Source organism: Metopolophium dirhodum, chromosome 1 (assembly GCF_019925205.1).
Source record: "Metopolophium dirhodum isolate CAU chromosome 1, ASM1992520v1, whole genome shotgun sequence".
Lineage (NCBI taxonomy): Eukaryota > Metazoa > Arthropoda > Insecta > Hemiptera > Aphididae > Metopolophium > Metopolophium dirhodum.
Genome location: NC_083560.1, coordinates 5,675,600 through 5,747,688, shown reverse-complemented (window position 1 = coordinate 5,747,688; position 72,089 = coordinate 5,675,600). Strand labels below are relative to the sequence as shown.

At 32.2% G+C, this 72,089-nt stretch overlaps 3 pseudogenes; all 3 read right to left on the bottom strand.

The window, feature by feature from the left end:
• Positions 1-36,968: 36,968 nt before the first annotated feature.
• On the bottom strand, positions 36,969-60,333 carry LOC132940147 (1-phosphatidylinositol 4,5-bisphosphate phosphodiesterase gamma-1-like; annotated as a pseudogene).
• On the bottom strand, positions 59,227-62,048 carry LOC132940069 (putative nuclease HARBI1; annotated as a pseudogene).
• LOC132936498 (putative nuclease HARBI1) lies at positions 61,748-63,351 on the bottom strand (annotated as a pseudogene).
• Between the last annotated feature and the right edge of the window lie 8,738 nt (positions 63,352-72,089).

The following is a 72,089-nucleotide window of genomic DNA, read 5'->3' as shown; positions in this document are numbered from 1 at the left end:
GTGGCCACGCATTTAACATATAAATTTGAGAAGCTAAAAAAATTCTCCATAAGTCGTTCATTGTTCATAAGTGTACACGGCTTTCAAAGACTTAGTAATATGCGTCAGACCAGGCCAGGGGACCGTTTTTTCGTAGATCCGCGGTACAGGAAAACGTATCGTTTATCATTTTTCCGACCGTGTTCCGGAAGGTGGCGACACACCAATCATATATATTCGGAAAGCTAAGAAAACTCTCCATAAGTAATTCATAGTTCAGAAGTCTACACGGCTTTCGGGTATATAGTATTATACCTCTGACCAGCCCAGGGGACCGTTTTTTCGTAGAACCGCGGTACAGGCAAACGTATGGTTTATCATTTTTCCGACCGTGTTCCGGAAGGTGGCCACGCATTTAACATATAAATTTGGGAAGCTAAGAAAATTCTCCATAAGTCGTTTATAGTTTAGAAGTGTACACGGCTTTCGAGGACTTAGTAATATGCATCAGACCAGGCCAGGGGACCGTTTTTTCGTAGATCCGCGGTACAGGCAAACATATCGTTTATCATTTTTCCGACCGTGTTCCGGAAGGTGGCCACGCATTTAACATATAAATTTGGGAAGCTAAAAAAATTCTCCATAAGTCGTTCATTGTTCATAAGTGTACACGGCTTTCAAAGACTTAGTAATATGCATCAGACCAGGCCAGGGGACCGTTTTTTCGTAGATCCGCGGTACAGGAAAACGTATCGTTTCTCATTTTTCCGACCGTGTTCCGGAAGGTGGCGACGCATATAACCTATATATTCGGGAAGCCAGGAGAAATCTCCATAAGTCGTTCATAGTTTAAAAGTGTACTCGGCTTTCGGTGATATAGTAATATGCGTCAGACCAGGCCAGGGGAACGTTTTTTCGTAGATCCGCGGTACAGGCAAACGTATGGTTTATCATTTTTCCGACCGTGTTCCGGAAGGTGGCCACGCATATAACCTATATATTCGGAAAGCCAGAAATATTCTCCATAAGTCGTTCATAGTTCAGAAGTGTACACGGCTTTCGAGGACTAAGTAATATGGAGGGGACGGTCTTTTCGTAGATCCGCGGTACAGGCAATCGTATCGTTTATAATTTTTCCCACTGTGTTCCGGAAGGTGGCAACACACCAACCATATATATTCGGAAAGCTATGAAAATTCTCCATAAGTCCTTCAAAATTCAGAAGTGTGCACGGCTTTTGAGGACTTAGTAATATGCGTCAACCAGGCCAGGAGACCGTTTTTTCGTAGATCCGCGGTATAGGCAATCGTATCGTTTATCATTTTTCCGACTGTGTTCCGGAAGGTGGCCACGCATTTAACATATAAATTTGGAAAGCTAAAAAAATTCTCCATAAGTCGTTCTAAGTTCAGAAGTGTACACGGCTTTCAAAGACTTAGTAATATGCATCAGACCAGGCCAGGGGACCGTTTTTTCGTAGAACCGCGGTACAGGAAAACGTATCGTTTATCATTTTTCCGACCGTGTTCCGGAAGGTGGCCACGCATATATCCTATATATTCGGAAAGCCAGGAAAATTCTCCATAAGTCGTTCATTGTTCAGAAGTGCACACGGCTTTCGAGGACTTAGTAATATGCGTCAGACCATGCCAGGGGACCGTTTTTTCGTAGATCCGCGGTACAGGCAATCGTATCGTTTATCATTTTTCCGACCGTGTTCCGGAAGGTGGCAACACACCAATCATATATATTCGGAAAGCTAAGAAAATTCTCCGTAAGTCGTTCAAAGTTCAGAAGAGTACACGGCTTTCGAGGACTTAGTAATATGCGTCAGACCAGGCCAGGGGACCGTTTTATCGTAGATCCGCGGTACAGGAAAACGTATCGTTTATCATTTTTCCGACCGTGTTCCGGAAGGTGGCCACGCATATAACCTATATATTCGGAAAGCCAGGAAAATTCTCCATAAGTCGTTCATTGTTCAGAAGTGCACACGGCTTTCGAGGACTTAATAATATGCGTCAGACCATGCCAGGGGACCGTTTTTTCGTAGATCCGCGGTACAGGCAATCATATCGTTTATCATTTTTCCGATCGTGTTCCGGAAGGTGGCGACACACCAATCATATATATTCGGAAAGCTAAGAAAACTCTCCATAAGTAATTCATAGTTCAGAAGTCTACACGGCTTTCGGGTATATAGTATTATACCTCTGACCAGCCCAGGGGACCGTTTTTTTGTAGAGGTGCGGTACAGGAAAACGTATCGTTTATCATTTTTCCGACCGTGTTCCGGAAGGTGGCCACGCATTTAACATATAAATTTGGGAAGCTAAGAAAATTCTCCATAAGTCGTTTATAGTTTAGAAGTGTACACGGCTTTCGAGGACTTAGTAATATGCATCAGACCAGGCCAGGGGACCGTTTTTTCGTAGATCCGCGGTACAGGAATACGTATCGTTTCTCATTTTTCCGACCGTGTTCTGGAAGGTGGCGACGCATATAACCTATATATTCGGGAAGCCAGGAGAAATCTCCATAAGTCGTTCATAGTTTAAAAGTGTACTCGGCTTTCGGTGATATATTAATATGCGTCAGACCAGGCCAGGGGAACGTTTTTTCGTAGATCCGCGGTACAGGCAAACGTATGGTTTATCATTTTTCCGACCGTGTTCCGGAAGGTTGCGACGCATATAACCTATATATTCGGGAAGCCAGGAAAAATCTCCATAAGTCGTTCATAGTTTAAAAGTGTACTCGGCTTTCGGTGATATATTAATATGCGTCAGACCAGGGCAGGGGAACGTTTTTTTGTAGAGCTGCGGTACAGGCAAACGTATCGTTTATCATTTTTCCGCCCGTGTTCCGGAAGGCGGCGACACATTAAACATAAATATTAAGAAAGCTAAGAAAATTCTCCATAAGTCGTTCATAGTTTAGAAGTGTACACGGCTTTCGGGGACATAGTAATATGCCTAAAACCAGGCCAGGGGACCGTCTTTTGGTAGATCCTCTTGTACAGGCAACCGTGCCATTTATCATTTTTCCGACCGTGTTCCGGAAGGTGGCAACACACCAACCATATATATTCGGAAAGCTAAGAAAATTCTCCATAAGTCGTTCAAAGTTCAGAAGTGTACACGGCTTTTGAGGACTAAGTAATAATCAGGGGACGGTTTTTTCGTAGATCCGCGGTACAGGCAATCGTATCGTTTATAATTTTTCCCACTGCGTTCCGGAAGGTGGCAACACACCAACCATATATATTCGGAAAGCTATGAAAATTCTCCATAAGTCCTTCAAAATTCAGAAGTGTGCACGGCTTTTGAGGACTTAGTAATATGCGTCAACCAGGCCAGGAGACCGTTTTTTCGTAGATCCGCGGTATAGGCAATCGTATCGTTTATCATTTTTCCGACTGTGTTCCGGAAGGTGGCCACGCATTTAACATATAAATTTGGAAAGCTTAAAAAATTCTCCATAAGTCGTTCTAAGTTCAGAAGTGTACACGGCTTTCAAAGACTTAGTAATATGCATCAGACCAGGCCAGGGGACCGTTTTTTCGTAGAACCGCGGTACAGGAAAACGTATCGTTTATCATTTTTCCGACCGTGTTCCGGAAGGTGGCGACACACCAATCATATATATTCGGAAAGCTAAGAAAACTCTCCATAAGTAATTCATAGTTCAGAAGTCTACACGGCTTTCGGGTATATAGTATTATACCTCTGACCAGCCCAGGGGACCGTTTTTTTGTAGAGCCGCGGTACAGGAAAACGTATCGTTTATCATTTTTCCGACCGTGTTCCGGAAGGTGGCCACGCATTTAACATATAAATTTGGGAAGCTAAGAAAATTCTCCATAAGTCGTTTATAGTTTAGAAGTGTACACGGCTTTCGAGGACTTAGTAATATGCATCAGACCAGGCCAGGGGACCGTTTTTTCGTAGATCCGCGGTACAGGCAAACATATCGTTTATCATTTTTCCGACCGTGTTCCGGAAGGTGGCCACGCATTTAACATATAAATTTGGGAAGCTAAAAAAATTCTCCATAAGTCGTTCATTGTTCATAAGTGTACACGGCTTTCAAAGACTTAGTAATATGCATCAGACCAGGCCAGGGGACCGTTTTTTCGTAGATCCGCGGTACAGGAAAACGTATCGTTTCTCATTTTTCCGACCGTGTTCCGGAAGGTGGCGACGCATATAACCTATATATTCGGGAAGCCAGGAGAAATCTCCATAAGTCGTTCATAGTTTAAAAGTGTACTCGGCTTTCGGTGATATAGTAATATGCGTCAGACCAGGCCAGGGGAACGTTTTTTCGTAGATCCGCGGTACAGGCAAACGTATGGTTTATCATTTTTCCGACCGTGTTCCGGAAGGTGGCCACGCATATAACCTATATATTCGGGAAGCCAGGAAAAATCTCCATAAGTCGTTCATAGTTTAAAAGTGTACTCGGCTTTCGGTGATATATTAATATGCGTCAGACCAGGGCAGGGGAACGTTTTTTTTGTAGAGCTGCGGTACAGGCAAACGTATCGTTTATCATTTTTCCGCCCGTGTTCCGGAAGGCGGCGACACATTAAACATAAATATTAAGAAAGCTAAGAAAATTCTCCATAAGTCGTTCATAGTTTAGAAGTGTACACGGCTTTCGGGGACATAGTAATATGCCTAAAACCAGGCCAGGGGACCGTCTTTTGGTAGATCCTCTTGTACAGGCAACCGTGCCATTTATCATTTTTCCCACCGTGTTCCGGAAGGTGGCAACACACCAACCATATATATTCGGAAAGCTAAGAAAATTCTCCATAAGTCGTTCAAAGTTCAGAAGTGTACACGGCTTTTGAGGACTAAGTAATAATCAGGGGACGGTTTTTTCGTAGATCCGCGGTACAGGCAATCGTATCGTTTATAATTTTTCCCACTGCGTTCCGGAAGGTGGCAACACACCAACCATATATATTCGGAAAGCTATGAAAATTCTCCATAAGTCCTTCAAAATTCAGAAGTGTGCACGGCTTTTGAGGACTTAGTAATATGCGTCAACCAGGCCAGGAGACCGTTTTTTCGTAGATCCGCGGTATAGGCAATCGTATCGTTTATCATTTTTCCGACTGTGTTCCGGAAGGTGGCCACGCATTTAACATATAAATTTGGAAAGCTTAAAAAATTCTCCATAAGTCGTTCTAAGTTCAGAAGTGTACACGGCTTTCAAAGACTTAGTAATATGCATCAGACCAGGCCAGGGGACCGTTTTTTCGTAGAACCGCGGTACAGGAAAACGTATCGTTTATCATTTTTCCGACCGTGTTCCGGAAGGTGGCGACACACCAATCATATATATTCGGAAAGCTAAGAAAACTCTCCATAAGTAATTCATAGTTCAGAAGTCTACACGGCTTTCGGGTATATAGTATTATACCTCTGACCAGCCCAGGGGACCGTTTTTTTGTAGAGCCGCGGTACAGGAAAACGTATCGTTTATCATTTTTCCGACCGTGTTCCGGAAGGTGGCCACGCATTTAACATATAAATTTGGGAAGCTAAGAAAATTCTCCATAAGTCGTTTATAGTTTAGAAGTGTACACGGCTTTCGAGGACTTAGTAATATGCATCAGACCAGGCCAGGGGACCGTTTTTTCGTAGATCCGCGGTACAGGCAAACATATCGTTTATCATTTTTCCGACCGTGTTCCGGAAGGTGGCCACGCATTTAACATATAAATTTGGGAAGCTAAAAAAATTCTCCATAAGTCGTTCATTGTTCATAAGTGTACACGGCTTTCAAAGACTTAGTAATATGCATCAGACCAGGCCAGGGGACCGTTTTTTCGTAGATCCGCGGTACAGGAAAACGTATCGTTTCTCATTTTTCCGACCGTGTTCCGGAAGGTGGCGACGCATATAACCTATATATTCGGGAAGCCAGGAGAAATCTCCATAAGTCGTTCATAGTTTAAAAGTGTACTCGGCTTTCGGTGATATAGTAATATGCGTCAGACCAGGCCAGGGGAACGTTTTTTCGTAGATCCGCGGTACAGGCAAACGTATGGTTTATCATTTTTCCGACCGTGTTCCGGAAGGTGGCCACGCATATAACCTATATATTCGGAAAGCCAGAAATATTCTCCATAAGTCGTTCATAGTTCAGAAGTGTACACGGCTTTCGAGGACTAAGTAATATGCAGGGGACGGTCTTTTCGTAGATCCGCGGTACAGGCAATCGTATCGTTTATAATTTTTCCCACTGTGTTCCGGAAGGTGGCAACACACCAACCATATATATTCGGAAAGCTATGAAAATTCTCCATAAGTCCTTCAAAATTCAGAAGTGTGCACGGCTTTTGAGGACTTAGTAATATGCGTCAACCAGGCCAGGAGACCGTTTTTTCGTAGATCCGCGGTATAGGCAATCGTATCGTTTATCATTTTTCCGACTGTGTTCCGGAAGGTGGCCACGCATTTAACATATAAATTTGGAAAGCTAAAAAAATTCTCCATAAGTCGTTCTAAGTTCAGAAGTGTACACGGCTTTCAAAGACTTAGTAATATGCATCAGACCAGGCCAGGGGACCGTTTTTTCGTAGAACCGCGGTACAGGAAAACGTATCGTTTATCATTTTTCCGACCGTGTTCCGGAAGGTGGCCACGCATATATCCTATATATTCGGAAAGCCAGGAAAATTCTCCATAAGTCGTTCATTGTTCAGAAGTGCACACGGCTTTCGAGGACTTAGTAATATGCGTCAGACCATGCCAGGGGACCGTTTTTTCGTAGATCCGCGGTACAGGCAATCGTATCGTTTATCATTTTTCCGACCGTGTTCCGGAAGGTGGCAACACACCAATCATATATATTCGGAAAGCTAAGAAAATTCTCCGTAAGTCGTTCAAAGTTCAGAAGAGTACACGGCTTTCGAGGACTTAGTAATATGCGTCAGACCAGGCCAGGGGACCGTTTTATCGTAGATCCGCGGTACAGGAAAACGTATCGTTTATCATTTTTCCGACCGTGTTCCGGAAGGTGGCCACGCATATAACCTATATATTCGGAAAGCCAGGAAAATTCTCCATAAGTCGTTCATTGTTCAGAAGTGCACACGGCTTTCGAGGACTTAGTAATATGCGTCAGACCATGCCAGGGGACCGTTTTTTCGTAGATCCGCGGTACAGGCAATCATATCGTTTATCATTTTTCCGATCGTGTTCCGGAAGGTGGCGACACACCAATCATATATATTCGGAAAGCTAAGAAAACTCTCCATAAGTAATTCATAGTTCAGAAGTCTACACGGCTTTCGGGTATATAGTATTATACCTCTGACCAGCCCAGGGGACCGTTTTTTTGTAGAGGTGCGGTACAGGAAAACGTATCGTTTATCATTTTTCCGACCGTGTTCCGGAAGGTGGCCACGCATTCAACATATAAATTTGGGAAGCTAAGAAAATTCTCCATAAGTCGTTTATAGTTTAGAAGTGTACACGGCTTTCGAGGACTTAGTAATATGCATCAGACCAGGCCAGGGGACCGTTTTTTCGTAGATCCGCGGTACAGGAATACGTATCGTTTCTCATTTTTCCGACCGTGTTCCGGAAGGTGGCGACGCATATAACCTATATATTCGGGAAGCCAGGAGAAATCTCCATAAGTCGTTCATAGTTTAAAAGTGTACTCGGCTTTCGGTGATATATTAATATGCGTCAGACCAGGCCAGGGGAACGTTTTTTCGTAGATCCGCGGTACAGGCAAACGTATGGTTTATCATTTTTCCGACCGTGTTCCGGAAGGTTGCGACGCATATAACCTATATATTCGGGAAGCCAGGAAAAATCTCCATAAGTCGTTCATAGTTTAAAAGTGTACTCGGCTTTCGGTGATATATTAATATGCGTCAGACCAGGGCAGGGGAACGTTTTTTTGTAGAGCTGCGGTACAGGCAAACGTATCGTTTATCATTTTTCCGCCCGTGTTCCGGAAGGCGGCGACACATTAAACATAAATATTAAGAAAGCTAAGAAAATTCTCCATAAGTCGTTCATAGTTTAGAAGTGTACACGGCTTTCGGGGACATAGTAATATGCCTAAAACCAGGCCAGGGGACCGTCTTTTGGTAGATCCTCTTGTACAGGCAACCGTGCCATTTATCATTTTTCCGACCGTGTTCCGGAAGGTGGCAACACACCAACCATATATATTTGGAAAGCTAAGAAAATTCTCCATAAGTCGTTCAAAGTTCAGAAGTGTACACGGCTTTTGAGGACTAAGTAATAATCAGGGGACGGTTTTTTCGTAGATCCGCGGTACAGGCAATCGTATCGTTTATAATTTTTCCCACTGCGTTCCGGAAGGTGGCAACACACCAACCATATATATTCGGAAAGCTAAGAAAACTCTCCATAAGTAATTCATAGTTCAGAAGTCTACACGGCTTTCGGGTATATAGTATTATACCTCTGACCAGCCCAGGGGACCGTTTTTTTGTAGAGCCGCGGTACAGGAAAACGTATCGTTTATCATTTTTCCGACCGTGTTCCGGAAGGTGGCCACGCATTTAACATATAAATTTGGGAAGCTAAGAAAATTCTCCATAAGTCGTTTATAGTTTAGAAGTGTACACGGCTTTCGAGGACTTAGTAATATGCATCAGACCAGGCCAGGGGACCGTTTTTTTCGTAGATCCGCGGTACAGGCAAACATATCGTTTATCATTTTTCCGACCGTGTTCCGGAAGGTGGCCACGCAATTAACATATAAATTTGGAAAGCTAAAAAAATTCTCCATAAGTCGTTCTAAGTTCAGAAGTGTACACGGCTTTCAAAGACTTAGTAATTTGCATCAGACCAGGCCAGGGGACCGTTTTTTCGTAGAACCGCGGGTACAGGAAAACGTATCGTTTATCATTTTTCCGACCGTGTTCCGGAAGGTGGCCACGCATATAACCTATATATTCGGGAAGCCAGGAAAATTCTCCATAAGTCGTTCATTGTTCAGAAGTGCACACGGCTTTCGAGGACTTAGTAATTTGCGTCAGACCAGGCCAGGGGACCGTTTTTTCGTAGATCCGCGGTACAGGCAATCGTATCGTTTATCATTTTTCCGACCGTGTTCCGGAAGGTGGCAACACACCAACCATATATATTCGGAAAGCTAAGAAAATTCTCCGTAAGTCGTTCAAAGTTCAGAAGAGTACACGGCTTTCGAGGACTTAGTAATATGCGTCAGACCAGGCCAGGGGACCGTTTTATCGTAGATCCGCGGTACAGGCAAACGTATGGTTTATCATTTTTCCGACCGTGTTCCGGAAGGTGGCCACGCATTTAACATATAAATTTGGGAAGCTAAAAAAATTCTCCATAAGTCGTTCATTGTTCATAAGTGTACACGGCTTTCAAAGACTTAGTAATATGCGTCAGACCAGGCCAGGGGACCGTTTTTTTCGTAGATCCGCGGTACAGGAAAACGTATCGTTTATCATTTTTCCGACCGTGTTCCGGAAGGTGGCGACACACCAATCATATATATTCGGAAAGCTAAGAAAACTCTCCATAAGTAATTCATAGTTCAGAAGTCTACACGGCTTTCGGGTATATAGTATTATACCTCTAACCAGCCCAGGGGACCGTTTTTTTGTAGAGCCGCGGTACAGGAAAACGTATCGTTTATCATTTTTCCGACCGTGTTCCGGAAGGTGGCCACGCATTTAACATATAAATTTGGGAAGCTAAGAAAATTCTCCATAAGTCGTTTATAGTTTAGAAGTGTACACGGCTTTCGAGGACTTAGTAATATGCATCAGACCAGGCCAGGGGACCGTTTTTTCGTAGATCCGCGGTACAGGCAAACATATCGTTTATCATTTTTCCGACCGTGTTCCGGAAGGTGGCCACGCAATTAACATATAAATTTGGAAAGCTAAAAAAATTCTCCATAAGTCGTTCTAAGTTCAGAAGTGTACACGGCTTTCAAAGACTTAGTAATTTGCATCAGACCAGGCCAGGGGACCGTTTTTTCGTAGAACCGCGGTACAGGAAAACGTATCGTTTATCATTTTTCCGACCGTGTTCCGGAAGGTGGCCACGCATATAACCTATATATTCGGGAAGCCAGGAAAATTCTCCATAAGTCGTTCATTGTTCAGAAGTGCACACGGCTTTCGAGGACTTAGTAATTTGCGTCAGACCAGGCCAGGGGACCGTTTTTTTCGTAGATCCGCGGTACAGGCAATCGTATCGTTTATCATTTTTCCGACCGTGTTCCGGAAGGTGGCAACACACCAACCATATATATTCGGAAAGCTAAGAAAATTCTCCGTAAGTCGTTCAAAGTTCAGAAGAGTACACGGCTTTCGAGGACTTAGTAATATGCGTCAGACCAGGCCAGGGGACCGTTTTATCGTAGATCCGCGGTACAGGCAAACGTATGGTTTATCATTTTTCCGACCGTGTTCCGGAAGGTGGCCACGCATTTAACATATAAATTTGGGAAGCTAAAAAAATTCTCCATAAGTCGTTCATTGTTCATAAGTGTACACGGCTTTCAAAGACTTAGTAATATGCGTCAGACCAGGCCAGGGGACCGTTTTTTCGTAGATCCGCGGTACAGGAAAACGTATCGTTTATCATTTTTCCGACCGTGTTCCGGAAGGTGGCGACACACCAATCATATATATTCGGAAAGCTAAGAAAACTCTCCATAAGTAATTCATAGTTCAGAAGTCTACACGGCTTTCGGGTATATAGTATTATACCTCTAACCAGCCCAGGGGACCGTTTTTTTGTAGAGCCGCGGTACAGGAAAACGTATCGTTTATCATTTTTCCGACCGTGTTCCGGAAGGTGGCCACGCATTTAACATATAAATTTGGGAAGCTAAGAAAATTCTCCATAAGTCGTTTATAGTTTAGAAGTGTACACGGCTTTCGAGGACTTAGTAATATGCATCAGACCAGGCCAGGGGACCGTTTTTTCGTAGATCCGCGGTACAGGCAAACATATCGTTTATCATTTTTCCGACCGTGTTCCGGAAGGTGGCCACGCATTTAACATATAAATTTGGGAAGCTAAAAAAATTCTCCATAAGTCGTTCATTGTTCATAAGTGTACACGGCTTTCAAAGACTTAGTAATATGCATCAGACCAGGCCAGGGGACCGTTTTTTCGTAGATCCGCGGTACAGGAAAACGTATCGTTTCTCATTTTTCCGACCGTGTTCCGGAAGGTGGCGACGCATATAACCTATATATTCGGGAAGCCAGGAGAAATCTCCATAAGTCGTTCATAGTTTAAAAGTGTACTCGGCTTTCGGTGATATATTAATATGCGTCAGACCAGGCCAGGGGAACGTTTTTTCGTAGATCCGCGGTACAGGCAAACGTATGGTTTATCATTTTTCCGACCGTGTTCCGGAAGGTGGCCACGCATATAACCTATATATTCGGAAAGCCAGGAATATTCTCCATAAGTCGTTCATAGTTCAGAAGTGTACACGGCTTTCGAGGACTAAGTAATATGCAGGGGACGGTTTTTTCGTAGATCCGCGGTACAGGCAATCGTATCGTTTATAATTTTTCCCACTGTGTTCCGGAAGGTGGCAACACACCAACCATATATATTCGGAAAGCTATGAAAATTCTCCATAAGTCCTTCAAAATTCAGAAGTGTGCACGGCTTTTGAGGACTTAGTAATATGCGTCAACCAGGCCAGGAGACCGTTTTTTCGTAGATCCGCGGTATAGGCAATCGTATCGTTTATCATTTTTCCGACTGTGTTCCGGAAGGTGGCCACGCATTTAACATATAAATTTGGAAAGCTAAAAAAATTCTCCATAAGTCGTTCTAAGTTCAGAAGTGTACACGGCTTTCAAAGACTTAGTAATATGCATCAGACCAGGCCAGGGGGACCGTTTTTTCGTAGAACCGCGGTACAGGAAAACGTATCGTTTATCATTTTTCCGACCGTGTTCCGGAAGGTGGCCACGCAATTAACATATAAATTTGGAAAGCTAAAAAAATTCTCCATAAGTCGTTCTAAGTTCAGAAGTGTACACGGCTTTCAAAGACTTAGTAATATGCATCAGACCAGGCCAGGGGACCGTTTTTTCGTAGAACCACGGTACAGGAAAACGTATCGTTTATCATTTTTCCGACCGTGTTCCGGAAGGTGGCCACGCATATAACCTATATATTCGGATAGCCAGGAAAATTCTCCATAAGTCGTTCATTGTTCAGAAGTGCACACGGCTTTCGAGGACTTAGTAATTTGCGTCAGACCAGGCCAGGGGACCGTTTTTTCGTAGATCCGCGGTACAGGCAATCGTATCGTTTATCATTTTTCCGACCGTGTTCCGGAAGGTGGCAACACACCAACCATATATATTCGGAAAGCTAAGAAAATTCTCCGTAAGTCGTTCAAAGTTCAGAAGTCTACACGGCTTTCGGGTATATAGTATTATACCTCTGACCAGCCCAGGGGACCGTTTTTTTGTAGAGCCGCGGTACAGGAAAACGTATCGTTTATCATTTTTCCGACCGTGTTCCGGAAGGTGGCCACGCATTTAACATATAAATTTGGGAAGCTAAGAAAATTCTCCATAAGTCGTTTATAGTTTAGAAGTGTACACGGCTTTCGAGGACTTAGTAATATGCATCAGACCAGGCCAGGGGACCGTTTTTTCGTAGATTTGCGGTACAGGCAAACATATCGTTTATCATTTTTCCGACCGTGTTCCGGAAGGTGGCCACGCATTTAACATATAAATTTGGGAAGCTAAAAAAATTCTCCATAAGTCGTTCATTGTTCATAAGTGTACACGGCTTTCAAAGACTTAGTAATATGCATCAGACCAGGCCAGGGGACCGTTTTTTCGTAGATCCGCGGTACAGGAAAACGTATCGTTTCTCATTTTTCCGACCGTGTTCCGGAAGGTGGCGACGCATATAACCTATATATTCGGGAAGCCAGGAGAAATCTCCATAAGTCGTTCATAGTTTAAAAGTGTACTCGGCTTTCGGTGATATATTAATATGCGTCAGACCAGGCCAGGGGAACGTTTTTTCGTAGATCCGCGGTACAGGCAAACGTATGGTTTATCATTTTTCCGACAATGTTCCGGAAAGTGGCCACGCATATAACCTATATATTCGGAAAGCCAGGAATATTCTCCATAAGTCGTTCATAGTTCAGAAGTGTACACGGCTTTCGAGGACTAAGTAATATGCAGGGGACGGTTTTTTCGTAGATCCGCGGTACAGGCAATCGTATCGTTTATAATTTTTCCCACTGTGTTCCGGAAGGTGGCAACACACCAACCATATATATTCGGAAAGCTATGAAAATTCTCCATAAGTCCTTCAAAATTCAGAAGTGTGCACGGCTTTTGAGGACTTAGTAATATGCGTCAACCAGGCCAGGAGACCGTTTTTTCGTAGATCCGCGGTATAGGCAATCGTATCGTTTATCATTTTTCCGACTGTGTTCCGGAAGGTGGCCACGCATTTAACATATAAATTTGGAAAGCTAAAAAAATTCTCCATAAGTCGTTCTAAGTTCAGAAGTGTACACGGCTTTCAAAGACTTAGTAATATGCATCAGACCAGGCCAGGGGACCGTTTTTTCGTAGAACCGCGGTACAGGAAAACGTATCGTTTATCATTTTTCCGACCGTGTTCCGGAAGGTGGCCACGCAATTAACATATAAATTTGGAAAGCTAAAAAAATTCTCCATAAGTCGTTCTAAGTTCAGAAGTGTACACGGCTTTCAAAGACTTAGTAATATGCATCAGACCAGGCCAGGGGACCGTTTTTTCGTAGAACCGCGGTACAGGAAAACGTATCGTTTATCATTTTTCCGACCGTGTTCCGGAAGGTGGCCACGCATATAACCTATATATTCGGATAGCCAGGAAAATTCTCCATAAGTCGTTCATTGTTCAGAAGTGCACACGGCTTTCGAGGACTTAGTAATTTGCGTCAGACCAGGCCAGGGGACCGTTTTTTCGTAGATCCGCGGTACAGGCAATCGTATCGTTTATCATTTTTCCGACCGTGTTCCGGAAGGTGGCAACACACCAACCATATATATTCGGAAAGCTAAGAAAATTCTCCGTAAGTCGTTCAAAGTTCAGAAGAGTACACGGCTTTCGAGGACTTAGTAATATGCGTCAGACCAGGCCAGGGGACCGTTTTATCGTAGATCCGCGGTACAGGCAAACGTATGGTTTATCATTTTTCCGACCGTGTTCCGGAAGGTGGCCACGCATTTAACATATAAATTTGGGAAGCTAAAAAAATTCTCCATAAGTCGTTCATTGTTCATAAGTGTACACGGCTTTCAAAGACTTAGTAATATGCGTCAGACCAGGCCAGGGGACCGTTTTTTCGTAGATCCGCGGTACAGGAAAACGTATCGTTTATCATTTTTCCGACCGTGTTCCGGAAGGTGGCGACACACCAATCATATATATTCGGAAAGCTAAGAAAACTCTCCATAAGTAATTCATAGTTCAGAAGTCTACACGGCTTTCGGGTATATAGTATTATACCTCTGACCAGCCCAGGGGACCGTTTTTTTGTAGAGCCGCGGTACAGGAAAACGTATCGTTTATCATTTTTCCGACCGTGTTCCGGAAGGTGGCCACGCATTTAACATATAAATTTGGGAAGCTAAGAAAATTCTCCATAAGTCGTTTATAGTTTAGAAGTGTACACGGCTTTCGAGGACTTAGTAATATGCATCAGACCAGGCCAGGGGACCGTTTTTTCGTAGATTTGCGGTACAGGCAAACATATCGTTTATCATTTTTCCGACCGTGTTCCGGAAGGTGGCCACGCATTTAACATATAAATTTGGGAAGCTAAAAAAATTCTCCATAAGTCGTTCATTGTTCATAAGTGTACACGGCTTTCAAAGACTTAGTAATATGCATCAGACCAGGCCAGGGGACCGTTTTTTCGTAGATCCGCGGTACAGGAAAACGTATCGTTTCTCATTTTTCCGACCGTGTTCCGGAAGGTGGCGACGCATATAACCTATATATTCGGGAAGCCAGGAGAAATCTCCATAAGTCGTTCATAGTTTAAAAGTGTACTCGGCTTTCGGTGATATATTAATATGCGTCAGACCAGGCCAGGGGAACGTTTTTTCGTAGATCCGCGGTACAGGCAAACGTATGGTTTATCATTTTTCCGACAATGTTCCGGAAGGTGGCCACGCATATAACCTATATATTCGGAAAGCTATGAAAATTCTCCATAAGTCCTTCAAAATTCAGAAGTGTGCACGGCTTTTGAGGACTTAGTAATATGCGTCAACCAGGCCAGGAGACCGTTTTTTCGTAGATCCGCGGTATAGGCAATCGTATCGTTTATCATTTTTCCGACTGTGTTCCGGAAGGCGGCCACGCATTTAACATATAAATTTGGAAAGCTAAAAAAATTCTCCATAAGTTGTTCATTGTTCATAAGTGTACACGGCTTTCAAAGACTTAGTAATATGCGTCAGACCAGGCCAGGGGACCGTTTTTTCGTAGAGCCGCGGTACAGGCAAACGCCTTCCTATTACTTCCACCTGTAACATTTTTTCTCAATTGATTTCCTTCAATCTAATTTTCTTTGTCTACAATTTTTCAACATTAAATACTTCAATTCAATACACCTATATTTAAGGTCATATACTGCAATTTAGACCCAAAATTCACTTTATTTCAGTTTATTCAAAAAAATTTCTTTATACTTCAAAAACATAAACTCTTTATATACCTACTTTATTTCAATATTTCAAATTCAATTTTCTTCTATATTATTCACAAAACATTTAATCATTTAATTATTCAATAGGTACCTATATTTCCCAGAAATCTACTCAATTTTTCAACAATTAATACACTTTTTATTTACTTCAAATTGTATTTCAATAATCCCCTTTTTTTCTCTAATAAATATTATTCATCAATTTATCACATTTATTCAACTGCTACGCGTGCATTCATATATATATTTTCTCTAATATTTTCTCTTTAATATCCTATATTTTTTCAATTAACTATAGTATTCTCTTACTATTTCATTTGTTGATTCCTATTTAATTCAATTACTTATTTCAACACACATCTGTCTACTGCTGTCTATTTTACCACAATTTCTATATTTATATATTTCCTTTTCAACAACTTATATTTTTTTCCTTTAATATATAATACAACAACTTTTTATACGCACCTTCACTAAAATCAAAACTAAAACTTTACCGTTGGCTTCCTTAAAAAAAAACCAACGTGAGACGTGTACCCAAGCTACAATTCTAGATGCAATTACTTTTATAACTTAATTATTTAACTCACATAATCCCTGCACCTACTGCTCTGTTCATTTTTCTTTTATTTTCGTCTGCTTGCCTGTCTTCAATTTGTTCGTCGCTTCCCGGAGTTGTCAAGGGTGATCGGTCCTCGACTGTGACTTGAAAAGTTGCCTCCGTGTAGTTTATTTGAATCGAACCGCTGTGTCACTTCTGCACTTCTTCTGTTGATTTCCGCTGCTTTGACTGCTCGACTCGCCTCAATTTCCTTGGAAGTTCCGTACTCGACAGCGCCAGTGTAATAAACTAGCTGTTGAGATAACTGCTTAGTTTATAATTTACAGGTAGCAAGACTGTTGGTAGAGGATTTCTTAGGTAGAGTTGACGAAATAATTAGCCTGGTTGAATGTTTAAGTTGTTTATTGAATTCTTCTGCATAAATTATTCTAAGTCTAATTCGACTAAGTTGATATATAGTCTTTCGCGAAGGTGCTCGTCTGTACTGTGGTGTCACACGTCTAATCTACAGGCCGTTTCGGTTCGGGTTTAATAGGGCCTCCTGCTCTCCCACGACATATCTGTAGATTTCACAGGACGTTGTTTAATTAATTATCAATTCATTCCCACGCCTGGTCATTCCAAAGACTGTGTCCTGTTATCGTGTTGGCAATATATGTTATACGCCATCCGTCACTAATCAGATACTATGCATTATATATATATATATATATATATATATTGTCCTCTCATTATATTCCCATAGGTTTTCTATAGGATCTATGACTTTGATTTATTTGGCCAACTTTCTATATGCTATTGTTTATCTAGTTTTTATGTTGCCAAATGTAGCCGAAGTCGAAACGATAACAATAATATATCATGTGTATTATTGGGTTCGTTACACAAATAATGATGTTTATTGTTTATTTATGCATATTTTTACATATTTTAGCATATTTTTTAAATTTTTAAGAGATTATAATGAAAATATTTGAAGGTTTTTTAGAGAATATTAGCAACATATTTTGGGTATTTTAAGAGAATATAAATCCGGTCTTTAGTAATATATTATTGATATTTTGAAGCGGTGCGCGCTGATCGCCGCGGACATATTATTATTATTATTATTATTATTCAAAGCCGCCAATCGCCACTTATTATTATTATCTTATTTGTTGTTTGTTATTTGTTATTTGAATTATTGTCTGGCTCGAATAGCCAGCGATTTACACTTATTATATCGTACCAAGGGCGCTAATCGCCGCAATTTATTATTGTATTTGTAAGCGCAATTCGTGCATTTCGTGCCAGAGGGGTGCTATATTATTATTATGTTTAAACATTTTTTGCTAATTTATTTATTTATTTATAATATATAAACGCCAAACGGCAATTTTAAATTAACTTAATTTAGCTATATAAATCTATGATATAACATATTTATAACAATGATATTATTTAATTACTTATTAAAATCAAAATTAAGATTGTTAAGATTACGAAGCATTCTGTGCAAGGGGTGATTATGTCCGTATAATGTATTGTGAGTTGGAACTTGGAAGAGTGCGTGATTTCTGGAGAAGAAGGAAGGGATACGAAAACATATTTTAGAGAGGAGATCGATAATAATTATTATATATCATCTAGTGCATTACACAATTTAGTACCATTATTTGAGTTACCTAACTATCTTAGTTTATAAGTACACACACACACACACACATATACACACCTACACATCCACCGCATACTAGCACTCGGAGTTTTGATCGGCGAACCCGTTCACTTCTCCTGAGTCGCTATACCTATTATATATCATCTAGTGCATTACACAATTTAGTACCATTATTTGAGTTACCTAACTATCTTAGTTTATAAGTACACACACACACACACACATATACACACCTACACATCCACCGCATACTAGCACTCGGAGTTTTGATCGGCGAACCCGTTCACTTCTCCTGAGTCGCTATACCTATACACACACAAATACACAGGTCGGTCGGTGTGCGAGTATCACGCATAAGTATACGCTGACCGGGCGCACGGTCTATTATTGTACTGTACCCGGCACGAACATATTATACAAATACACAGTTACCAACTCGTAACCTATTGTACAGCAGAGCGACACCCACTTGCCCACTTTTTTAAGTTTTTTTCTATGAATGTTAATAAAATGTTATTTGTTAGGTAAAAAGTTTAAAAATTAATATACAACTAATACAAGACACCTGATATATTGTTACAATGAAATTTGAAAAATATTAAAAATCCAGTCACAATTTTATATTAAAACCAAAGTTCAAATCTTGACAAAACACGAAGGTAGGTACAAATCACGAAAATGTGCAAATTATCTTAAGTTAGAAATTCATAAAAAAAATTTTTCGTTTTAAATCTAAGATTTTAAAATGTAATACAAGATTCCTTATAAGGTTATATACCTTTATCAAAAAAAAATGTCTATAAGAAACTCAAATTAAATTTTTATGAGCGTTTGAAGTTCAAATTTTTACAACATTGGATACTCGATTTCTCATGTCGCGATTTTCTTATTTTGTTGCAATTCAAAAACGAATAACCGTAGACACTTGAGATTTTTATATCATATATTTATTTTATCAATTCCTATACTTGATAATGTTTTAAAATATTTGGACGTGTTTAGAGCTGTTTACGGACCATTTAAAATTTCAATTTTTTAATTTTTTTTTCTATAAATATTAATAAAATTTTATTTGTTGTGCCAATAAGCGTCAATATTTAATACAAGGTACCAATTTATTATGTATAATATATTGCTTAAATAACAGAGTTGATTAAAAATACGTATGCACAATTTTTTTTTTATGAGCATTCGAACATTTTCGACAACATTTATTTAATTTAAGATTTAAAACGATTTTGTTGTTAAAAATTTATTTAATGCACATAAGTAGTTAATTCTGAAATCAAAACACCTCAAAAATATAAAAATACAGTTTTAGATTCTGAGCGAAGCGATAAATCTCGCAGTTTTAATAAATTTTGTTAAAGTTTTAACTTTAGATGCGTATTAAAAAAAATGTATTGTGGATCTGTGTTCAACCGAGAAAAAATTATTTATTGACGATGTTTAAAAATAAAAATTTTTAAAGCTCAAAAAGGGTCAGTATTTTTTGAATATCTTGTAGGAAATATCTTGTCAAAAAATTCTCTAGTTCGATAGACCAAAAGCGCAAAACGAATTTGCTATTTTGTAGGTACCTTAGTAATGGTTATTAATAACTATTAATAACTGGTTAATATCTTACTAATAGGATAGTCGTATAATATTTTTAGAAGCAGTTACTGTGTATTTTGTTACGTATTATTCTAGTTTTTATTTGTATTCATATTATTTAATTTATTATTTGTAAGTAAATTGTCCCTCTCTACCTTCAACACAAACTCCGCTTTTAGAAGGTAGATAAATCTCTTTGTTTATTAAATAATTTTTATATTTTATGTAATAAATAGATTTACTTAATAAAAAAATCAAAAAAAAATCAATACATCTAGTACACTTTAGTTAAACAAATTGTTATTAATCAGTATATAGGTGAAAACGGTAAACACCCATACCTAAATTTGTAGCTTATTTAGCTATACTTTTTGGATTGTTAAAAAAAATATACAAATTCATATAAATGTGGGCCCTAGATATAATAGGTAGCAACATGGAAATAATCTCTACCGGGCGCTGCTGCAAATTAAATTACGGATTCCAAATTTATATTTTGTGGTCACGAATTGGTTACTAAGGCATCCTTGATGTTAAGAATCTTGATTTTTTTTCGTTTAAATTGTTGTCTAAAACTTGTATATTTACATTTTGTGTAAACATTTAATTCATACATATTTTATACTAATATGAAAATTGTATCCATAGAGTTGATTAGAGCAAACTAATGTATTAAAAAATAAATAGGTACAATAATATATTGAACTATTGAAAAGTTTACGTTAAATACTATATTTTGTTTAATTGTATGCGTAAGAAGTTGTTTTTACATAAGCGATTTATGTAGAATAGAAAAAAATGTTATACGAGTATAAACTAGGGCGTCCCAAGAAATTTTTTTTTGGCTTCAAGGAAAAAAGTTTCTCATGAAAAAATCTGCCTCTGGCCGTCAAAACCTACCGCCGGCACTGTATTGTGTGCAGTAATTTCGGTTGCATATATTATTGTTAAGAGGATGCTAACCCATGCATCTGTTGTCAATATGTGAGCAGTAAATTAACATTATTACGTGTTACAGAGAATCACTGTAACACCACATCTCACTCATGCACACATATGTCAATACATTGAGAAAAATTAAATATATTTTTGCTCAACTATATAAAAACTACTAATAGGGGTAGTAATTAAATCACTCATCCTGAAGTTTGATTGTAATTTCGAAAAAAAATGGTTGATGTTATGAATTATAAGCTTCTAGACTATGCTCTTTAGGAATCGCTTTCTGATTTAAAATCAGATGTGCTCAAAATAAATAAAAATGTAACGCAATTGTTTCATGGAATTTTTGAAAAAAATTATCTTAGTTTTAAGGTGCTTTGAAATTTAAAATTTAAAAAATCTAGATGTTTTCAAAGAATTCATACATATTATATTAAAAATTGAAATAGTATTGTGTGTCCAAAGTATGTGTAATTTACCACCACTTATTGGTCTAAAACGAAAGAAAAATACATGTGCTTCGTTCTACATAGCAACCAAAAAAAAAAACTTGAAGCTTTTGTTTCAATAACACGTTATTGGTAGAGTGCAGTGTCGGCCTGGCATACCAAAGGCCCATGGATCAGTTTTTTTAAGGGGCCCTCAAAAATGTACACTGTATTTTGTTGAAACAACATATTAAGATACTTCTTTAAATATAGGTACTTTACATTTTTACCAATATGGATCATAATATATAATATATATCATAATCATGATTCATGAGTTAACTTAAATATAAAAGCAATTTTACGACTAATTATTTTTGAAATAGGTACCTACCTAGTAAGAATATTTTGAATAATAAAACACAATTTTTAAATAAGTAATTTTTTTTAATTCATTAGATGAATATGGTATCGTCTCTATCAATTTTTGATAGTTAATTTCTATCAGTTATTTTCTGTATACCTACTAAAGACTGCAATTACCTACCGAATACATTAACTTTGATTTTAAATTTTTTTATATTTAAATTAGTTATAATTTTGCAAGATTGCAATAAACATATTTTAATTGTTTCAAATTTTTATATTATAATTTTTTTTAACTGTGCAAATATTAATTGCACTAAATCATCCTTTAGGTATATTCATGTCTTAAAGACTGTGAATTTGAAAAATTCTATTGTTATTATTAAAATGACAGTGTATATTTTAGTCTAAAAAAACAAGAAATTCTTATTCACTGCATGTCTGCATACACAATATTCAAAATAAATCCCAAAAAGTCTTAATCAACATAATCTTAACACGCTGCACTTGTTCCAGTGTAGGAAAACTTAATTTTTTTTTGATGTGGGGATGATTGGATCACTAATAATGCTTTTTTATTTCTTTCTGCCTTTTTTGCGGCCCCAGATTTATGTATACGTTTCATGTTCATAAATTAATTGCACAAATTCACGGTAAATAAATTAACAATAGACAACAGTATAACATCAAATATATCGCATAACAAATAACAATTAACAATAATCGACAGCACGCGAGTACGGCAGTGAGCAGTCTGATTAATAAAATAACAAATCAATAATCATAGTTGTGTACGTATTATCTCTATTATCCTAGTTATATTAGTCGACAATATTCTTATAAATAACTATAGTCGATACTCGATGGGATGCGAGAAAAACATTATATAATATTTATAAATAATAGCATTATAATACAATATTAACGCAAAGCCGACACGATGGAAATCATTCGTTTAAAAATAAACTATGAAACTATTGAAACATTTTAAGGTACAAAACAATCAATAATAATTATTAATTACACAGAAATTAAATTACGAAAACTAAAATTATATTTCTATTATTCTATTGTAAAATTTCAATTTAGGAGACATATCCGTAAGCTATTTAAGAATAATATTATGTAAGTCACTTTCAAAAGTAAATGTCATACCTTCATCATTATTATATATTTAAATATTATACATTTATACAGATATTATAGACGTATAGTATTGTAAATTAATACATAAATACATAATACATTTTTTTCTGTGCAATATTTGCATGATTGCTGAATCCAACAGCGGGGCACTGGGGCCCCTGCAGGGTCGGGCAAGCGGGGTCCTCGTGGTCTCGTCCAAGTCCATTGTTTTTAAAAATAAAGATAAAACCTAACTTAACTTGCAGTAGTGCAATTAATCCAAAAAAAACCTCCTCTAAACTTATTACTAGACAATTTCATTGTACTATTATTCATCATATTATAGGCCATAGGGAAATGCTGGACAAAATTGACGACACTAACAAAAAAAAAAAGGAGGGGCCCCGGCCGCATTCGCGGCCCAGCGGCCATGGCCAGGCCGACACTGGTAGAGTGATCTAGGATATATGTAAATATATATCTGAACGCAGATAATTGTGTAGAAAAAAATTATTTCTCTTTTTAGATATTTACTACACAATTTTTAATTTTATTTTTTTTCCTTTGCCTTATAAAGGACATACTTAATAAATTAGTATAAAAATACTTATGGCCAATGGCGTGGCGAGATATATTCACACAAGGAGCAAAGATTTTATTCTACCCACCCACCCACTTAATATTTTATGGGACATATAAAAAAATTACGTTAAATTAAATTATGTTCATTATTTACTTAACAATTATATATAGGTACAATAACAGTACATTCTTAAAACGATTGAAGTTAATAACATATAGGTAGCTTCTAGTTTATTATTTTATTATATATATTTTTTTTTTTAAGATTCTGAGCGTAGTAAAACAATGTCGGTGTCCGATTTTCTACTTCAGCATCTTTTTGCTGATAGGAAAGTGAATCTAGTTGGCATGTTTTTTTTTAAGGTGAGGGGTGTAGAAATAAAAAAAAATGAGTAATTTTAAAAAACGTGGTAAAAACTAATATCACTAAAAACGATATTACTAAGTATATTTGATGATATTATTGTGAATAAAGTAATTTATATATAACCTACCTTGGTATATTTACGTGGAACTTTGTTTTAAATTTTCAATCCTTATTGAATGTGGTGTTTTTTTAGTTTTTTTGTATTTTCTTACTAATATAACCACGGATATATATATATAACTTTATATAATATCGCGATATCTTTTAATGTAAATTATTAATATGTTTTATTTTTATTATGAGCTTCTAGTACATAACTATTTTAATTTATAGCTCTACAATATTAGAGTACTTAATATAAACAAAAAATAAATACAACGTAAATATAAATTAAAATGTGGTGTTGGTGGTCATGAATTGCCTAGCCATTGAGTCGTCGTCCAATTATAATAGTAATAATAATATTTTATTTATTGCAACCAAAAAAAAAATTACAATTTCAAATAAATACAACAGTTGCAAACTCGTCCTAAAAGAAATAGCTTGTAGGTATGCGGATGAGTTGAGTTCATAAAATATCAAAACAGAATTAAGAGGACGTTACACCCGCATGTGTAGTATATTTTAATATTAAAACGAGTTATGAGTATTTTAAGATGTATAAAAATTTACAATTTTAAAATACTCATAACTCGCGTTTAAATTAAAATATAATAAAAAGCCTATGAGGTTGCCTAGATAATATTCTTACCTTTAGATTTTATAAGAGCCGAGGAGCGCAGCGACGAGTGCCGCAAACTGTGTAATCACTGCCCTGCTTACTGTAGGTAATTAACTATAGGTAATTTGGTTATCTATAAAAGATATATTTAATAACATAATTATAATAGGAATAGGAATATAGTTATTTAATTGGGTATACCATCGGATATTTATCTGTGCTCGATATAATTGTTTTGTTATTATAATAATCATTTTACGATACTATAATGTATGTCGCGTCGTCGCATGTAGTACTTACACAAGATTTTAAGATGGCAGTCAGTAAGCATCTAAATTTATTTGATTTTAAACAATTTGAGCTAGAGGATAATGGTTTAAAATTAATAAATAAGTTAATGGATTTTGTTGTAATTCAAAATAATGTCAAATGTATACTTTATGTAACTTTGGGAGGTTATAACTTCCAAAATAATCATTTCCGCAACTTTTTTTTTGTACCATCGTTCTTAACTCGTCAAAACAACCCTTTTAAAAAAAAATTTCAAAAAAAAAGGTGCCCGGTAAACTAGACTTGTTCCCAACAAATACCAGTGTTACATCCTCTTAATATACAACAAAAGTAAAAATATTAATGAATTATTTACCAAAATTTGATATTTTTTGTTAAATTTTTGTCTTCGGTAAATTATATAAGATCAAATCTGTACCTTGATATGTTGTGTTTCCTTACAGCTCTGTCAAAATTGCCTAAATCAATAAATCATTTTATATCTAAAATATAATTATGTTACAGTCGTTGACAGATAAATTGAGACGGCGGTGATGATATTTGACAAAAGTAAAAGGAACAAAAATTCACACATCTGCAACTGAAGTGAGAACTCGAAAAGACACTGAACTCACCGTTCGGAATACGGATATTGATAATACTATCGAACTATAGCCCAATGAACCAAGATTATGATATAATCACGGATGTGATAATTTCCTAGCTCTGCACTCAGCAGCAACAGGCTGTCTCTCTTGTTTTTCTTAGTTGAACTTCTAGGCTCCCATAAGAAGCGTAGCTTCAATAATATATTCATATATTTATAATACCTGTATGGCTATATTTTATATTTTATGTTTACCTACTTAATTAATATGCCACGTAATAAATGTTTTTATGTTGTATTGAAATATCTAATACTATAAAATAATATTATAATACTGTATTAAATGTTGTGACTGGTGGCTGCACTGCGGAGTTGTGCTATTTTGTGGTAGCTGTCAGCCGGTAATAATATTTGATAAGGTCAATGATTATTGAGAATTGTCGTGTCCTACGTGAATCCGACAAATGCGACAAAAAACAAAACAGTTTGTATTTCATCGCATCGGCATGATCGGAATAGAAATCGTCGGACTCATCGGATTTACGTAAGAACTATGTACTGTTCTAAGTATAACAATATCCTAGGACCTAGGTAGTAAAGTTATAAAGTTATAATGTGTGGCGTGTGCAATGGATTTTGATTTGATAACATATTTTTTCGTTAATATAAATGACATCAAATTAAGAAACAATTTTCAAAGGCCAACGTATGATGCTTTTGCGTTGACCGATTAACTGTTTGTGAAGAATTTTCGGCTGTCAAAAGAAATTACGCGGTATTTGATTCATATATTAAAGTCATACATTATATTGATATCCAAACAAAAGTAAAGTAAAAATGTATAATTATGAATGTAGGTAGTTTAAGTAGTGCACATTCAAATTTTTTAATTTAAGTTTACAATACCCATGTTGAAATAGGATTCGGAAAAAAGAATTGAAAAATTTGTGTGAGCGCTAAACTGGATTTGATCTTTATTATCATATGAATTCTAGTTAAAAACTGATGTATAATAATAATCTTTTTTTTTTTAGGTTTTAGTAGCTTTATATTTTTTTGTTACTGGGTCGTATCAAACGTTAATTGACAATAGTAAATTAATGAATTTGTCAGTCAATCTGTTTTTATATTGTATAACTAGCCTTGAAATTAAAATATTGAAAAAACCCACAAGAGTTTAAACACTGACTTAGTAAACCATAATTCAAAACACTAAAAAACTGTATACAGAATGTATTTTTATGATTAACTTGTATTTATTCTAATTTTGATTGTGCAATAACTAAATATGTTTTTCTGCTATGAAACATAATAAATCCTATCACCTCTTATTGGCAAACATTTTGTATTTTACATATTATTTAGAAAATATTTATAATTTTTAATAAAATACAACAGAAACCCACAATTTTAATGAACCTCCTATGTATCTTTACGTAATAAGTATACTCCTTTTCAAAAGAGAATATACCACTTTCGCGTATGTTGAATGATTTGATTGGTGCGTTGAGAACCACGTAATCACGCTAACAATAGAGAATTGGTGGGGAATGCGCGCTGCCGGGCATAAATTGGTGGCCGACCGGTATATTCTCTTTTGAAAAGGAGTATAGGTAGGAATTTCAAATTATGAAATCGTATGGTTTAAAACAAAAGTGTGTGAACATTAAAAAAAAATATTTAAGTATAATTTTAGATAAGAATGTATGAAAAAATCAATTCTAAAGCTCAGATCTTAAACCAATTTGTTCATTTTTTCATTTTCAGGAATAGCAGAATTGTTTTTTTTTATTTATTCTAATTATTAATATTTCCATGTACATTTTTTATATGCTAATAACATAATTATTGACTTACATGGTTTATAGTTTTTCACTTTTTAATGTCAAAACTAAGTTATAAGAAAAATAATATTTATAGTTGTATTGTAAATAATAATAATATATTTCATAGTTGGTATGTTATTAATGTTGTATTACGTATTGCTCATCTTTGTCAATTGAGTTTGATTGCATTATAATTGAATTATATGTCTTTTAGGGTTTTATATAATATTTAATGTTTACAATGTTGGGTAGAAATGTAATGCAAATTACAAATTACTTTTGGAGTAACATTGTAGTAATTACGTTATAAAAAAAATTTAACGCATTTAGTTTTAACACATTTTGTTCATGTATAACATTAAGTCATTAATAATGTACCTACATGGCTAACCTATAAAGTGTTTATATTAATTAATAGTGTTACCACTATTTATTAGATTTTATAGACTGATTTTGTAATTATTTTGTAACTTCCTACTTTTTGAATCTAAAAGTAATGTAACATGATAAAAATAAAATCGGGTAACGTGAATGTAATTTAAATAAAAATTATTAATGTAACTAGTAACGTAATTTTATTACTATTTAAAAGTAATTTACCCAACACTGAATGTTTATAATATTATGTAGTTGTAATTTTCTGTTTAAAAAAAAATATAAAATAGGTATTCAGCATACACTGTGTGCTGTTTATAAATGTATGATACCCTTAAATAATAAGATATTTGTGTTCAACAGAATCAAATATTTTTTTTAATATCGAGGAAAATGCTAAGTATATTTAGTTGATCATCAAGATTTTCATAAATTAATTTAGTAGGTAATATTGTATAATGCATCATTAGTTAACACATTGTTCCTAAAGCCAAACTGGTTATTGTGAAAAAAATTGTGTTAACTAAGAATTCTAATATTATCCTAATCTTAAAATATTTTTCAACAAAATTTGATATAGTTAGAATTAGACAAATAGGCCGATAATTATTACATTAATTTTTTTCGCCAATTTTATAAACTGGTATAAATATTGATTCTTTGAATGAGCTTGGAAATTCACCTTGATTAACACAAATATTAAATATTAAGGATAATGGCAAAAGATATAGAATTAACTGTAATTTTTTTAATATTATTTCTTAGTTTGTTATTACAGAAGAAATTAAAATTATTACATTTATTAATTTAATTAACGATTTCCAATGGTTCAATTGATCTTAGGGCAGAGATTTAACAGTTTTTATTTAAATCACAAAAGTGTACTGTTTTAAAATTACTATTTTTAATATTCATAGATATTTCAGCAACAAAATTTAAGAAAAAAGTATAAATAATAATACCTAATAAGTGCAATACATATTATTGTGTTTGTTGTTCATATTTATAAACTATACATAACATGTAACCTATCAACTATTTATCATGTGTATGATTAATTTTTCTTACATTATTAGTTAGCTTAATACTAATTATTAATTAGATTATATAACAGCAACTAATTCAACGACGTGTTAGGTAAATGTTCAGAATAAAATGTAATATTATTAAAATGTATACTCCAAAATCAATTCATCTTTAATTTTAGTTGTTTTGACGTATTTTTTTGTATATTTGTTTAAAAATGGATAGCTACATTTTATCAAATATATTATAGAGCCTATAAATATGATTATTATTTTTCCAAACTTATCTTCGGAATATTAAAGGTAGGTACTAAGCCTAAAATTATAAATAACAAAATTTAGTTAATATTAAAGTGATGTATTTTGTGATTACCTAGTAATAAGGTAGCTTGAATAAATTTTTGCATTTGAAAATTGCATTGTATAAAAAAATATAATTATCTACTTTAAAAGTTAAAAGAAAGAATAATGTATTTAATAAATTGTTGGTAATCAACATTGTATTGAACATTGCAAATAATAATAATTGAATTATAAAAGGTAATACAAAGTACACAAAATATAATAATATATTATGATAAATAATAAGATGATAGGACTTAGCACTGTATCCAGTTGTTGTCCATGAACGCGCTGGTAGACGGAATGGCCGTTGACCTATATCCGTCGTATTTATAGATGTGGCCGACGTCCGCAGTGGTAGCGAGTGTTGCGACGGCGGTGAGTGGCGGTGTCGGCGTCGGCGGATGCAACGGCGGAGAGTGGCGGTTTCGACGACGGCTTATTGTTCACCTCCAATGAACGCGCGGGACAAATCGCCCACGCTATATACTAACTTCCAAAGAACCTTCTTCCGAGCTCGACGAATCCAACGTCTGCTCCGTGGAATAAATATTACCTGCGGTACCTCGGCTAACACGGGTCGTAGGCGCGGGTATATTTACCACAACGGCGATGATGCGTCCGACGGCGGATTGAAATGTTAATTCGACTGAATGCGCCGTGCGGAAAGAATAATACGAGGTTTCGTACAGCTGCTGTGGGTTTCAGAGACGTCGTACAGGCATGCTACTCAGGCAATAGAAACCACAGCAGCTTACGGCAGATAGGGATGGCAACGATATATCGATATATATCGATATTTACTTTTCGATAATATCGGTTCGTCGATATTTTCTCTTCTACATTATCGGTACATCGATATTTAATCAATGGGTACGACTGTACGAGCCGATACTTCATACGTAACGGTTTTGTTTCTTTGAAAATCTAGAATCGATATTTTCTGATCCGATATATCGGTGTATCGATTTTTCGATTTTCGATATATCGAGGTCTGGAAAATTTTTGCCATCCCTAACAGCAGACTGACTCGTTGTCGCGAGCACGGATATTATATTCAGCAACAAAACCGTCAGTGCGATAACGGACAATGCGCGACGGACGAGAGATACGGACAAAGTTCTCGAAGACTCCTAGTCCGTCACGCGCTCACGCGGACCGGTTCGAGGAAAAAAGGAGGCGGCTTGAACAAACACTAGGCCCTGTAATAAAATATATTTTTTTTTAGTTTAGGATCCCTAAATGATATTATACAATAACACATTTATTATTATTAACTAGATCTAAAATAAATTTCAGTTTTTAATTTAAATTCAAAAAATATTCGTTGAGTTTAGCCTTAAATAATTATCATCCTACTTTCACCACCAATGTCCACTAATACAATGATAAATTTAGTACAAAAATAATAGTATCATATATTTTTGTAACGCTTATTTTTAAAAAAAAATAGGTACTTAGAATTGATTTTTTTCCAAAATGTGTCTTAGGGTGCGTTGTAAGAATTTAAAAAAAAACTTCCTTTTGAAAAAACTACAAATTTTTTGTAAAACGCGAATTTTTATAAAAATAATAATTAGAATTGATTATCGCTCGGACAAAAAAGTCGAAAATATCCCCCAATTTGCTGTGTAAAACTACCTTAGGTAGAAAAAAATTTTCTTTTTAAATCTAGGATTTTAAAATGTAATACAAGATTCCTTATAAGGTTATCAACCTTTATCAAAAAAAAAATGTCTATAAAAAACTCAAATTAAATTTTTATGAGCATTTGAAGTTCAAATTTTTACAACCTTGGATATTTGATTTTCTCATGTAGCGATTTTCTTATTTTGTTGTAATTCAAAAACGAATAACCGTAGACACTTGAGATTTTTATCGTATATTTATTTTATCAATTCCTATACTTGATAATATTTTGACATGTTTTGAGCTGTTTACGAACCATTTAAAATTTCAATTTTTTAACTATATTATTATGTTTAAATATCTTTTGCTAATTATTATATATCATCTAGTGCATTACACAATTTAGTACCATTATTTGAGTTACCTAACTATCTTAGTTTATAAGTACACACACACACACACACATATACACACCTACACATCCACCGCATACTAGCACTCGGAGTTTTGATCGGCGAACCCGTTCACTTCTCCTGAGTCGCTATACCTATACACACACAAATACACAGGTCGGTCGGTGTGCGAGTATCACGCATAAGTATACGCTGACCGGGCGCACGGTCTATTATTGTACTGTACCCGGCACGAACATATTATACAAATACACAGTTACCAACTCGTAACCTATTGTACAGCAGAGCGACACCCACTTGCCCACTTTTTTAAGTTTTTTTCTATGAATGTTAATAAAATGTTATTTGTTAGGTAAAAAGTTTAAAAATTAATATACAACTAATACAAGACACCTGATATATTGTTACAATGAAATTTGAAAAATATTAAAAATCCAGTCACAATTTTATATTAAAACCAAAGTTCAAATCTTGACAAAACACGAAGGTAGGTACAAATCACGAAAATGTGCAAATTATCTTAAGTTAGAAATTCATAAAAAAAATTTTTCGTTTTAAATCTAAGATTTTAAAATGTAATACAAGATTCCTTATAAGGTTATATACCTTTATCAAAAAAAAATGTCTATAAGAAACTCAAATTAAATTTTTATGAGCGTTTGAAGTTCAAATTTTTACAACATTGGATACTCGATTTCTCATGTCGCGATTTTCTTATTTTGTTGCAATTCAAAAACGAATAACCGTAGACACTTGAGATTTTTAATATCATATATTTATTTTATCAATTCCTATACTTGATAATGTTTTAAAATATTTGGACGTGTTTAGAGCTGTTTACGGACCATTTAAAATTTCAATTTTTTAATTTTTTTTTCTATAAATATTAATAAAATTTTATTTGTTGTGCCAATAAGCGTCAATATTTAATACAAGGTACCAATTTATTATGTATAATATATTGCTTAAATAACAGAGTTGATTAAAAATACGTATGCACAATTTTTTTTTATGAGCATTCGAACATTTTCGACAACATTTATTTAATTTAAGATTTAAAACGATTTTGTTGTTAAAAATTTATTTAATGCACATAAGTAGTTAATTCTGAAATCAAAACACCTCAAAAATATAAAAATACAGTTTTAGATTCTGAGCGAAGCGATAAATCTCGCAGTTTTAATAAATTTTGTTAAAGTTTTAACTTTAGATGCGTATTAAAAAAAATGTATTGTGGATCTGTGTTCAACCGAGAAAAAATTATTTATTGACGATGTTTAAAAATAAAAATTTTTAAAGCTCAAAAAGGGTCAGTATTTTTTGAATATCTTGTAGGAAATATCTTGTCAAAAAATTCTCTTGTATTATATTGTTAAAATATAAAGTTTTTACGGTTATTATTTTTTTAGTTACAACAGAAAAGCCTAATCGATTTTGTCGATGACTGGTTTTGTGTAAAAATGTCTTTTATTTGTTAATTTTTTTTTGTTTTTCACGACGCTTTTGAAAACTACTGGGAATTTTCAAAAGTAAAAATTTCACAGTAGTTTTCAAAAGCGCCGGGAAAACAAAAAAAAATTAACAAATAAAAGACAAAATCCAATTTAAAATCACCTCTCACAGTGTTCGAAATCACACTCCTTTTTAAATTGCAACTCTGTCTACTTCCTTCAGCCATAATCACCCCATGCACAGGATACTTAGGTTGGCTAATCAACTGTGATCTACATTCACATTGTATCTCATATATTTTGTTTATATGTTCATTTACCTAGTCTAGTTTGTACTTAATTCTGTGTTGTACTTAATGCTGTGTTGTTATCCATCTGATTTAAATATGCGTATACTGCATACCATTCCATAAAAGCCAGTTGGGGTTAATCTTATAATAAATAAAATAAATATAATTTTTTTAACCAACTGTTTTTATAAAGTAACTTTTATGTCTTGGAATTATTAGATATAGATACCTAAGAATATTAAACAATTATTAAATAAATAAGACTTAGGTTAATAAAATTACAATAAATAATTTAAACTTAATACAAAGATAACACAGTTACAATTTACCTGAATGGGTTTGATACATTTTACACCACTTGACTTTCTTTGATATTTGATGTTATACATAAAAAAACTATAACATTTATATATTTACACAAAGTATAGTTGTTGGAGACCATACACTATATAATATTTAAAAATATATAGAAATTATTAAAATTTAAGACAGTTAGATGAAAAAATAAAACTTGAATTGTTTTTACATTTTAGTGATTGATACATTTTTTATTGTAATACCGTAAATAATGATAATATATCAGTGATAAATACAAAAAAAAATAATAGTTTTTAACCATGAATCTAAAGTCATCTATTAGAATAATTTAATAACAATCTAAAATTTGATTACGCCTATGTAACTTTACCCGTGGAAACAAAACCAACCTTTTCTTTGACTCTATAGCAAACATTGTAAAGAAGCTTTTCCTCGGTATGAGGCAGTTCGATAAAGGATTTAAATTTTGTCGTTACTTGGTAATGCTGAATTAAAAAGTATTTTGGACGATTCAAGACAGACTAACAATCTTTTCAGCTCTAAAATAACAGTATTTACAAATATATTTTAATTGGCTTATCACAAATACAGCAAATAATTTTTCTTTATTTACCTAAATGAAATAGCATAAAGATGTTTGTCATTTTCACATGGTCGCACCAAAAATGTACCGTCTTGTGGTACTCGTCGAAATAAAGCCTCTGCTCGACTTCTACAAACATAAGGAAGATACCAACTCATCCCTTCATGCTGAGGTACAGGTTCGTTCAAAATAATATTGCATTCCTAAAAATAAATAATTATTGGTTGTTTATGTTAGCGTTTCCCAACCAGCGTGCCGTGGCACATTGGTGTGTAGTGAGGCATCTATAGGTGTGCCGTAAAATGACATGATTATTAATAAACACTTAGGTTAAATTTCAATAAAAAGTTAAAATATATTGAAGTGAAACCAGTCCCAAATTTCTGACAAGGACTAGATTTTTATAATACAATCGTAATATAATCATATTGTAATGTCTCTGTTTTTCCACATCAATAATTTTAATATTTGTAATAAATTAAAATATATTTTTACACGAGTTTTCTTAGCCTAAATTAATACACCATTTAAAATTATTTGCTAGTAATTTACTGATATACTACTTTTTTGGTATTAATATGATAAAGCCTAATATTATATATAATATATCAAACATATACAGTATAAGCCAGTGTCAAGTGTGCCACGGCTAAAAATGATTATGACTAGAGTGCCATGAAGAAAACAGTTGAGAAACGCTAGTTTATGAGATGTATATAATATGATGTATTTAAACTTGAACGTGAAATTTTAAATTTATAGCAGTTTACTTGTATATGTAATGGATATGTACAATAATAAGTTATCAAACTATATAAACTATCAAATGCAGCACCACCTATCAAATAATATATTATTTGACCTCTATCGTGCTTTGGATGTATTCTGCAGTGGTTTACTTTACCTTGATGCCTATAAATTTACAAATAGATAAATTAAAAATTAATGGTTAAAGTACAGAATTTAATCTATTCTGTGGTTAAAGTAACAATTTACTCTATTTATGTATCGACTCCAAAATGCTGATACTGTTTCAATAGTTCTTCAGCTTCATTTCTACCACGAGTTAATTTTCCTTGAAACCAGTATTCTCCAAAATGTAATTCATCATTAGGTATACCCTATAAAATGCATATATTTAAACCATGTTTTATTAGAAACTGTTGAAGTACACAGATATACAGAAGTTAAGGGTAAATAATAATAAGATTGGATATATATAATATAATAATAAGTATAATGATACAATAGTGTTACGAGGCGTAATATAAATCAACGCCTAACTATGTATACCCAGCGACACTACACAAGACATATATGCTGTAGTATTATAAAAATGTATAGTCAGGGTCTGCTGAACGACAGTGTTAATATATTACATATACACTAAATTATATATGGTGTTTTGTTTATAATTCCAACACTTTCCCTTAAACAATATACCCTTATACATCAATATTTATAACTTAGCTCATTGAACCGCGTTCGTGGTTTTTGGCTTTGTCCGCTAACTGCTCCTTGCTGGATATGTACTCCAATGAAAATAATCCCTCATTGAACTTTTCTCTTATATAGTGGTAGCAAACATCTATGTGCTTTGTTCTTTTATGAAACTGGATTTTTTACGAGTTTAATCGCACTTTGATTGTCTCCTTACATTGTTGGCACCATTTTTGGCTGGTCCAGCAATTCACCTAAAAACAATTTTAACCAAGTTAATTCTTGTACTGCTTGACTTAAAGTTATGTACTCTGATTCAGTTGTGCTAAGGCTAACACACTGTTGACGACGTGAACTCCATGCTATACTTCCAGATCCTAATGTAAATACTGACCCTGATGTTGATCTTCTTGTATCCAAGTCACCTGCATAGTCAGCATCACTGTATCCTTTTAACATGAGTTTTTGTCTAGAACTAAATACCAATCCAAAATTAATAGGTCCCTTTAAATATTTTAAAATTCGTTTCACTGCTGTCCAGTGTTGTTCCTTTGGATCCTCGATGTATCTACTAACTAGATTTACTGAAAAAGTTATGTCCGGTCTTGTAATCTGACTGAGATATAATAAGCTTCCGACTGCTTCACGATATGGGACTTTACTAGTTAAATTAGTATTTTGTTGCTTGTCATCTAATGAATGTTGAGGGTCTGCTGGTATTTGAACTGATTTTGCTTCAGTCATATTGAACTTCTCCAATACTCTTTTACAATACAACCCTTGGTGCATTACAATTGATCCATCAGATTTTCGCTCAATTTCTGTACCTAGAAATTGATTCAATTCTCCTTCGGTAATATTGAGATGTTGTCTCAAATATTCCATTAATGCATGTACATCCTGACTCGATGTAGCTGCAACTAGACCATCATCAACAAATATAGCAACTATTAATACTCTGTTATTTTCTCTATTAACAAAAACACAGGGATCTGCTTTTGTTTCTAATAGATTAAAGTTAAGAAGAAATGTTTTGAACTTTATGTTCCAACATCGTGGTGACTGCTTTAGGCCATATAAACTGCGTTGAAGTCTGCACACCATTTCGGTACCATCGCTGAACCCTTCTGGTTGTCTCATGTAAATTTCTTCGTCCAAATCTCCATATAGAAAGGCTGTTTGAACGTCAAATTGTCGAAGTTGTAATTGTTCTGCTGCTGATATAGCTAATATAGACCGAATTGAATCGAACTTTACTACAGGACTAAAGGTTTCATTAAAATCAATACCGAACATTTGACTATACCCTTTTGCTACTAGCCTAGCCTTGTATCGATCAACATGTCCATGAACATTATATTTTGTTTTATACACCCAACCACAATTTACAATAGTTCTGTCCTTAGGTAAACTTACGAGCGACCATGTTCCGTTTTGTTCAAGAGATTCCATTTCATTGTTCATGGCTTCTATCCATTTTTCTGAATTTTGTGACTCCACAGCTTCCTTGAAATTCACTGGATCGGATTCGACTACGAAAAAGGCTAATATTACTTCTGTCTCACAAGTTGTACACGTTGACATTTGATCCATTTTCTTGTGCATGTTCTTGTTTTTCATTGTCATCTACACTTATTGACCCAAATTTATTTTCCATGACTTCATCTCCTTCTGATTTATTGCTGTGTTCTAAAGAGCCGTCTTTGTGTAAGCTAAGAACATCAATATTATTACTATCATTTAAATTATTAGAACATTCTACACGTTGGTCATTTACAACACTTTCATCCTTGAAAATAACGTCTCTACTAAGTGACACCTCGTTATTTTCTTTATACCAAATACGATACCCTTTTGAAGTTTCTGAATATCCAACAAAGTATCCTTTTTGGCTTTTTGCATCCCACTTCTTTCATCGTTGTTTTAACTAAACTATATGCATTTATTCCAAATTCTACGAACTTTTCTATTTTAGGAAGTTTATCAAACCATAACTCATATGGAGTTTTACATACTTTCCCTGAATTACCAGTATAATTGAATGAGAATACTACTGTATTGACTGCTTCTGCCCACAGTGATTTTGGAAAATTCTTGGCATAGATCATTGTTCTGGCTGCCTCACAAATAGTCCTCATTGAACGTTCAGCTCTTTCATTTTGTTCAGGAGTATAAGGTACACTAAGGTACACTAGTATAAGGTATACAATTAAGTTTTTCTTTAACCTCAGATTTATGTTTCATAAAATAAACGTAAGTATATTTAGAATAGTCATCTTTAAAAATAATGAAATATCTTTTACCTCCTAATGAATTCTTTTCCATGGGTCCACATACGTCGCTGTGTATTATTTGCCCTGGTTCAATAGTTATTGTTTCGCTCTGAGTGAACGTATCCTTATGCTGTTTGCCATAGATGCATGGTTCACAGAATAACTGTCCTTGTATATCTGTAAATTGTATTTGATTGTGTTTTGAATACTCACGAACATGTTTGACATTCTGATGACATAGTATTTTGTGCCAGTGTTCTAATGTTAATTTCTTAACTGCAACGTTAGCACAGTGTCCAATATCCTGTGAAATATCTGTTTTGATTAGCATTGAAAACAATTTATTCTCACGAACACCGACTGCAATTACACGATTATCCATTTTAAATGTACGACCTTTACTGTCTGTCACCATTGTAATTCCTTTATCAAGGCATGCCCCACAAGAAAATAAATTTACTTTTATATCAGGTACATTTTCTAAGTAGCCATTTATCCACTTATTGTTAACATAAGTATGAATATTTATGTTACCTTTTCCGACTGCCATAATGTGCTTACCATCTCCAATACGTACAGGCGAATGCACATCAAAATTTTTATAATCGACAAACCACTCTTTCCGATTTGTCATGTGGTCATGTCGCTCGAACCTGAGTCCACATACCATTTGTCTGAGTCGTCGATTTCTTCAATTTTTCTTTGTACACCAATAAGCGCCAAACCGGAAGTTGATTTTTTTTCTTCTTGTTCCCTTTTGAATATCCTGCAGTCCTTTTTCCAGTGCCCTGGTTTTTTACAGTGGTTGCATTTCCCTGGTTTTGTATTATCATTTTTGTTCCCGTATTTTTTACTTTCAATATACTTGCCTTTGTTTGCAGTCAAAGCAATACTTTCAGCACCATCGTTACGGACCTCCTGTCCTTGCAAAGGTAAATAATAATAAGATCGGATATATATAATATAATAATAAGTATAATGATATGATGTACAATAGTGTTACGAGGCGTAATATAAATCAACGACTAGCTATGTATACCCGGCTACACTATACAAGACATATATGCTGTAGTATTATAAAAATGTATAGTCAGCATCTGCTAACTACAGTGTGAATATATTACTTATACACTACCATTATATAGGGTGTTTTGTTTATAATTCCAACAGAAACTAATTGTATTATGTAAATAATTGTATAGGTAGTAGTGGTAGTACCTACATTATAAATATAATACAATTTGGGGATTATATGATGCAGAAAAAACAAATTTATAAACTGAATAAATATTATTATAAAATGGGCATTTTACTATTATACGCGTTATCTCCAATGGAAAAAATCAAATAATAATGAATATTATATAATATTATATATTTTTAGATTTTTCTCTAGTAAAGACTAGTTCATTTTCAGTCCCTACACTAATATAATTAGGTTTTATATAATTTTAGATAAGTAAAATAAAAACAAATCAAGCAATATATATTTTACCAGAATGTTTTTTATTTCAAAAATATTGTTAAAAACTTAATTTGTCCAAAAAGTATATCTTATATAATCTAAATAAACTAATGACATTGCATGCTAATCCATAATTATTTACCTATTAACACGGTACGTAACAAGCTTTTTTTTCGATAAACAAATATTGATAAAACTAAATTATCAGTGTTACAAATAAATTTAATTTGGATAATGCGAAAATAATAAAATTAAAAAAAAAGTGAACTCCTCCGCTTAGAATCTAAAACGTAAAGGGATTTATGTATAATATACAAAATCCCGCATTTATAAGAATGGTTTAGGGTCTAAACTATTATAATAAATTATCCCGAAAATAAACACATGTCCAATATTTTACAATGTCCTTAATATTTATAATATATTATTATGTAATAAATTCAACTAACTTCTCTCAATCGATTTTCACTAGATACATCACTAATTTCCAACTTTCCTCCATCTGCTTCATCTTCATAATCAATATATGATTTACAGAGGTTTGTATAATAAAGCTTATTACCAGACGGTACGAAAAAATGAGGTCACCATTCTTTTTCCGGCAGATCTTCTTAGTGTTTCTTAAATCAGTGTCCTTAGCTAAAAAAAAAAAAAAACTATGCAAATAAACAAAAATATGAAACATAAAATATATAATATTTTTACAATCATCGTTATGTCTAATTGTGACAGCTTGGTCTCCATTAACTTTTTCTGGAAATCATTTATGTTTTACTATGAACTTATATAAAAGTTGTTCAGGGGAAGGCATTTTATTTTAATTTCGGTCAACCAGTTGCGTAAGTAACATCTTATCCCCTAATACTTCAATCATAGTTGATGCCATATTTCGCTGTTGTGGTATTGAACAGTTGTCTTCTATTGACATAATAACTGGATACCTAAAATTATAGTTATTATTAATTGATTAATAAATGCCCGTATAATGATATTTTCCTTACGGCGAAGCAATAAAAGCATGTTTTTTAATCGTTTTAAGGCATCTAAACATTTTATGTGACTGGTTAATGTATGCCCATGGTATATTATTGGCAGTCCGTTTGGTCCATCCCAATAATCTAATTCTATACAGCGACATCCCCAGCGTAGACACCTTACATATGACTCGATTGAACTTTCACTAGATACTTGATCGCCAGTTCAATAGCTGGAAAATATAATATCAGATTTTATTTAACACCAATATTTTATAAATGCTATAGAATAAAGTTAAATAATTTACTAGTAAATGCATAATAAAATAGATGTCCTTATTGGTTTAAATAAGTATGTAGAACAAAATAATAATATAAACAAAATTAAACTGTACACTTTATTTTAAAGATCATGAAAAATTAAATAATAAAATGTATTTAGATTAAAAATAATATGAAGTACAAGAATTATAGAGGTTCATTGTTAGTAACTAATAATAATATAATATCTAATTTTATAATGGGAACTATGTAAAAACTAAAAAAAATTTTAAACAAGATAACCCAGAAGAATAATCTGATGTTATATGAGGAAGTCTCTTAGTTTTTTCATAGAACCATTTATCCATTACTTATTAAACATAATAAGTAATAACTAATTACTAAATAATTTTTCTTCTTAAGCCTTCATTATTGTCATTACACTAATAACATGGCATATCAGTAAAATGTAGTTTCTTCATCTTACACACGGGTTAGGGTTAAGAACTCTCAGTATTTCACTCATTGTGATTACATTGTTAAAATTAACGTGTTCACCAATTATAACATTTAAATTATATATTTTTATCAAAAGCTTATTTTAATATTTTGATTTTTAAAATAATTATAAAAATAAATATTTATGATATTTCTTAAATATTAAAAATAGCCTCTGACAAAACACAAATTTTATTATTTTTTATAATTATTATGTAATGATACATTAACTTCAATAATATAATCTCAACGAGTAAAATATATAAAGGTATTACTATATTCTACATTAATTAAGAGTGAGGAAAAATGTTTGATGATGCACCCCTCTACTGTATTTTTTTTATCGAATCTCAATTAATACATGTACATACTAATAGAAAATATTAAATAAAAATGTAAATATTCAATATAGTAATTTTAATTGTATTTATTTGAATAAATACAATATTAATTATATAAAATATGTCATGATTTTTGTTAGTAATGACTATAATGAGAATTTATTGTTCGGTATCCTACCTATTTTCAACTTAATCAAATATTCTAAAACCAAAAGAATACTTTAAACCCAAGTTCTAATATTAACAGGGTAATTTTTTATTCAAAAGGCCTTCTAATTGTAAAAATAATACCTTAAATATAGCTGTCATCTGGATATGAACTCATATCTTACGGTTTTTTTTTTGGACACACATGATTCACATATTCATTTTCAGTGGCAGAAGTTTCAATATCTACATTCCTTGGACCAGTTGGACCCCGTTTGTTTAAAATTAAATGTAACGGATATATATCTACTTAGAATTATAGTATTTAATAAAAAAAAAATACATGATAACTATTATAAATTCAAAAATACTACTTAACTACATTAAAACTAAACTAATTAGGTATAGAAATGTTATGTGTACCTATATATTATCAGTGTGTTTGATTGTTCTTCCAAATCCATTGATTCGATAAGCCAATTTACTGGTATCACACTATAGTCATTTGATTCAGATAAAAATAACTCAGTACAATCCATCACTTAAATGATCGTCATTCGCTACTATGAGAACATAAAAAAATGATAATTTAACTTAACAACTATCCAATTAAAGTTATTGTGTTATGTTCATTATCGTTTATAAACTTTAGTTTGTGAACGTCCTCATAGTATAAAAATATTTACCACATCCGGTGATGGTCAATAAATAGTATAATTTAAAAATATATTCAACACAATATAATATTGCATTACCTTCTTTGAATAACTGTACAGCGCAAGAGTATTATTCAATACTTATATTAAGACGTGACTAATGCTTAATATGGAAACTAACAAAGAAGGAACAAAAATCAATTATAAAATCAAAATTATTAAAAATAATGTTTCCAGACCGTGTACGCACTACTTGATTCACACCGCTCCTGGCAACTGAATCGACTGCAATTGTCTGCAAAAACTAAAAATCATATCATAATTTTGTACGGGTAAAATATTAAATAAATTGTTTATATCCAAAACGTATTATACACTGCGGTAGCGCTGAGTACCGATAACAAATAATAATACGATAATCATCGGCCAATGATAAAAGCGCATAGCGATCGCCTTTAAGTGGGAGGTCGGACCCCGGACGATGATCGACAGACGACAACGTAGTCTACGTGCCTTAAAATATAGTCTTTAGACCACGATAAATGTCGTAAATCGTACCTATAACATTTTAGACGGTAAATGATTAGGCTCGAACAATTTTAAAATCAGATGGACAATATTATTTTTAATTTTGATTGTTTCTTAATACACCCGATAGTAAACGTACAGAATAAGCTTGGTGCGCGAGGCGATGACAATATGATAAGGTTTATCGTCAATATTGTGGCGAGCCAAGGCTTCACCACAATATTCTCCGCCACCGGTCACACCACCTACAATTGGCAACACCGGCCGGCACCTAGGCGTTCGTTGCGACATACACACTCTCTAATCTCTAGTTGGAACTTGAAAAACAACAGACTCCTTTATAGCTCAGCTCCCTAACGCAGAACAATCTCTAGTGCTTTACGAATTTTACAATAAACCTCCGCCATCGACGGTCACGCTACTCCAGCCCGAGGTTATGAACGTTCGTCTTTTTCGCCGGACCGACCGAATCGTTCACATCGATTTGTCATATCTACCTCCCGTTGCGAGAACTAACGTATGTCGCGGTCCTGTGAGGACGTCACGTACTTGACCGGCACCGCCATTGATTTATTGTTAAAAATTGTACTTATGTTTCGTGACTTAATAAACTCTTTTATCCGTTTACATAATTGACTACATTATCCCGTACAACGAAAAAGTTGGTTTACGACGATACAGATAACCCGTTGTACGCAGTGCTCGAAATGGAAGATTTTACGAACCGTAACGCTCATAAAATTAATATGCGGATTATAATATTATTTTAATTCGTGTTTACTTTACAATACAATATAATTAGTTAAATAGATACAAATAATATGAGTAATTTTAAGCTTAAAAAAGGTGGGTAAGTGGATGTCGCTCTGATGTACAGTAGGTTACAAGTGGGTCACTGTAATGGATGGTGTTCAATTTGAATTCAATGGTATAATATCATTGTATAAGAAAAATGATTCTCAACGGAAACGTTCAGTCAGCCTATGACATTACCAAGTATATTTGATGATATTATTGAGAATAAAGTAATTTAATAACCTATTTACGTGGAACCTTGTCTTAAATTTTCAATCCTTAGCTATAAAAATTGAATATTAACAAAATATTTTGAACATTTTATGGTGTATAGAAAATGCTAATACTTACAGTTATATGTTTTAGAGTTGCACCAAAAACTAAAAAATTGACCTCTGTATATTAAGTCTATTATATATTAATATTATATTTTGTCGAAAGGAAATTTTACAATTTTAATCCTCTAGATTGTGATACTATCGATTTTTACGAACCGGAACTCTTAAATTTTAATTTTCACCAACCGGAACGGATGCAAAGTTTATATTACGAACCAGAACGCCATTCCGGTCCATTTCGAGCAGTGGTTGTACGCCACAATATAATATCTATTGTGCATATTATAATCATACGTAAACACCAAGGGTCATAGCACGGACTAAGATACTCCCTGTACACCGCCCAACATATTACATTTCGTGGTCAACCTCCCCACACCCTCCAACCATGTCGTGTCCAGTCCTGTGTATCCACCTTTGGTATATCTCAGCAAGTGAGTACTACTCTGCTGTACGGAAGGCATCGGAATGGACGTGTTAAATTTGAATTCAACTTTTTACATTATAAAATAGTTTATGAGTTTATGTGATTTTGATAAATTTAGCACAACTTAAAAATATAATATACTTCCACTTTACTACTAGAAACAGATAGAAAAATAAACACATACATTATTGTAAAATCAATATATTCATAGCTCTGATCAGAATCTTAAACGGTGAGGAAGTGGGTATTGTTCGGCTGTACAGTAGGCAAGGCCGTAACTGGCAAAAAATTTCGGGGGGGGTCCAACATTTTTTTAAATATAGATACTAAACACTTCATTTTTACGTTAAAAATATAAAATTGTATTATTATCATTATTAAAAACATATTAGGTCATTATTATAATATTCAATTTACATTGATTGTTTATATACATATATAGACTATTTAACTATTATTCACATTACAAAAGCACAAATCAAAAAAAAGCTAAAATATAAAATACAATTTTTTGTATAAAATAAAATAAAATGATAAATTTAATCTTATTTTAAATTACTGTTTTAACAAAAATATACAATTATTATTTAATACAATTTATAGTTTATAAACTATATTCACCGCTAAAATTTTTCTACTTTTAAAAATTTCGGGGGGGGGGGGGGTCCGGACCCCTGGACCCCCCCCCCCCTCAGTTACGGCCTTGACAGTAGGTGGTAGAATGGATTTGATTATGTATTTAACACTTTAAAAGAATGTAAATCTGGCTTCTAATTATGACTACCTAATTTAATCATTATTTTTTATTGTCACTATTATATTATCCAGGAAAATATACTATTTCTACCATAAGAAAAGAGTTGGTCCTATAAGGCAAAAATATACAAGAGAAAAAACTAAAACCTGGTGGAAGTGAAGGCAAAAAGAAAGAATGGATTCATCTAAAACATTTTTGGAAATTATGATAAAAAATAATAAACGCAAAATTAATGTAAGTACTATAATGGTAGTCTTAATTTTTAATATATTATATTTATATTTTGTTTCAGTACATCGAGCAACCTTGCAAATTATGACACAGTCTTATCAACTGATTCTGGTGTAAAAGAAAAAAAATTAAAGCGTAAACAAAGCGAGTTAATGGGTTCTTAATTTTTTATTCAATTTATCAAATATAATATTTAAAGTGTTTCATTAAAAACTTATTGACAATTATTTTAGTCTTTTGAAGAAACTTTAAGAGAATTAGACCAATACCACCAGTTCTACCAGTTCAACCAAATACAGGAGAATTAATTAAAAACGTTACGGTAGTTAATTTAAAATTATTTGATAGTTGATTTTATATTTTTATTTTATATTAAACTATTAACCATGTTATATAAAATCATGGCCCGTAAAAAACCATGCTAATATGTTAAGGTTACATGATATGCAGTTACATTCGACAATCTAATATGGAACTTGCACAAAGTAAAATGTGTTTATAAATGTTCATCTATACTCCTTTTCAAAAGAGAATATACCGCTTTTGCGCATGTCAAATGATTTTATTGGTGCGTCGAGAACCACGTGATCACGCTAACAATGGGAAATTGGTGGGGAATGAGCGCCGCCTGACATAAATTGGTCTCCAACCGGTATATTCTCTTTTGGAAAGTAGTATAACTATATTTTATTTGCTCTACAAAATTTGCTGTAATTCCATTGTTGCATATTGATCAACAAGAGAGACCTCAAATTCAATAATTGGTTTTGAATGATTAACTAAGATAAAAGTTGTAATATTTATATATAGTATATTCGCCATTCACTAACCGTCTCATGCAAATTCAAAACAGAATTAATTATATTTATTTTTTGTATTTATTATAACATGATTATACATACAGGAGCGGACTAAGGCCTGGGTGGATATAAGGTTTGAAAACTAGCAAATAAGCGGCTCATGTTATAATAATTACTGATTAAATTATAAAATAAATATTATACAATTTGTTTAATTTAATATTATTTATACTAATTGTTAACCTATAAGGGGAGGTCACAGCCATAAAGTTTACCTACAGATTTTGATAAAGGATACATTTAATTGAAATATTGAATATTTTTTTCTTGGTTAATATAATATAAATAATAAAAATACGATTATTTTTAAAAATGCTATCCTTTTCTTTAAAATCTACTATTTTAGTAATATACCCAACTATTGTTCAATAATAACTACATCGCAGATTTTTATGTAATACAAATGAAATATTATTATTATTTTTTATATAGGTACATTTAATTTATTTAAAAACTCTAAATTATTTGTTTTGATTGGTAATATTTTAGATGTATTCACATTGTATCATGATAAAGCTACGGAAAACTTTGGAAATGTGAAAGCCTAAAGAAAAAACCTTGGTCAATTTTAGTCAACGTATCAAAAAGCAATTAGTCAATTCTTATCATCAACCTGAGTCAATTGGTTTTAGAGGTTCGCCAATTAATCACTCAAAAAATCAATACGAAAATTATCAGAACAACTATACTGAAATCTAATAGAGGTATGTGGATTTCTTCTTTATTTAATATTAAATTTATTTTATAAAGTAATATATTGAATGAATTACTTTGAAAAATAGTAGTAAAGAGTAGGGTATAATAGAGAATATTTAGAACTTTATATTTATTTAAGGCAAATAAAAAAAATGTGATTTTTTCATCATATAAATATATATATAATTTAATAATTACCTATCATATTATTTTATAGTTTGTTATAGAATTTGAAGAAAAAGTATTAAAGAACTTAGCTTTTATACTAACCCTTAAAAGTCTGGATGAAAGAATTAGCAGTGTCTCTTCATCACAGCCAGATGATATTGATAATAAAGGTTCCAGTCATTTTTAATGACTTTTCAGTTTCCAAAGAAATTAATGTAATCAATTTAGTAAAAAAGTTGAAAAAAGACATGGTATACAAAAAAAATTGGTATATAAGTAATTACTAATAAGTTAAGTTTTTGCTTTATATTCATTTGTCAGTATAAAAAAATTAAGTATGTACCTCGTACGAAGTTCTAATTATACTTGTATATGACATTACAGTTTTAATGTAAAAAAAAGTATTTAAATACACGATAACCACAGATATATAAAAATACTAGATAGCCAACTTCGGTATTATTATTGCCGCCCATAAAATGGCTGCCATCGTTATCTAAGAGGTGAATATTTATGTTGTATAGTATTGATAAGTAACAATGTTACATGTTGTTTTATATATATATTTAACTGTGATATATACAAAATAGTATATTATCATCTACTGTATCAGTTTAATTTGTAAACAGTCACCTCTTAGATTGGCATCCATTTTGTTGGAGACAATATTTTATACTTATGGAGATGGACTATAGCAGTCAGCTATCTAGTATTTTTATATATCTGTGATGATAACTGATAAGTGCCCAATTGTATTTTAAATACTTTTTAGTTAATATATTTGTATGTGTTTAAATACAATTGTACAAGTATTTTTTACAAGACTGGTATTTTGTTCTAGTTTAATGCTGTTTGTAAAGTACCCCCTACTTTATCAAACGAACGATGTAAAAAAATTAATTTTAAGAAAACTTTTCATTGACCAATTTTGATAAGATTATGCTTAATGTGTGTGATTGATTTGGTTTAACTTAAAATATAGGATAATTCTTATCTCGACAACTTGCCTTTCATTTTTTTTTTTTTTTTGAACATTTAAGAAAGGATTTTGAGATTTGCAATTGAAATATTTGTTTATACCTAAATGGTTGTTATTGATTACAGCTTACAGTATTATTATAATTATTTGAGTATTAATTTATTTAACTGTAAAAGTGTTAGGGAATTTAAATTTTTTTTGTATAATTTTTATTTCGATATTATTTAAAGATATCTTAACTCGTATTTTGTTAAATTTTTATACCTTGCTTAATCTTAAATTTTGTTTATTCTTTCTGATATTTTTGGCATAATAACATGTGTACTTAAATTATAATCTGGACTCTACTCTTTCAATACAAGCTATGCTTACAGGAAGAGTTGCATACTGTCAATTGTCTTATTTTTGAAATGTATTGTATTCTTATTTGCAAAAAATGTAAATTATTATTATTATTATTAATTAATTGCTATTGGTTACAGCTTATAGTATTATTATAATTAATTGTTTTAAAATATTTAATGCAATAATTGTTGATATAAAAGAATTTTTAATTTTTAAAAGTATATAGAATTGGTATTTTTAATGGGCAACAAAGGCACAGTCAGCCATACTCTATTCCCCGTAAGTTGACTAGTTCTACAGTTTCACATTGTAAAACACCATGATGTATTCGTAGTGAACTATATTAAAAGTGGGTCAACTTATGGGGAATAGAGTATAGTATTATATAATTTCTTATAAAATAAAACGACTGAAGAGTAAACAACAATTAATGTTTGGATGTTCCTTGATATATTCTGTTCTGTGATATTACTGATTTTACATATACCTATATGTATTTTGTTTTATTATTTTATATCCTGTGTCTTAGAAGTATAATATTTATAACTTTACTATACCTAATTATTAATTATATTCTATAGGAATCATCACTAAATTTAATATATAATTGTGATTTAATTTAATATTATTTACCCAATGAATTTATATGTATATTGTGCTGTTATTTAATAATATTAATAAATGATTTATTTTAAAAAATCTGATTTTAGGTATATATAATTAATTTTTGTTTTCCTAACACTTAATACATAATTGAAAATTATATTAATTTTGTGACTTTTCAGTAATCACAAACAATAAATAATTTATCTTCTAAGTAGATTTATATTTTCCATAAGTTATTTTGAGGTCTGTGAAAATAAGAGAACGGTAAGAAAAAAAGAATTTCAACAATTAAATTAAAAAAATAAAAAGGGAATGGATTCGATACCGCTGTCCGCTACAGTTCCAGTCAACAAACACCAAGTGAACTGTTTTCAATGTTCCAAAAAATAACACGTAAAATGTATATTTATTTAATATTTAGTATAGGTAGGTATGTCTTACTTGTCTAATGTCTATGCTACATACGACCATAACCTGGAGTCCTGGAATATTGCTTCTCCGCTGTTTAAAATGTTTGTATCCCGCGACCAGCTCGCTAACCATGTCGCGTCAATGAAGAGAAAAATATAATATAATATACACAAGGCCCGACGAACTTTATAGATTCGATCGGATCGCACCCACGCGCGATTAATAACGATTAATATGCGTCTACATCAGTAAAAGTATTGTACGTTGTGCGTACTATCACAGAATAGATGAAATATGTATTTATTAAAATTTCATCTATTCTGTAATCTGTGGTACAAGTTTCCACACACACGATCCGTTGGCGCGCACTTGATAACAACAAAAATGATTGATATGGCCAAGTCGATGCTTATAAGAATAAGTTATATTGCTATACTTTTGACTCAAATGAGATTCATAAACGAGATTTTGACTTTGAAAAAGTACTACTGGTTTTGAAGGTTGGTCGAGACCTTCCAAGCATTGCTTTTATTTATTATCACACATTTGTATATTTTAAATGATCAAAATTAGCTTAAGCAATACTTAAGCATTGACTAGGTACGGCCCTAAGCATTTAACCGCACTCAGCCGCGTTACACAAAATTCAGTAAATGTTCTAAGCTACCGATGGCATATGCGAACATTACCTGTATTATGTGTAAAACTATTACGAACAAGACAACGGTGACGGACGCAGAACGACGAGCGACGACTGGTTAATCACTAAAATAAACTAAAAACGTACCGCGGACCGCGGCGGTAGATTCGTAATAGCCGAACGCAAATACTCGGAATAGCCGGTTATCGTTCGCGGCGGCGGGAGTTGGATCCTTCTATAGCAATGATATTTCTAGGAAGTTCGCCCTTCGCCTTATCGGTATAAATATAATAGGTAACCTAGTATGTGTCGTATTATTTTTATTGCCGCCGGAGTCGGCACCAGACAACAGTAAAATAATACGAGTAACGTGTTCCAAACAATAGTTGTTGGATCCGGGAACGAACAATAATAGACCGTGCGCCCGTTATCCACAATACTTCGTATAGCACTAAAATAAATAATAATATAATAATTATTAATTACCGACCGATATGAATGTGTATGTGTGCGTGAGTAGCGGTGTGCGTACTTCGATCACCATTGGTCGGGATTGCAGTGCAAATACCAAAATACCAAATACTACATAATATCGTACCTATTTTACACTATTTTGCAAATACTGATGAACTACGTTTGAACTCTGAAGTGAGTGTGTACGTGTGTATATATGTGTGTGTACTTATATTAGAATAAAATGTCTTCACGAATTTACGATATTAAATATAATATAATAAATGTTTCAATAATACACAATATACAAATTTGTATGGCCCTTTTGGCACAACAGGCAAAAATAATATTATAATTGGCCGTCCGACACAAATAATAAATGTATAATAATAAATAATATGACAAGCTATTAGAGACGCTAAGAATAATAACATTATGGCTCAATAGTATATGTAATATGAGGTAGCTATTAGAGCTGTAATACAATATAATAATAAAGTGTTTTTACTTACAATTTGATCGGTGCACTGCAGATGCCCCCAGCTGCTACCTATAGGTTATAACCTTAATAATAATAATAATACACAATAATATACAAAATATAAGTTATATAATTTAAAGTATGGCGATTTGCGACCAATAAACGAAATAATAGAAAAGTGTGGTGATTCGCGTCATATACTAAATATATAGTAATTAACCAGGCTGGGTAATTAACAAGTTAAAAAGTTTAAGTTAAGTTAAAAAGTTAATTTTATTTAAACTTTTTAATTTAACTAGTTACTTTTGGCTGTTCATTAACTTAATTGTTAACTTGCTAAATTTCATTCTTAATTAACGTGAAATTAACGAGTTAATTTTACATTTTAAGAAGTAATAGTTAAGTTAATTTATTTTGTTTTTAATTTTATAATATTTCACTATTTCAGTGTATTTCGTTTTCATGTCAAAAAATATGTATCGTAAATTGTTTAAAGTTAAAAATTTATATCATTCGAATCTAACTTACATGTAAATACTGTGTGAAGTATTAACACTATATCCTATAATTTAGTTTTGGTTTGGAAAAAAATTAAGTACGCTAGCGTTGTATAAACAAATTAACTTTTAACCAACTTAATAAAAAGTTAACAAAATGTGTGTATTAACTTTTAACTTAAATGATGTAACGTGCCCCAGTCAAACGAATAGAAGGATGAAGGTAAAAATGTAGATCTTGAGTTTATAGTATAATATATTTGATTTATTTAATTTATTTAACTGTGATTGATATATAAAAATTACTCTAAGTCCAATTTATATGACTAAAGCTATCGAGATGTGACTATAGTTAACTAATGACTGTTCTTGAGCTAGTCGGTTGTTCGTCTGATGAACGCTTGTCCATCAGCTGTCTTCGATGGGTCCCTGTCCCTTCTTTATTCTGTATAACCGTACATAGTCATCTTCCGGTTAGGCCTACCATGAGATTGTCACACGCTTTGCACACGGCCGGATGTCTGACATATATGTGTTGTTGTTGTGCATTTGTGGTGTTCTATTCCATATAACCACACAAGATCTATACGGACATATTATACGAGTTATTTATATACGTAGTCTGGTAGTCATATATATATTGAATCACGCCGTCCATGGTCACGCGCTCGATATTCGTTGTACTACTACACACGCAGCACATACGCTATTATTATTACTATTAATGTTACGCGGCGCGTACCTACTATATAATATGATTACGTATACACTTTGACACTGCCTAAATAGGTGTTATATATTAGTTAATCGGGTAAATAGTCACAGCTCGCTACACGTACATAACACTACGCTCAGTACATAGATAACATCAAAATTTAAGTTTTATAGTGCTGTAATTTATAAAAATACCTAAAGTTAAAACAAATTCATTTTTAAAAAAATTAGTGTTAGAAGTTGATGAAGAATTTTTTCAAACAGATGGATCGATTTTATATTGCAAATTTTGTGAAATAAAAGGGTCATATGAAAAAATATATAATGTACCTACAACAGCATGTACGGAGAGAAAAACATGTGCAAGCTGTTAAAAGACACGAAAATCTTGTCAGATACATGGTAGTGAATTCTTTTTTTTAATTTAAATTAATTTTTAAATTTTTATTCAGTTTTATAACTAATTCATGTTAATTTTTGGTCATGCTTTTTTAAACAATAAATATGCTTCATTTTTGCTTTTTTAAAACAATTTTGTGCTTTTTTTTTTATTTAATATGCTTTAAAATCCGAGCCCTAGTAATAACTAATAAGTCAGGGGCTGATAGGGGACGTACTTTTTTGTTATTTAAGAACGCCGCCGAATTGTATGTCTGTGCGAAATTGGATTTTCGATAGACCGACATGAACTCGAAGTTGTACGACATTAAAGATATAGGTTATAGCGCGAGTCATTTAAGAGGACGCTATATACAGATATTTGTTATCTCCATCTGACAAATGTAGGTATAACAAAACAAACTTACGCTCAGCAGACATAGGCGTGCGCACAGGGGCAGCAAGGTGTGCTCTTGCTGCCCCTGGACGGTTTGAATATTGCATGGGCCGAACTGGTCCAAGCTGGGCCAACACACCGGTAAAAAATAAAAAATGAGTTGGTTATCCAAAAAGACAAAAAAACACATCGACAACAGACTTCTACGTTCTACAGTATTCTATGACCATTATTTATTACAGATGTATCATACTATCATGTGCATAAATGCATAATATGAGAAGTTATCTATATAGTAATAGACAATAGTATAATTGATTGAAAAATGAAAACTAAAAATAAACATGATTCCCGTGTTCCGTCATAACGATGCAGTACACAGATACTATTAATAATTTCATTATCAATTTACCACTGTCCATCACTCCCTCATTCTATTGCAGTTAATACTTTATTACATTACTTTATTTGTCATTGTCATATTTGCTGTTGATTGTTGTTGATGCATACTCGCCTAGTCGGCACTAGTCGGCAGTCGCGTATAATATCTTATATCACGCATTTATGCAACATTGTTTTGTTGTTAACATACGTTTAATAGTTTTATTTTTTTCTTATAATATTATATAAGTATTAGTGTATTATATTTATACAACTGTCAACTGTACAAGGATTGGTGCAGTGCAATTTTAATTATTTTGAATCTTTTTATACTTTTAATATTAGTTGTTAAAAATATAATTCAAATGAATTCAAATAAACGTAAAGGTGGTGCAGAGAAAATCCGAGAGAAAAAAATGAAACTGTTGGCATCAGTAGGAAAAATGTTGATATGGTATACCGGTGTTGAGCAAAAACAATTTATGATTAACCAATGATTATCGTTTGAAATAGTTTTATTTAAAGGTCAAAGGTTAAATTTTGATTTTGAGCTTAAAAATATTAACTTAATACCCATGTATGGGCCGGCAAAAATATTCGCTGCCCCCGACTTGAAACTCTGCGCACGCCTATGTCAGCAGATCACGTTTAACTCAGTTAGTTAAAAAATTTGAGTGAATTGACGTATTATGAAACTTGATGTTAAGAACATTATCTGTGTGATTGTATTGCTATTAGGGTTTTTAGGTGATTTATGACTTTATGAGCATTTTTAATTTACGCTTTATTATATTATATAGGTACGCATAACTTACTAAAGAATTGAATTATCGTGAAAGACCCTAATACAAACACAGATAATGTACTTACCATCAAGTTTCATATTAGGTCTAAATGGTCTAATAGATCTCAATTTGCTCTAATATTGAAACTAATGGAGCTAAATGCTAAAACGCGCGTTCTCCTGACCCAAAATTTGCCATGTTACGCACTTGTATAACGAAGACAAGAAATTACTGTGTAGCGTCGTCCTCTATAGCTTAACATACTACAATTAAAATTTAGTAAGCAATCCTAAGATAATTTTACCTAAAAAAAAAATTATTTAAATTAAATTAAAAATGTTGAATACTTACGCGTCAAATTGTCGAATGAATTGTGAACGGTCACAGGACAGACAACCGCGGTGTGCTGAAATCGTATACCTCATCACCCCACTTCCATATCGCTACGATGATCGATCATAATACATTTCTGCGAATGACCCCACCAAATCTATATATTAATAAATTGTTAAAATATAATATATAGTTCTAAATTTAATATCTATTAACCTTGGCACACAGGTCAAATTTAGTATTTTGGCGCTTTCGTACGATACAACTTTTTTTTCAAGATAAAGACCGGTGATAGTCGTAGGTCGATGACCTGGCCCGGCGAACGGGGGTTCTTGTAAATCCGATGCTTTATTATAGATTTAGATAAACACTTATCTTTTTTGGTTTCTATAATAACGCTTATATTGAATATTCCATAACTAGGTGCCTATATGCATTCTGCTTGTAAGGTATACACTTATAAGGTAGGTATAATCAAAAACTTAAAAAGGTTAAAAGTTGTATATATTGGTTCTAAAAAGAAAATAATTTTAGACGTAAATTGATTAAATATTGTTGTTTTATTTTATTTCATGGGTACCTCAATACCTACGTTCTTATAGGCTATAATAATTATATAAGTATAACTGGGCCAGTGGCGTCATTTCAGTTTTGATTAGACGGGCAACTTTTCACGGCTTTTCCGAATCAACATTTTTTTTCACTCAGATTCTCGTAACATATTGCTATAGTGGTTAAGGGGGGGGAGGGGGGGGGGTGGTAAATGTACTGACTTAAGGTTGATATAAATACTAGACTGGGGCACATGCCCAAGTTGCCCCACCCCAAATGACGCCACTGAACTGGGAAATATATTATTATGTATTATATATTTAAATTTATTATACATTTGATATTAATACATATATCATATTAAAGTCGCACCAACAGCCAGTGGCGGATTCAGGGGAGGGACACAGGGGCACGTGGCCACCTGTCAATTTTCTATCGAACATTTTTTATGTTACTACTAGTATCATATAAATAAAAAATTAATTTAAGAATAATTCTACCAACTATTAATTATTATTTATTATAATAATTATTGTTTAAAAATAATAGTACGCAATATGTATGTATTATTAATTAAAATTATATAATTTATATGTGGCCCCCCTATCAAAATATCGAAGATCCGCCGTTGGCAACAGCAACCAGTAGCCTATATGCCTATAAATACATCTATGTAATACGTAAGTAAAATTTCAGTATGTCGAAACTCGAGGGGAACAGAAAAATGTTCGAGATTACATCTTTTCCAACTTAAGGTTAAAATGAATTACAAAGCGACTTCATTGTCGTAGGCTATCATTAAAGACTTGAATGTTTGATTTTTATTTATCAATATCCGTTTATTTGGTAATATTATTATTAATTAACATCATCGAAATTACGAAATATCTTTTTGCTGTGCCCCTCGAAAAGTGTTAAATAATAACAATATTTTCAATAATAGTTCAGCTTTAGATATAATCTGTCAAACATTCTCGATACACCATTGTAATAGGAAATGCCGGGTATGGCTACCTTTAGAACCGATAAAATATATATTTGAATATGCACCAATCATTTGGGAAACATATAACATAGGCCATTACGAACAATTAGAAAAAATTCAAAATAATATGCTTCGTTTTATCTGCTTTAAATGCAATCTATACAGACCACCTCACTCTGTATATGAAAATATTCTAAGCTTTTTAAATTTAAAAACATTAAAGGATAGAAAAAACAATTTTATATAACCTTCCTATTCAAACTCCTTAATAATAAATTAGACGATTCTTCCCTCCTAAGCATCATCATTTTAAAAAAAAACAATCCTAACACTCGAAATAAAGAACTATTTTATATAAAACCCTACACTCAAAATTATATGTCATTTACACAATTACACCTATAAGTATTTTATTGTCTAGTGGAAATTCAGTAACTAATTTAGATTTTTTTTCTCTATCACTTGATATCTTAATACTTATTATTATAAACTTTTATATTTTATCTTTTATATTTATTTTTCTTTATTGTATAATTAATGTAATATGTTATCTTGTATATATTTATCTTTATTAATTTTTTTTAAAATCTAATTTATACACTATGTATTATGTAAATTGGACTAACATTCGTTAAATAAATAAATAAATAAATATAAAAATACAAAGTATAATATTCACAATAAAATATATAAGTAAAAAGAAGGGGGTGAAACAATATACCTATAGGTATTTAAGACTTCTATGTATGCTGATTACTGTATATATAACTCCGTTGCTGTCGCTCGTCCAAGCCAGTAAAATGATTGTCGCTTGTCAGTGAGCTTTTTTACGCCGTGTTATTGTATTTTGAGTTTTGACAACCCATTGTTTACGATTAGAAAGTTAATTAATTTTATAATTCTTATAATCTAAAAATAATAACAATAGTTCTATTAATTTGTTGCCTCTATTACATCGAAAAAAAAAAAATAGTTTAATTTTTATAAAAATATGTATAATATTGAAAGATTACTGTGACGTTTGTTACAGATGTCGTATATAAATTTTAATATTCATTGCGATTCCTTAATTTAGATACGAAATGTTTATAAATATATTATAATTTGTTAATTACATTTTTAATGGTATTTTAAGAAACTATGCGGTTTTTGACTGAAAATTAATTTAAATGGATTTTTAATACAATTTAGGTGCAGTTATAAATAAACTTTAACGAACATAAATTTATATTTTCAATATTCAAATTTATATTATATTTTAGATTCTGAGTGAAACAATAAATGTATTGATTTTACAATAATGTGTGTTTTTTTTTCATTTATTTTTTTATTTTTGTGTCCGTGTACACGATAAGTAGTCGAAATAATGCTTCGATTTTCAACTTCAGTATCTTGTTCGATGGAATGTGAATATTGTTGGGGAGGTCAAAATTTAAAATTCCCAATAGTTTTCAAAAGCACCCGGAACAATAATATAAAAATTAAGGAAAAACGGGAATTTTTACGCCAAATAGGTTTTCCACAAAATCGATATTGGTTTTTGGTGTGACTCTAAAACAAAGAACGTATATACATGATATTTTCACTGGTCGTTTATATTTGCATTTTCTATACACGATAACATTTTCAAAATATTTTGATTTGCTTTGAACTGTTTAGGAACATTTTCTGTTTCCAATTTTATTAGTCTTTTTTTCTATGAATGTCAATAAAACTTTATTTGTTGGGTAAAAAAGCTTGACAACTTAATTCAAGGCTTATACTACATTGTTACAAGGACATTTACTCTAATAATTATAAAAATAAATATGTTACATGACACCTATGTATATAATACAAGCTCTACCGTATGTACGATTAACTGCTGACCGATACATTAATATTAAAAAACACACATAATTGTAAGGCCTATGATGGCCAACACACTCTAGGTATTAGTAAGTTAGTTCGTTGTGCACCTTAGACCTCAATACACACTACGATTACCGGACTCCGTATGACTATGATAAAGTTACTTAGTATAATAGAACATAGTTGATATATTTGTGAGTATTAATATTTGTAAGTGTTTAGTAGACAATAAAACATAATTATAACTGAAAAGGAATCCTAGTAATTTAAATATATTTAAGATCCTCAGTGCTCGAAATGGAAAATTTTACGAACTGGAACGCTTATAAAATTAATATGCAGATTATAATATTGTTTTAATTTTTTTAATTCGTGTTTACTTTACAATACAATATAATTAGTTAAATAGATACAAATAATAGGCGAAATTTTTAACGCTATAACTTTTGAACCACTTGTTTCATCAATTTTACATTATATTTATTTGGAATTAAGATAAAAAAAAAAGGTGGATAAGTGGATGTCGCTCTGCTGTATAGTAGGTTACAAGTGGGTCACTGTAATGGATGGTGTTAAATTTGAATTCAATGATATAATATAATTGTACAAGAAAAACGATTCTGAGCGATAACGGTCAGTCAGCCTATGATATTACCAAGTATATTTGATGATATTATTGTGAATAAAGTAATTTATACATAACCTATTTACATGGAGATTTGTTTTAAATTTTCAATCCTTAGCCATAAAAGTTAAACATTTTATACATTTTTAACTATAAAATAATTAGTAAATTATAAATTTCATAAATGTTGTCAAAATTTAAACTTTAAATGCTTATAAAAAAAAATTGTGCCTATGTATTTTTAATATTTTTCAACTGCTATTAGAACGATATATCAGGAACCTTATATTAAATTTTCACGTATTTTTACCCAATAAATAAAAATTTATTGATATTTATAGAAAAAAAAACTAAAAAAATTGAAAACTGACAATGTCCGTAACAGCTCAAAAAGAGTCAAAATATTTTCAAAATTTTATGGTGTATAGAAAATGCTAATATAAACATTCAGTGAAATTTTCAAGTATCTACAGTCATTCGTTTTTTAATTACAATGAAATAAGAAAATTGTCACATGAGAAATCGAGTGAATATCAAATGTTGTAAAAATATAAATTTCAGACGTTCATAAAAATTTAATTTAAGTTTCTTGTAGACATTTTTTTTTTGATAAAAGTAGACAAACTTATGAGTAATCTTATATTACATTTTCAAATCTTAGATTTAAAAAGAAAAATTTTTATGAATTTCAACTCAAAATAATTTGCTAATTTTCGTGATTTTTCCGTATTTTGTCAAAATTGTATTGCCAAAGTACCAACTAGATTCACTTTCCTATCAAAAAAGATACTGTTGGAGAAAATCTAAGCATTTTTACTGTCCTAATAGATGATGACAGACACAAAAATAAAAAATTAAAAAAAAACACATCATTGTAAAATCAATACATTCATCGGTCTACTCAGAATCTATTTTCACGTTTTTTTACACAGAAATACAATCTTATTGATATTTATAGAAAAAATTAAAACTGAAAATGCCCGTAAACAGCTTAAAATAAGTCAAAATATTTGGAAAATGTTTTGGTGTATAGAAAATGCTAAAATAAACATTGAGTAAAAATGTCATGTACTTACTTACTTGTTGGTCATTTGTTTTAGAGTTGCACCAAAAACCAAAAACCAAAAAAATTGAACTTCACTCTAAGCATATTATATATTAATACTAGCTGTCCCTCCCGGCGTTGCCCGGGCAAAAGTTACCTCAGATGAAATAGTTGAAAAAGCCAATATTATAACTTATGTGTATAAATTCAAGGACTCAAAAATGCATAATGGAAATTTTATAATTTTAAATTTTAATCCTCTAGATTGTGATACTGCCGATTTTTACGAACCGAAATTCTTAAATTTTTATTTTCACTAACCGGAACGGACGCTAAGTTTATATTACGAACCGAAACGCCGTCCCGGTCCATTTCGAGCACTGAATATCTTGATATCTACATGTTTGCCCCCGGCTACGGTATTTATATCTATAGGATCATACAATTCTCCCTGGATATCTTATATTTAACTGGTTGTTCCCCCGACCACTTTACAACACCATCCATCACAGTGACAAACTTGTAACCTACTGAACAGTGGAGTGAAATCCACTTACCCACTTTTCTAATTTATATATGAATATTATGTAAAAATGTTAAAGGTAATATTCTTAGAATAGTTAAATTAATGTAAAATTCACAAAATAAAATACATGTAACCATACAGAGTATAACACATTAATATGCTTACCTAAGACATATTTTAAAGACCGGTAATAGTGTGGGTGAGAGTGGTACATATCATAAAATATTATATTATATTATAATTATTCTTGCGGATTACGAAGAGTTCATTGAAATTGGCAAAGGAAATTAAATAAATCTTCTTCTTGGCGACCGTATCTGTGCCAGTCTATGTACAACATTTAGACATTTTGTGCTGCATTAATTATAGGCTTTAGGCGGTTGTGTGCAGCCTGTGTGACACTCATTGAAGCCATTTGAACTATTTAAATAATAATACAATAATGTTAGGTATTTCTTAACTAATATTTATATTGTAAATATTTTATTATTGAAAGTAACTGACTGACACAATTTACCTAAAGGCCTCTGCACAAATAGTCATCGACAGTGTGGACATGAATACAAACACGTATAAGCTTGACCACGGATGGACGTATGCACTTAAAACAAAAGCTGGTGACTGGCTCTGCCTTGGAGCATATGCGTGTACCTTCAACAATTTATAGATTAGTAAACATTTGTAAGTATGATATTTAGTTACAATATTATGTAGTTAATAAATAGGTACATCAAAAAAAATAATTCAATGAATAATTCTTACATATTTGTACACTTGGATTTTGTACATGGTCTGAGAACATAGATCTGAAAAGTCACAAAACACAATAAAATGTAGTATTTTTGATATTGAAAATACTTAAATTAACAAACCCAGCCACAATAACAAAGTTTTTCCTATCGCAGTGGCCAAACATTGACTATCAATTAATCTATAAAATAAATAAAAATAAGTATATAAATATAACCTTAAATGACCTATATATTATGTATGTTTGGATACACCATTCGCAAAAATGTGTGCACCTGGTAGTCATGGTAGGTACTTAAATACTCAGCGAGCCCCCCCCCCCCCCCCCCCGCAATATTCAATATTATGAATAATTTTATTTTTATTTACATATAAAATACTTTTTTTACTAAGGTATATGTAGTTAAACGAGGTTACCGCATCTATTAGTTTTTATAACTTAGGAATGAATGTGAAATTATATAATATATATGTATATGTGTTAATGTATTATGTACGACTTACCTGGGAGAAATGTCTGAACACGCTCATGTGGATACGTTCATATTTTTTGCAAATAAGTTATGAATGATATTATACCTAAATATAAGTGTACTTACTTAATACTTGAAGTTTACGACAATGCCTCATTCCATCTAGGTCTCAGAGACGCAATGCGACGTCGCTAACTTATTATTTACGTAACCCGAGATGCTGCTTCATTAATTTCATCAACCCTACAATACGGTCCCGTTGTCTTCTTTCTAACATCAAGTTTCTATTGCGGTTATCATTGACGTATTCATTGAGTGGTTCTTGATTGTGATACATTCCCAAATCAAAATCTTCTACAGTTTCATTCATCACTTTAGCAATATTGTGCTCGATGCACATGTTGTTTAGAACAATCCATGCATTAATTATAGCAGTGGCTTTCTCTGACTTATAATGGAGTACTCTGTCCTTCAAAAGACACCTACACATGATTTAAAATTACCTACCTAAACAATAAATAAAACTTAAGAAAATATTGATTTGCTACCTAAACCGCATTTTTAGGACACCGTTGCATCTTTCTTCGGCTGCTATCGTTGGTTGAGCAATGGGCATTAGGAGCCATGGACGTAAAGGATAACCAGAATCGCCTATCAAAATATATAAAAAAGTTTTTAATAATTATACTCCAAACATACATATTGTTCTAATTAGTTTTTTATCAACTGGTTGTATCAAATAACCACTTTAAGTCGTGAGAAAGTTGATAATATGTATCTTCCTAGTAGGTACACAAATTATTATGGTTAGCTAGTATTATTAAATAAAACTTACCTAATAAAAAGTAGTCACTATAATTATGTGTATGTAGTTCTTCAAGCACGATTGAAACATTGCTGTTGTTCTATATATGAACATTGTGAGTACTTCCGGGGGAACAGTGCATTTACGTTCAGTCGTTTTAGATTTGAATCACATACCTATATTTAAAACATGGAGCATTATGTAGTTACTTTTGAAACATTATTAATGATTTACTTGTAATTTTATAATGGTAGGTACTAGCTACTTACTAGCTGAACATTAATTGAATGGTAATTCTTGTGGTTGATATACACATATTCCGGATATTGATTTTCAACAAGATTCAAATTTTTTGAAGGAGATACAATGAGATACAATGTGGGTACAGTCTAAGCATCCCATAACTCCAGCAAATACAGTTTTTCTATAAAACCTATATAGTTTTAACAAAATTAGTTTCAAACAGCACTTAAAATTGTATAATTTACATTTTTAATTTATAATAATTTTACTATGTAAGTATAATACTAAGTAAAAACTATCGTAAAAATAAGTGTTTCAAAAATTACTTTTACCTTTGTAAAATTGCCCTAACAGGAGTTAATTAATAATAAATAAATAAATAATTTAACATACTATATGTTACGGACTCCATCAAGCTTTTGAATATTGCTAGGAAATTTTACCAGTGTTAAAAATTTCCAGTTGGTTCAAAGCAGCAACTATTTTTTTACACATCTAGATACAAATGACTGTGACAAATTCATTAATTGACTATTGTCAATTGACGTTTGATACAACCTAGTAACAAAAAAATTTAAAGCTACTAAAACCTAAAAAAAAAAATTATTATAATACTTTAGAGTTCAAATAAAAATGAAGATCATATATATATATATTATATACGTATGTGTATGTGTTAATGTATTATGTACGACTAACCTGTGAGAAATGTCTGACACGCTCATGTGGATAAGTTCATATTTTTTGCAAATAAGTTATGAATGATATAATATCTAAATATAAGACAATGCCTCATTCCATCTAGAAGGTCTCAGAGACGCACTGCGACGTTGCTAACTTATCATTTACGTAACCCGAGATGCTTCCTCATTAATTTCATCAAAGGCACTTCTTGCTGATAAAATAATTGTTATCTAAAAAATCAAGGAACTTATCGTGTAATAATTCTAAATTCTAAATTATAATGACTATATTATACTCGTACATAGTATACTATACTTTTTAAAATTGAAACAGTTGATTATACTTGTAGTACAATTTGATTTTGTAGAAACCCTACAATACGGTCCCGTTGTCTTCTTTCTAACATCAAGTTTCTATTGCGGTTATCATTGACGTATTCATTGAGTGGTTCTTGATTGTGATACATTCCCAAATCAAAATCTTCTACAGTTACATTCATCACTATAGCAATATTGTGCTCGATGCACATGTTGTGTAGAACAATGCATGCATTAATTATAACAGTGACTTTTTCTGACTTATAATGGAGTACTCTGTCCTTCAAAAGACACCTTCACATGATTTAACAGTACCGATGGTATTACCTACACAATAAATAAAACTTAAGAAAATATTGATTTGCAACCTAAACTGCATTTTTAGGACACCGTTGCATCTTTCTATTACACTTTTTACATACATTTGGTTTTTGTTGTAATCTTCTTCGGCTGCTATCGTTGGTTGAGCAATGGGCATTAGGAGCCATGGACGTAAAGGATAACCAGAATCGCCTATCAAAATATATAAAAAAGTTTTTAATATTTATACTCCAAACATACATATTGTTCTAATTAGTTTTTTATCAACTGGTTGTATCAAATAACCACTTTAAGTCGTGAAAAAGTTGATAATATGTATCTTCCTAGTAGGTACACAAATTATTATGGATTGCTAGTATTATTAAATACAACTTGCCTAATAAAAAGTAGTCACTATACTTATGTGCATGTAGTTCTTCGAGTACGATTGAAACATTGCTGTTGTTCTATATATGAACATTGTGAGTACTTCCGGGGAAACAGTGCGTTTACGTTCAGTAGTTTTAGATTTGAATCACATACCTATATTTAAAACGTGGAGCATTGTGTAGTTACTTTGGTACTAGCTACTTACTAGCTGAAATTAATTGAATGGTAATTCTTGCGGTTGACATATACATATTCCGGGTATTACATTTCCACAAGATTCAAATTTTTTGAAGGAGATACAATGAGGTACAATGTGGGTAAAATCTAAGCATCCCATAACTCCTAAAAATACAGTTTTTCTATAAAACCTTCACAGTTTTAACAAAATTAGTTTCAAACAGCACATAAAATTGTATAATGTGCATTTTTAATTTATAATAATTTATACTATGTAAGTATACTACATATTCCGATTATACTTAAGGCGCCCAGTGCCAATGCCATTTTGTCTTCAAAAATACACTGCGAAAATAATGATACCACCTTGTAGAATCTACCAAATTTCATAATATTTTTTTAATTGCTACACAAAAATATTCTACAGCCCGCATCGATCTCTGATACAAAATCAGAAATTGATGCGGGCTGTAGGAAGTCTTCTTCTTCCATATACAAAATTAGTCATCAAAATCCGACAATTCTACAAGGCTTGTGAGTTATTCCCGTAAAGTCATTTTTTTTCAATATAATATACTTTATCCACACCCCCCCCCCCCCCTTTATAGGTATCGTGTAGTAGATTTGTGGAAAAGTCTTATAATTGAGGTAGCAACTAAAATATAAAATTTAGTTTGCAAATTGCATAGAATTGTGGAAAATTTGAAAAACTGGCACCCTTAATACATTTTGGCATTTGTCTGGGCTTCTATTATTACTTTATTATTACCATATTATATGATATGTTGTTAATAATATTTTCTAAACATCAACCATCTTATGTTGTGAAGATATCATATGTAGTGATGTCTGTTTGAAGAGATAATGTAACCAAGTTATACAATATTTATATTCAAATTTAATTTGAAATACATTTTTTTAGAAGGGAAGAGTTTGTTGCTATACAACAAAGGTCTTTTAAATCTGGTAAGTATTTAAATCAATAGTTCTAAGTAATTATGTTTGTTTGGGCTGCCGGCTATTCACTAGCATTTGGCCGAGCAGCTACTTAAGTGACGAGAAAATGGTGTTCAAATTTGGACGGGATAGGTGACCGATATATTATATAATAAAAACACTATCGTTGTAATAATAATAAGGTGTGTATTGCAATACTCGAAAACAATAATAAGGAACAAATAATAATATTGATAGGCGTAGATAACAATAATGACCATAGATAAAATATTACCGTTGGCACAAGCGCCGCGGTGGGGCGGTGTATCGGCGGCGGCGGCTGAGCCAGCTGCGGCCACGGATAATATACTAAACGGTCGAAGCCAAGCGCTGTTAGCCAATCAAAAACAATTACTGATTATGACGTCACAATAGACCCATCATTCCCGCGATGTATTCTGTGATGTACAAAATATATTACAAATAACAATATAAACAGTAAAGTCAGTAAACACATTAATTATCGAAATTATTCTCAATATTAATTGATATTTAAACAGATATTATATATTATATTATACTGATCACCGTCTACTAGAAAAAATTTAATATTTAAATCTATTCATTACAAGGTCTTATAATTAAATGTGTATTTCTTTAATTTTTTTGAAACATAATTTAAATTGCCCAATTCCAATGTAATTTAGTCCACACAAATAATGATCCTATTCTGTAGAATCAAACACATTTTTTTTTAACTAATAAAGGGTAATATTCTACAGAACACATTGAACTCTGTTTTTCAATATTTTAATCTCAAACTTTATATATTATGTCTTCAAAAATAACAGAATTTTTAGCTTTTTTTAAAAAATTATATTAAACAATATACTTACCTAATGTAACTAATTGGTTTGATAATAGTTGGGAAAAGAATAACACTTTGATTATACTAAGTTCAAGCTAAAAAGGAAAAATATTCTATGTATATAACCGTGCAAAATATTTATTAAGTCAAACCATAAAATACAAATAAATAATTATTATAAATACATTTAAATCCATTATAAAAATAATAATACAATGTTGTCAAAAATATATTAAAGTATTTATCTAAGTAGCAGTAGCTCTGGATAGAGACCTCATTGGTCAATAAAAACTGAAGAGAAGAAGAAGATTTACCTAAGTAGTAATTTTTTTCATTTTTTTTTTTGACTTCCTATCTGTATCACTGTAAGGTCTTTTTTGTGTAGCAATTAAATTATTATTAAGTTGTTTTATTCTAATGTAAGTTCTTTGAAGGACAAATGATTTAATCAAATCTTCAGGCATGTCATAACATTTTTTCTTTATCAGCTTCGTTAGCCTTTTGACAATATTAGCATCAGGATTAATTTTGTCTTTGTGAAACTTTTTGAACATATTTTCAAAAACCTTAGCTTTTTCAACCCAAGTCGCAGTGGGTTCTGTTAAACCTCCATATGATAAATGTTGTAGCCAACTTGGTGCACTATAGGAATGATCAGGTTTGTTGTCCTTAGTATAATTTCCTAAATGAGGATATTTGTTTTTGAATTTCCTAGCGAGCCAACCGCAAAGATAAATAAAACCATCTTCTTCATTTGGTGTTTCAGAATTATTTTGAGATGATTCACATGATGATAAACTACTATCTGATAATTCATCATCATTTTCATTATTATTTATTTTAATATCTGCAGTTGCTATAACATTAGCTACTAAGTACTCTTCTACATTTGTGTTATTATGTTCCATTTCAATATTAAGTTTTTCTTGTACAACTCCAGGATTTTTGCCGAGAACGATTATTCTTATTCTATACATTGCATTCAATGGCGTAGGATGATCATGAAGTCCTCCTCGGCTTCGAATAGTAGAAAAAAAACTTTCAAGGCAATCTTGGTTCAACCTATGTGTAAGGATATAATCTATGTTATATTTCTGTTTCAGATCTTCAAATAATAATTTAGTAGATGTTATAGATATCAAAATTCCTTTTTGGAAAGTTTGTAGAGTGTTTTTTCCATTACATCTCATTGAAAATATTAATTCATGCATTTTATCCAAACATTTATTTTGTTCTGAAAGATTTAAGCCATACGCCTTCTTTGTACATAGTGTTTCAGTAGATGTATATGAGTTCATAATGTCATACCAATTACTTATTACTTCAATAAATTTTCCTGTATTTTCAGATAATATTTTATTATATCCAGGCTTGTAATGGCATAAAGCTGTTGCGACACTATGTGATAGTAGTTGGGCTGCTAATCCCACATTTTGCCTTTCAGCCTTTACACATTCTATATGTTTTTCAGATAATTTATGACAAGTAGAAATTTCTGACTTGGTTATTTTTAATAACTCTTTTAACGGTGTTGAATTTACATTTGAACCATCTGAAAGAACAAACCCTGTATCTATTAGCCAATTGCGAGTGAGTTTCAAAAGATGAGGTGCATCTGCAAAGTAATAAATTTTATCATTTGTGGTAGGATGTAAAAAATAAGTATTTTCAATAGATATATTTAATTTTTTCCACAAGCCTATATTAGCACCTCCACAATCGGATACACATGCAACAACTTTATATGAATTATCATGTAATATAGATATAATTTCATAAAGGATTTCTGGTGTTACGATTTGATCAAAGTTTACATAAACAGGTTGTTTCCAATTTTTAAATAAGCCTCTAACCATAATTACTTGCATTTGGCGATATGGCCCAATTAACTGATCATTTTTTTTGTCATATTCAAAAGCGGTTTGTATTTTCATTTCATCGAATTGAATGACACATATTTTTTCTAACTCATTGAAGTTAAGTGCTGCTATTTTCATTATTCTAATGACATCCGATAAAATGCCTTGACGAAAGCTTAATCTTGAAGCCCATTTGACTAATGTGGAAACATGTGGAAGAGGATAATGTAATTTATTTCTAAGATAAATATAACACCTTTTGCTTAGATATCTTATTGTAAAAGCCTTTGATATATCATCTGTGCCCCAAATAACTTTTTTTCGTTGTTTTGTAATAAGGCTTAATTGAGTCTTACTAAAAATTGATTTTAAAGCTTCTTCTAAGCAATGTGTTTGGCTAGTTTGTTCTCCAAATTTTTGGGAAAGTAAATTGATTTTTTTGTTTAACATGATTATACGGTTTTTTTGGTTTCTTTTTAGTTCTGATAAATGTTTATATTTTGTTTTTAATTTTTCATGTTCATTGAATAATTTTTCATACTTATCTTCAATAACGGGATGTACATCTTCAGGTGATTCATCTTCAATTTTTTGAGTTGGTAGGATTAAATTTTTTACAATATTTTCGTTTGTGCGTTTATTCGCACGTTGTTGTCTTGATGTCACTTGTGTGGAAATATCTGAAGAACATTCTTTCAAACATTGTGTAGGAATAGCTGTAAAATATATACATATAATATAATTAATAATGATGTGTACCTTATAATATATTATAATATTATAAGGAAACTAGATTGCTGGGTGAAGAGTGTATTACATCAGGAAATATGAGCTTAATGTATGGAGGTATTACAAATAACAAGCATGAAAATGGAGTAGGATTCCTAATCAACAAAAAACTATTACCTTGGGTCAAGAAATTTAGAGCAATCAACGATAGAATATGCTATATACAAATTAATATGAAACATAGAAATTTAGCGGTGATATGCACATATAAACACTAACATATTAACACAACATTTATTAGCTTAGACCATATATGTTATTATTAAATTTGAGGTAAAATTACAAAAAAAAAATTGTATGTTAAAACAAAATGTTAATATCAAAAATTATCCATACCTTGAGGTTTTAATTTTCTTTTAGTTTTAATGTTCATCAATTGACTGCGGAGATCTACTTCAAAATCATCATCTATAAAATGAATGCTACAAACTGTACTAGTTTTTGGATTCCATGTATCTTTTCGTCGACAAGCATTAACCCAAAGATTACACAATTTTTTATCCTTAGGAAATGTATGATATGAAATGTTAAGGTCCTTTTTCTTAGTCACTTGCAAACTGTTGGAACACAAAGCTACAGCACACCTAGTACCTGGCATCTATATCATAAATTAATAAAAGTTTTTAATGACATAATAATAATACTATTATGATATACTATATTCCTAACAAGTTGAGTTGACCCTATGTGACATATTCGATGCTTGAATAAGTATTCCTTAAATTAATTTTAATAATTAAAAAATACAAAATGTATAATAGTAACTAAAACCAATGCAAGGTAGTTTAAGCAATACTTTTTTTTTTCTTTTCTTTAGCCATAGTCTCGTTTATGGATAACATCTGAGTCATAAGTATAGCTTATGTGATACCTACTTATTCTTAAGTATTGACTATGTATACGCCATACGGCCCATAATAGTTTGTGACACGTCACATTTATGTCACACAATAATATATTAATTAAAAATTAAATATTTACGAATTAGGAACTTACTTTGCTTGAAAACTGAAAACTGAAAACTGGCAACTACTTGTCTGCTTGAAAACATAAAACAAACTTAACAAACACATAAGACATTACATTATGATACTGAATAATATTGATATCAGTATATTACAGACAACAGAGGTCTATTATGACGTCACGGTATTAGAAACCACGCCCCCTTCGTGGTACAATGCTTTGACCGTTTAGTATATTATCCGTGAGCTGCGGCGACGATAGCTCTGGCAAGCAGGTGAACGGGGCGCGGCGGCTGTTGGCGACGGCACCGGACGACGGCGAGTGACCGGATTGCGTAATACGCACGTTACGTAATCACGGCACCGAGCGTGGCGTCACACGAGGGATAGCACCACAGTACCATACGTATAAACAGTAATAATAGCACGCCGAACGGCGCGATCACGAATCACTGCACTAACGCGAAATAATAATCGACACACAGCAAAGAATATAATAACACAACATAAATCGCACCACACGCGGTGGCTGAACGGCGGACGGTCACGACACACGTACGGTGGGCTCGCCTGGAGCGTACGGAGAGGACTATTATAGTGTAAAGTTGCCGGCAGCGATTCGTCCGGAGCCCGGTGTCCGCGCGATGCGCCGTCCGTCTCGCGGACCGGTTGCCAACTGCTGCTCAATAAACGGCGGCAATTTCGAACAATGTTTTTATTGATTAATTTTTTAACAAATTTTACTAGATTTTGAATTAACACTAGTCAAGAAGTAAACTTTGTTAAGTACTAACACCGCACATGTCCAGAAAATTTCTAGTTTGTCATCCAAAACTTGTTTTTTCCCATATTAGATGGTCATGTACTTAATATACACAAATTATAGTGCTCATAAACATTGAACAAATGGTTAGTATCTATAAAAATACATTCACATAATTATGTTGAGATTTCACCTATTGGTTTCATTCATTTAATATTTTAATATTTTGTTAATAGCAAAATATTAAGAGGCTGTCAGCACAATATTGGTTTTCTCTCTCAGACCCACGCGCAACATAGATAAAACACTTTGACCAAAAATATTTTTTTTATGATTTTTGAGTAAACTTTGTGTAAAATCAACTATTACATAAATTATAGAGCATAATATTTTGAGGGTATGACTTATCGATTTTATATTTTATTGTTATTTGACTTTGTATTCAACTTTCAAAATAAACAAAAAAATGTTGTATATTTAAATTATATTTAAATTGTTTTGAGACAATGTCATAGCCTCAAAAAATGTTTTCTCCATCGTTTTTGTAATGAGTGATTTTACTCTTAGATTACTTAAAAAAATAAAAAATAAATTATTCTGTGTTAATGCATTTTGTCTATGCTGCGCTTGGGCTAGAGAGAGAAAACAAATAGTGCGCTGACATCCTCTTAAAGAATTGAGTATATTACAAAATTCCCCATTCGAAATATTGTAGTTAATTACTTATTAAGTTAAGTAAAAACTGTAAATCACTACCCTAATTACTCAAATTTAACAAAAGTAGTATCATTGGTTATGAATATTACAGATTGCTCACTGGCCAGTTTTTAGATAGCACAAAATATTCACTCCCGGTAGATGACAAGGTGAAGTTACTACTTGCGATTACAAATTAAATTGATTTAATTAAGGAGTGGTGTGAAGATAATAACCTTAATTTAAACTTAAGTAAATCTAAATATGTAATTTTTAATATCACTAACTATTATAGTTTTTTATAGTACTGACTTATCTTTATGTACACATTCTTATAAATGTAAATATTTAAAAATAGGTATCATGTAAATTGATGTAAATGTATTCCTTTACAAGAGTTAAATAATGCAAAATTTTTGGAACATATCTATTTAGTTAATAATGTAATAAAAAAATTATTTTATAAATTTAAAATACCTACTTTGCAATATCTTAGACTTAAAAACTTTTAGAGTAGTTTTTTTAGCTCTAGCACAATAGTACATACTCTAGCCACATTAATGTTCTAATTGAATATTACTATAATTTATTTACTTAAAATTATTCTAAATAAGCCAAGATTATATTCAACAAATTTATTATACATATATTTTAGCATCCAAACTTTTAATTTACTTTATGAACGACAAACTTTATTATATATATTGTATAAAATTAAATCTATTATTAATGATTATCAACCATCACACACTTATAACACAGGATTAAAAAATAATAACAACCATAATATTCCTTTTAATTACACCAATTTTGGTAATCAAAGCCCTATAGTTATAAGTATAATGTATACTATTATTACGTAAATATAACATAAATGTTTTTTCTTTTACTAATTTTGCTCTGTATAAATAGTAGGTATGTAATAGTGTGTTCTAACTTAGCCGTATTTTTGTATACGAAATGCTATAAAAACCTGCAGTGTTCTCTTTTGTTTTGTGATATAATTTTAGATTTATTTTTATTTAGCTTTATAAAATGCAAGAATACCACATTCAATAAGGATTGAAAATTTAAAACATAAGTTCCACGTAAATATACCGAGGTGACGAGGTAGGTTATATATAAATTACTTTATTCACAATAATATCATCAAATATACTTAGTAATATCGTTTTTCTTATACAATGATATTAGTTTTTAACACGTTTTTGAAAATTATTCAATTTTTTTTATTTCTACACTCCTCACCTAAAAAAAAAAACACACCAACTAGATTCACTTTCCTATCAGCAAAAAGATGCTGAAGTAGAAAATCGGACACCAACATTGTTTTGCTACGCTCAGAATCTTAAAAAAAAACATAAATAATAAAATAATAAACTAGAAGCTACCTATATGTTATTAACTTCAATCGTTTTAAGAATGTACTGTTATTGTACCCATATATAAATGTTAAGTAAATAATAAACTTAATTTAATTTAACGTATTTTTTTTATATGTCCCATAAAATATTAAGTGGGTGAGTGGGTAGAATAAAATCTTGGCTCCTTGTTTGAATATAGCTCACCACGCCACTGGTCGTAAGTATTTTTATACTAATTTGTTAAGTATGTCCTTAATAAGGCAAAGGAAAAAAAATAAAATTAAAAATTGTGTAGTAAATGTCTAAAAAGAGAAATAATTTTTTTCTACACATTTATCTGCGTACAGTGATATATTTACATATATCCTAGATCACTCTACCAATAACGTGTTATTGAAACAAAAGTTTCAAGTCAATTTTAAATTTCAAAGCACCTTAAAATTAAGATAATTTTTTCAAAAATTCCATGAAACAATTGGGTTACATTTGTATTTATTTTGAACACATCTGATTTTAAATCAAAAAAGCGATTCCTAAAGAGCATAGTCTAGAAGCTTATAATTTATTACATCAACCATTTTTTTTCGAAATTACAATCAAACTTCAGGATGGGTGATTTAATTACTACCCCGATTAGTAGTTTTTATATAGTTGTGCA